The following is a 61,027-nucleotide window of genomic DNA, read 5'->3' as shown; positions in this document are numbered from 1 at the left end:
CCCGTTCACGTCGGGGATAGTGCTAGTTCGTCAGAGACAGCACTTGCTCTGGCCCAAGGGTTGCTACTCCCTGTTGACTTACAGAAAGAGTCTTTGTCTCCCCCTGATCGGCTTGTGTCCACTGGTCTCGTCAGTGGAATCAAGGTAATAAAAACTTCTCTTTTTTAAAGCTTCATCTTTGTAAGTTTTAAGAAAAAAGTTACTCACGTTTTGGTATTTGCTATAGTTTATCCAAAAAATGGTTGTACTGGGCCAAAAATTCCAGGAAGCTGAAGCCGAGAGGATCAGGCTTTTAAATGACAACACCAGGCTGATTCGAACAGTCACGAGATTAGAGAGAGAGAGATAAAGCTAAAGCTGATTTGTCTGAGACAAAGGGCAAGCTTGTGACCACGGAGGAGAGTCTGCATCAAGTTTTGGCCGAGATGGACAGCACCAAAAAGGCATCCTTTGAAGATGGTTATCAGAAGGGTTTTGACGCCACAACATCAAGTTATGTCGAGCAGATGCCTGATATTCAAGACCAAATCTGGGTTGCTTGCTGGGAGGCGTGCCTTACAAAGGCAGGAGTTGCTGAGGATTCTCCCCTATGGGTTGAGAATGATCTACCAAGTCGCCAAGTTGCAGCTCCAGCAGACGATGTTGATCAACAGATTGACGATTTTGCAGATGTTGATGAAGAAATACAAGTTGAAGCACAAAATGACGTTGTGCAATCATCTGTTCTGGAAGTGACCACTGAGATTGTTATCCCAGAGGTACAAACTGCTACTGCTGTTGATGAGGCTGATGTCCCTCCTGAGGTTCAGAACCTGGATTAAGATAGTAAACAGGTAGTTTTAAAAATCATCCGGCTGGTCTTGCATGGCCATAGCCTTCTTTACCCTGCGTGGTACCAGTACTATCAATACTTTATTTTAAAACAGGTATTCGGCCCTTCGTGGCATAACTTTTATGTTTTGCTCGGCTTCCATGTTTGCTGCATCTGTTCGTATGCAATTTTCAATCTAAGTATTTCGTACTGTTTAAGCATCATTTGTTTGCATAAGTATTTCGTACTTTTAGCAAATCTTTCACACATGATTTCCTGTTCTGAATTTTAAGTTTCACGTACTTAAAAGCGTTCCACCTTGAATGGTTTTTAAGGCATATAAGTGTGCTCATACTTAATCACACAAGTGTTTCATACTTGTGTTTAAGTGTCACGTACTTAACTGTTTGAAAGTCACACAAGTGTTTCATACTTGTGTTTAAGTGTCATGTACTTAATGTTTTTAAGTTTCTCGTACTTGAACAAATGTGGCTAACATATACTCGTTATGTTTTCAAGCCATGCCAATAAACGTTTACAAGAGTCTCGTACTTGCATTCGTTGAGTTTCACGTACTCACACCACAACTTCTAAGTATTACGTACTTAGAACTACTTGTGTATTGGATGTATTCACGCAAAAACGCCTAAGTATCACGTACTTAAAGTTTTGAAACTCTTACAAGTGTTTCATACTTGATTTTCAGTTTCACGTACTGAAAATCTTACAAGTGTTTCATACTTGATTTTCAGTTTCACGTACTGAACTGTATACCCTGCTCCCCAATACGAATGAGGGAAACGAATCTCGTAGTTCGTATTTAAAACAAATACCAATATTCTAGATTAGAACATAACAATTATACTAAAAAAGTGATTTTATTTATAATCGGTAAAACTCAAGAGGGCGTTTATTCGTACCCCTTGCAACTAAAATATAGAACAAGGGAATTATATTCGTAATTCCCACACAATCACGTAGTGCAAATCTAAAACAGAACTGAATGCTTCTTTTAAACAAAGAACTTTCGTAGATTATGAACATTCCAAGGCCTCGGAATTGGATTACCATCCAAATCTACCAATTTATAGGCCCCTATGCCTACAATCTCAGTCACTCGATACGGACCTTCCCAATTTGCCCCCAACTTGCCTTCGTTAGCCACCTTGGTGTTGCCGAGCACTTTTCGTAGCACGAGGTCCCCAACACCAAATTCTCGAGGGTGAACATGCTTGTTGTAGCTTTTCATCAGCTGTTCTTGGTAAGAAGCAAGATGTACCAAGGCTTTTTCTCTCCTTTCCTCGGCAAGGTCAAGCTCGATTTGAAGGGCCCTGTCATTGCCTCCACTTTCAACCAAAACGGTCCTGTTGGTCGGCAGACCCACTTCTAGAGGTATGACAGCCTCTGTTCCATAGGCCAATGAATAGGGGGTCTCTCCCGTAGACCTCCTAGGCTTTGTTCGGTGAGCCCACAGAACCAATGGTAACTCGTCAGGCCACTTACCCTTTGCTTTGTCCAGTCTTTTCTTGATTCCATCAAGGATAGTTTTATTAGACGCCTCTGCTTGCCCATTACTCTGAGGGTAGGCTGGGGTGGAATAATAATTTCTTATTCCATATTGGGCACAAAAAGCCTTGAATTTCTTCTGGAATTGGGATCCATTATCTGTGATCAATGAATAAGGGACCCCAAAGCGAGTGATGATGCTTTTCCACACGAACCTTTCTATCATAGGCTCAGTGATTTTGGCCAGTGGTTCTACCTCAATCCACTTTGTAAAATAATCAGTTGCTACGAGTAGGAATTTTCGATTCCCAGTTGCTTTATGCAATGGACCCACGATATCCATCCCCCATTGAGCAAAAGGCCAGGGACTTGTCAAAGGCACCAGATCTTCGGCGGGTGTTCGAATCATTGGTGAGAATTTTTGACACTTCTCACAAATCTTTACATACACCTTTGCATCTTCTTGCATGTGTGGCCACCAGTAGCCTTGAGTAATTGCTCGGTGGGCTATAGATCTGCCCCCAGCATGGCTCCCACATGTTCACTCGTGGATTTCATGAAGGAACTTTTGTACCATCTCAGGATGTACGCATAGCAAATAGGGACCTGTAAAGGATTTCCTATACAACTTATCCTCTGGGGACAGCCAAAACCTAGCAGATTTGACTCTTATCTTGTGGGCCTCCTTTTTATCAGAAGGGAGTATCTCGTCTCGTAAGAACTCCATTATTGGGTCCATCCAATTTGGTCCTTGGTTCACGTCCAAGACCAAGTCTACACTCCTCCCAATGCTCGGCTCATTTAGGTATTCTACTGTCACCCTTCTTTTGAACTCTATTGGTACTGCTGCAGCCAACCAAGCTAAAGAATCTGCATGAGCATTCTGTCCAAAACTTATTTGCTCAATATATACCCTCTCGAAGGTATCAAGCAAGTCTTTTGCCTGCACGTAGGCTACCATCTTTTCATTCCGAGTCTCGTACTCGCCGGACAGTTGATTCACAACAAGCTGGGAATCACAATACACCCTGACCCGTTCTGCTTTAAGGGTCTTCGCACTTCTCAATCCTGCCAAGAGTGCTTCATATTCAGCCACATTATTCGATGCACTGAATCCAAGCCGAACAGAGAGTTCAATCAGAACTCCTTGAGGAGGAAAGAGGACAACTCCAATTCCAGAACCAGTATTACACGCTGATCCATCAACGAATAACTTCCATTCTTTGGGATCCTGTTCGGCTACGGGTTGATCCTTCAAGGATGATGTCTTAGCTGCCTGTTCCTTTCTCGTAGGAGGCAAGGGAGCAACAGTGGGGGAAAACTCTGCCACAAAATCAGCCAACACCTGGCCTTTAATTGCTGTGCGTGGCTGATACTCGAGATCATACTGACTTAACTCCACGGACCACGTCGAGATCCTTCCCAAGAAATCTGCCTTTTGAAGCAGTGATTTTAATGGATACTCAGTATAAACCACAACCTTATGGCTTTGGAAGTAGTGTGGCAATTTCCTGGTTGCTGTCCTAAGTGCCAGGACAAGTTTTTCTAAAGGCAGATATCTCGTCTCTGCATCCAACAATGTCTTGCTAACATAATAAATGGGGATTTGCTCGATCCCCAAATCCCTCAACAGAACTGCGCTTACTGCATGCTCGGAAACAGCTAAGTACAGAATTAAAGACTCACCAGGCTGTGGAGTTGTCAACAATGGGGGTTCGGCCAGGTACTTCTTCAGGTCCTGGAAAGCTTGCTCACATTCTGCTCCCCATTCAAATCCCTCCCTCTTTTTTAATAGCTGAAAGAAGGGTCTGCACTTGTCACTTGTCCTGCTGACGAATCTGTTAAGTGCTGCTGCCATTCCAGTCAGCCTCTGGACTTCTTTGGTAGTTTTGGGACTCTGTAGTCTCTATAAGGCATCAATCTGATCGGGATTTGCCTCTATCCCTCTCATAGTTACCAAATGGCCCAGGAATTTTCCTGAACCAACTCCAAACGCACACTTCGAGGCGTTGAGTTTTAATCTATACTTCCTAAGGATTTCGAACACTTCTTTTAGGTCAGAAATATGCCCTCCCTTTTCTCGACTCTTTACCACCATATCATCTATGTAAACTTCCAAAGTCTTCCCGATGAGTTTCTTGAACATAATGGTTGCAAGTCTTTGGTATGTAGCCCCAGCATTCCTCAGCCCAAACGGCATGACACTATAACAGTATAACCCTCGTGGTGTGATGAACGAAGTCTTCTCTTGATCAGGTTCAAACATAGCAATCTGATGATATCCTCGATATGCATCGAGAAAACTCATTCGCTCGTAACCAGAGGTTGCATCAACCAATTGGTCAATCCTAGGCAAAGGAAAACTGTCTTTAGGACACGCTTTGTTCAGGTCTGTGAAGTCCACACAGACACGCCACTTCCCATTCTTCTTCTTTACCACAACAGTGTTGGATAACCACTCTGGGTAATAGACTTCACGTATTGCCTTGGCCTCCAGTAAACGATCGACCTCCTCAATCACTGCATCTACATGCTGCACGGCTGCCCTTCGTTTTTTCTGAATGATCGGCTTGTGTTGAGGGTCAATCTTTAAATGATGACAGATCACATCTGCATCTACCCCGGGCATTTCCTCTGGCACCCATGCAAAAACATCAATATACTCTTTTAGAAATCTTATCGACTCAGCCTTTTCGTTTGCTGGTAGTAATTCCCCAACTAAAAAATATCTTTCAGGATCAGTCTCATTGATCTGAATCTTCTCCAATCCTTCAACCACTTTTTCATCCGGGCTTCTTCCAACATCCTCGATAGTTGGTTGATCTGGTGCTTCCAACGTATGAACATGGTGGACTTTTGGGGCTGTTTTGATGATGGAGATCAAACACTGTTGAGCCACTTTCTGATTGCCTTTAAGGACTTCAATCCCATTTGAACCTGGGAATTTCACCATCTGGTGATAAGTCGAGGAAACTGCTCTCATCTTGTGCAGCCATGTCCTCCCTATAATCGCGTTATAGGAAGATGGGACATCGACCACCAGAAAGTCTGTTCTCAACACCACTGATCCAGCCCGAACAGGTAACGTTACCTTTCCTAGGGGCCAGACTGCTCCTGCACCGAACCCAATTAGAGGTGTTGTTGACTGTTCTAAGTCTGATTGGGCCAGGCCCAGCTTCTTAAATGCATCATAGTACAATACCTCTGTACAACTCCCCGAGTCCACTAGAATTCTTTCGATGTCATATTCCCCAACTCGTAGGGTTACGACCAATGCATTGTTGTGGGGTATTTGGACCTCCCTCAAGTCATCATCACTGAATGCCAAACTCTCATTGCATACATCAGTCTCTCGTCCTCTCTTGTTTCCCAATCGCATCACGTGCTGATCGTGTTTGACCTGTCTTTGCAACAGCCTCACCTCACTCCTCGTATAAGGTGCAGCCAACCCATGTATCATATGGATCACGCCTTTAGGGTTTTGCTCGTAACCCAGCTCCATAGCCTTCCCTTTCTCTTTAGGGTCCTCTTGGATAAACTCCTTGAGATAGCCCCGAGAGACCAAATCATCAAGGTGCCTCTTGTATATCTCACAGTCCTCGGTCATATGGCCCCAATCTTTGTGATAGCTGCAGTGCTGATTCGTAGCACGTTTTGCATCTTTGTCTCCGCCCAGACTTGGGGGCCATTTAAAATATGGCTGATTCTTTATTCGATAAAGAATCCTGTAAATTGGCTCCTTCCAAACCGTAGTGATAGAAAAGAAGGACTTGGGGTCAGGAGCTTGCTTGTCCTTGTATGGCTCTTTCTTAGCCTGCCCGTACTCCCTTCTGTCTTTGTAAGTCTTAGGCTCTGGCTTATCCACTTTTTTGGCAGGTGCCTTCGGTTGTTCGGCAACCGTCCTGCCTTCTCCATTCTGGCGTGTTGCTCTATCCGTTCCATCAATTTAGCCAAGGTGGCTACCGGATGTTTATTTAATGAACGGCGCAGCTCTCCCCGAACAGGCAAACCAGTTTTGAACGTTGCAATTGCATACTCTTCACTGCAACTTTCAATCTCGTTGAAAGTTCCCCAGTACTTCTTTGCAAATTCCCGGATCTGCTCGTTCTCCTCCTGCTTCATGGTGGAGAGACTCTCAAAAGTCTTTGGGGCTTTTCTGCTTGTTAAGAACCGAGCAGTGAATTCCTCTGCCAACTGCCTCCATCCTCGTATGGATCGTGGGGCTAACTTATGAAACCAGGATAAAGCCACCTTGCCAAGACTGGAGGGAAACATCTTGCACAAGATAGAATCATCCCTTTCATGCATAAACATGGCCTGTTGATAATGTTGTATGTGAGCCACGGGATCCGTATTTGTCTCGTAAAGTACGAATGCACCGTGCTTCACTCTGCTCGGCAACCTTGCTTCTTGTAGTCTCTTTGTAAAGGGGGAGGCTGCAATATTACTCAGGGCCCTGCGTGCTGCTTCTCGTGCAGTTACTGTCCCATCCTCTTGCTCCTTTGACTTGTGGGCCGAAGCCTTGACCCAATCAGCATCAGGTCTCTCGTACCTGTCTCGATGATGCTTTCTAGTTCCCTCCTCTTCGGGGGTGGAACTTCTGTCTCTGCTCCTCCCTTTTCGTGAAGAAGCCTTTCTCTCGGGTGTTCGGCTTTTACTTCTTCTTCCCCTTTTTGGAGAAGCTTCATAACGCCCTATAACAGGACTTCTACTCCTTCTTCTTCGTGAATGGGTCTGCTTATGGACTACCAGCGTCCTTCCATCTCTTGGGGAATGCCTACGAGAGAGTCCAGAATCTTCTGGGTGCTCTCGTATCCGCTGCAACTCCTGTATCTCATACTCTCGTTTCTTAATCAAACGAGCATACTCCTCGATTTCTCCTCTCTTTCTATCTAGGAGATCATTGTCATCGTGTATACTTCTTGAACGGATGTCTGACTCATCCCTTCGATGTGACTTACTCCTTCTCGTTGAGCCAGTTGCAGTTTTGTCTCCTTTTTCTTTGGAGCTACCTCTGTCATGTCTACCAGTAGGCTTTCTCGGTGCGCCTGGTGGGGATTTGTCTCTTCCCCCACCTAACTGGTCCTTCGGACTAAATGGTGTAGCTGGATCTTCTTCCATCATTCTTATTTTTCAAAAAGGGAACTCGTTCGTTTCCCACAGACGGCGCCAATTGTAGGGGGATGAAAACAATTGATGCTTCGGATCAACTGGATTGCAACGGCTTATTCGTGCCTCTTCACCGGAACCCTAGCTCGACGTCTGAACCCTAATTTGCAAAATAGACAGGGGGTGAGTGCACCTTTGCCTCTCGTGGCAAAGGCCCTCCGATGCCTTTGTTAGTATCACGTACTAGAAAACTCAACCCTAATTATCAGTAGGAAAGCAATAATAATGCAATGTATTGCGTACCTTTCACCTCTAGGTTTACCTCATATTTATAAATTTATGGATGCTTGCTGTCCAAGCATCCTTGTTGCCATAGGACTCCTAACTCGTATAGGAAACCCAGGATATCAAGGAGTCTCGTTTCCTTTATCAGTTTATGGAAAAGAGTCCTTTTAGGATTCTTTTCCATTAAGAGCCAAACATCCCATACTTGTTGGGTATCTTTCTCAGATCCTATATTCTTGGGATCTTTATCCCTTTATGGGACATGACTACTCTGGAATCTTCCAGAGTATTCCCTCTGCTCCTTCTCTCGATTGGAGCTCCTTCTTTGTTCGGCTGTCTCACGGCCGAACAGACTACCTGGACCAAGGACTTCACATGTAACTTGGTTCAAATGTAATCAGAATGTCTCTTATCTACCGAACAGATAGTTTACACCAGTGACTTGTCATGTCATTGGCCTTTATTCAGCCGAACAGATTGCATGGACCAAGGACTTCACATGTCATTGTTCCATATCGCTGTTCTTCATACTGGCCGGCGATAAGTCCAGTCGTATTTACCACGTGTTCCCAAACATCATGTGTTCGGTAACTAAATGTATCTGCTCGGGAATACCTCCCTACAGGTAGGTTTGGATTTTAAGAGAGATTTTATTTAGAATAATAGGTGGAGAGATATAGATAGACAAAAAGTATATAAATGAAAGATTAATTTTGTAATTTCTCACCACAAGAGGACAAAAGGGGGTGCGAAAATCAATTATCATAACATTATAGTTTCAAGAGTAAAAAATTCTCTCATGAGAGGCTAATGATGTAGAATTCATACAAGAAGACACAAAATAGAGTTCGGTTATAAAAAAGGTGAGTGTGAAAATTAGACTTACCATAAAAGTTTGATATATTTAGTTCAAAAATGTAGCGAATTACATTTTAAATTTTATTTATTGAGTTTTCCAAAACTCTATTAACTTTTTGATTTCTTTCCACAAAAAAAAAAAAAAAAGTAGTGAAATTACACGAAGATTCCCTCATCTATACGTTTTGAACACGGAAACTCTTTAACGTTTAAAACCCTTCATTTAGACCTCCTCATATATATGAAATAAAAAATTAGCTAACTTTGTTAACAGAATGAGAAAAAATGAGGATTCTACCCCTTAAAAGTCGCTTATACTAACTCCCTCATCTATAAAAAATTGTAACACTGACCCATTCATCTCAATGGTATTTTAATAGAAAAGTGCTAATTGGTTAACGGTTATAAATGACAAGGTGTTTTTAGGCATTTTTAAAAGTTAGCGGGTATTCGTGTCCAAAACGTATATACGAAGAGCGTATATGTGAGGGGTCTTCATGTAATTTCACAAAAAAAAACACCCTACACGGACCTCCACTAAGGGTCATCATCAGGCCGGGCCGGCCCAGCCTGCCAAGTCGCTGCCCAAGCCCACCCACGGGCCGGGCCGACTAGGCTTTTTCTTTTTGGCGGGCCGGGCTACCTACCATAAATTGAAGCCCAAGCCCGGCCCACAGGTTAGCCCAAATTGGCGGGCCAGCGGGCAAAAAATCGGGCGGACTTGAATTTCTTTGGGCAAAACTAAACCAAGGGAAAAAAGAAAGGATTTTGGGGGATTTTGGGCTAATAGGCGGCCCCGTTAGTTGGCTTTTGGGCGGGTACCACGGGTGGGCCGAGTAAAAATTCATAGGTTTGAACCCGTCCATTACAAACTACGGACCGGGCTAGCCTACCCGTTTTACGGGCTCGGGCCGGGCGGACTTTGAACGGGTCGCAGGCCTTCGGGCTAAATGACGACCCTTAACCTCCACCTTGAAAAAACCCTCCTCTTCCTCTGGCGGGTTTTCATCCAAAATCGAAAAATGTCAAAAAAGATGGCGACCAGTAGTAGAAGCAGGCGGCAGTTTCCCACGTCACCCTCACCGGAGAAATGCTCTCCGGCGGCAGAAATCATCGCGAGCAATGTGGACCTGCTTACTGAGATACTTCTACGATTGCCGGCTAAACCCCTCATCATATTCAAATGAGTATCCAAGCACTGGCTCTCTCTCATCTCCCACTCCAACTTTGCTATCAACCACAACCGCTGTAATCCCACTCCACCGGCCTCCGGCGTATACTTAAATCCAAATTGGTGCCTTATCCATCCCGTAAATGGCCAAGTTTTGCTCGTCTCCTTTGCCAGCCGACGCCGCACTAGTCTTCCGACGCTCTCCTTTCTCGACGGTGGTTTATCAACATCTAGAACAACTGTATGTTTAACTAACACTTCCAATGGCTTAATGTTGTGTTTCCATACAGATGGGTATTTTCTTGTTTGCAATTTAACCACCCAAAAGTTCAAACAACTGCCCAAAATTAGTGGCATTTTGTATGAATGGCGTTTAGAGTATGATCCATCCTTGGTTTTTGATCCTACGAAATCACCTTACTACAAGGTTGTGTGTGTTAGTGGTTCTAATCACCCTTACGCCTCCCGACTGGCTATATATGCTTCCGAATGTGCATCTTGGAAGTACGTGGATGTCGTACCTAGAATTGGGACTCCAGACGTAGTGCCAATTCCCCGAGGCACGAGCAAGTCTACTGTAACATCCTTTTTAATTGAGGTGCTTAAATGTTATATTTAATAACTTAAAGGACTAGAGTGCAATTTTTTTTTAAAAATTGTGCATGAATGCTGTGTGTGTGCTGATGTGTTGTGTGTGTGAGTGTTTGTTTAAAGAACTGTGCTACACACACAGCAATCTGTGCACAGATTGTGCACAGATTTAGTTGTGGGGCCCACCACGGGTCCCACACGAATCATCCGAGCCGTTCATTAAATGTAAAACATTTTTTCAAGAGTTCCCGTAAAAAAATAAGCTCAATCCAATACCTATAGGTGCTTCATCCAACCATCTAACTTTTCATTCAGATTTCCGGATTATGAAAAGTTATATGATTAGATCGAGCACCTATAGGAATCGGATTGAGATTATTTTTTACGGGGACCCTTGAAAAAATGTTTTACATTTAATGAACAGCTCGGATGATTTGTGTGGAACCCATGGTGGGCCCCACAACAAAATCTGTGCACAATCTATGCACAGATTGTATGTGTGTGTAGACTTTTTGTTCTTTAAAACAAAGAAAACAAAAAGAAAAAAAGAAAGAAACCCATCATGAGGTTTTCAACGTTAGAGAGAGAGAGAGAGAGAGAGAGAGAGAGACGGTGGAAAGAAGAGGTGGAAGAGTGATTGAAACCACAATTCAGTAGGTAATTTTCACTCCCTTTTGCTTAATTTCGTGTATGCTCTGCATAATGATAATCTGTTGCTGGACAGATTCGTACAGCTCTGAGTTTGTCTATTTTCTCACCCTTTTATGTCGAAATTTACTTGGGTTTCTTCATGAAATCTGAACTAGATTTGATGCTTGTTCTTTTGGCTTTGGAATCACTTGAAAAGGTTAAGAACTCAATTTACTGTGAATTTTCGAATGTTGGTCTGATCCTGAGAATCTGTTTTGTGACAGATTTGAGAATTTGTTGTGTTTGCCTATTTTTATCATCAACGCGCTGACCATGTTATTTTTTGGTAATTTTACTGGAGATGTCTCTATGTGTGTAGCATGTGCTGTAAAAATTTCAGAATTTTCTGAGCAACGTGGGAAAAGATAAAAATCATGAACTGAACTGGTGTCAGATTCGCGTCTGGGCAGACAGCCCAGACATATGTTGGAAAAACGGGCATAACTTCTTGCTCGGGTATCGGTTTTACGCACCGTTTCTTGATTCCGAAACTAGACTTGTAGATCTTTCTGAATCTGTAAAGATTGTGCCTTAGTTTGGTCTGAGAAAAATCAGTTTTGGTTCCGAAGTTAATAGTTTGGTGATTCTGAAATTTTGGGCAGGTTTTGTAGCTGTGTTCTTCATCAATTTTGTCATAGTTGAATATGCTTACTGACTATGGATGCTGTTGAGTCTCAAACATTGATCAATAGGTGATGTTTTGGTGTTGGAATTATTGGAAAAGATTGAGTATGTGATTTTTAATGAGCATTCGATCGCAGACTGTTCTGCCGGGTCTGTAGTTTCTGTTTTAGATGTGTAATTTCAATTGAGCATATCTTAGTCATTCGGAGTCCAATTTGGGCAAATTTTATATCTAGATTGATGTACTAGAAGTCTTCTTGCTAGTGGTGGTGGTCTTGTAGTATTCTTTGAAACCTATAGAATGCTATAGTCAGAATTCGATCAATGGTTCTGCTAGAAAGTGTGTTTGTGAGATTTTTGGCTTTGAGGTACAAATTGATGAATTTACTTCTTTGCTTTTGGAATTAAACTTTGAGCTCATATGTGCGGAATATTTGTTAGGTTCGGAGACGACGACGAGTACCGCAGCTCCACGTAGGGAGTGACTGCGTTGGTTTTCTTTTTGTTGGAGACCGAGGTGAGTGTTCGATTCATAGATGTTCTTCAATTGGATTGAATTTGAAATATTGGACTGTGATTTCGTGTCGGTGGGCAACAACGGCCAACGGCCGGACTTTGTGTCGTGCCTTTGACTTTGTGTCGATTCAATGGCTTTATGCCAAAATTATGACTTTGTGTCGAGCTAGTGACTTTGTGTCGGATTAAAGACTTCGTGTCGATTATTTGTTTTGCTTAATTAATGATGAACTTGGATTTATTGTTTTTATTGAACAACATCCATGTCTCATATACACTCCTGGAACTCGTTTTGGGTTCCAGTTTTGCAGGTATAGGTCGGTGTCCACTACAGGTCGCGTTTTGCATTTTGTGACTCGCTCGAGAAGTGCGTAGTTGAGGCCTGTGGGAGTCTTTGTCTCCTGGCCCGTAGATGATTTTTGCTTAGTTTAGTTTTGGATATTAGTTGGTTATGTAAAGTTTATTTCTTGACAGACTTCCGCTGTAGTTTGTAAATGAACAATATTTTGAGATGTAAATAAAATGTGGCTGTTGAACTGTAGTTGTTCGTTATTCTTGGATTTGCTAGTATCTGGTTGTCACGTGTCGTATCGGGATAGGCTGATGAGGTCCCATTCCGGAACGGGGCGTGACATCTACTCTCGACTGGACATGGATACAGAGAAGCTGACAGAAACTCGAGTCCCTTCAAACCCTAATCTTTCGAAATATATGATTTATTTTCGGAGAATGTGGTGGTCGTTTGCTTCTTATTCAACTTCCTTCCAACGATGCTGCGGAATTTAGCATTCTTGAGATGGACAGAAATAGCTTCTGCTGGATTGTCAAGGACCGGGTAGATCCCTTAATATTGCCAACTAAAAGTAGCTGCGTAATTTCAGTGATAAGAGTTGTGAAAGGAAAGAACAAAAATGATATCGCAGTGGTGTTCTACAACCGGGGCAAAGTCATTTCCTGTAATCTTGAGTGCAAGACAATGAAGGTGATTTGCGAGTTGTCTCCACGTGAGATTTCAAGTTACGCACGAAGTGAACTTTACGGACTTCGTATTCAATTCATTGAAAGTCTATCGCCTGTTTGAGTGATGTCTTACGATGTTGAACCTGTGGATCAAATGGTGATTTTTTATTTTTTTTTGGGCCTAGCTCTAGCTGTAGAAGGTGCTTGTTCAGCTGTAATATCTGTTGTCATCACTTGGTAATCACAACGATCCTTCCCTCTGCTTATGTATTCGATTTTTAATAGTCTTTGATGGTTCCATTTTTAATAGTCTTTAATGGTCTTAGACGTTATTGTATTGGTCGATGGCTGCTGTACTGGAGCGTACACACGAATGTGGATTTAAACAGGAGTCTGGATGTTTTGTTTCAACCACTATAATACAGTAACTAAAGTATATATATTTTTCCTTTCTTTCATGTCCATTGACGAAGATATGTCCTACATTAATGTATGAGATTCACATGGTTCAAATACAGGCATAATTACAGTTTAATTCAAATATTTTGAGTAATTTTATATTAACCCCTCAAAATTAAAAATACATTACATTTTGACCCCCAACCGTGTCCCCGGCGTGTCCCCTATCAAAAAATACTATAACTCATTGGACACGCCACATGGCATGTCCAATACGTATTTGGCGTGTTCCCGTCGTGTCTCCGTGTCCAATTCGTGGACGCGACGCCCTTTTTGGAGTGTCGGTGCTTCATAGCTCTTCTTATGTGCGTTTATGGGGTTTCGAGGTGTAGGTCTTTGGATTGCCTACCAGCCTCTTCGGCTATTTTCTCCCCCAGGAAAAATACACCATTGCCCTATATTGTAAGCTCTTCATTATCAATGGAAATCCTATACTTTTGGCAAAAAAACAAAAAAAACTAACTATGCTCCATTTTTCCACTTCGTTTTTAAATTACAAAAGTCATTTATTTCATCCATCAACTTCTTAATAGGGACAAATTTCATCTCTTTCTTTTATTTTGGATATTTTAAAAAATATTTGAGTAAAAAAAATTTGGGAGTTTTCCTATTTCTCTCGTCGGGACAAATCAATAATCCACAAAAAAATGTAGCGCATAAGTAACAAACGAAAAAAGAAAATTGAATAAGGACGAAAGATAAAAAGGCCCCCAAAGAAACCTTAGCGGAACTTATATCCATATTGTTACACAGTGAGCATATATCCATATTGTTGGCAACAAGACTGATTTGGAAGCAATACAATTTTGCATGGCCATCCAAGTAAACATTTCAACTTTTGGTGGGCAGAGGTTCTTCCAAGCTTTGAATAACTCCATCTCTTCCAAGAAATTCTTGTTTTCCCAGGTAGATTAGGCAGACTTCACTGAGAAAGTGAGATCTTCACTCCACTTCCATTTAAGGCTATCATCAGATGAGGCATCAAAATGTACCACACTTAGTAATTGATCGGCAATTGCATCAAGCTTGTCTTCTCTCCTCTTTTCACAATCTTTTATTAATTAATTTCCGCACCTGCTTCCTATTCCTTTTTAATGTACAAGGAAGCAAAAAAACGTGAAAAAAAGTGCGGTGAGCACCTTAATTTCCCAACTTCTGCTTGGGGAAGCTTTTATCTGATCTAGAATGTTCTCACATCACGGTGTAATTTGTTTTGATCAAGGTTATCCCCTTGCCACAAATTTTTATCATTGCGTTTAAGTTACTGTCATTTTCTGAAATAAGGTTAAGAAAATGTACTGACCAAGGTAGGTTTGGCAAACGGGAGTCGATTTTGTGAACAGATGGAAATATAGAAGCAGTTCATAAGAACCTAAACAAGATGATGCTCGGAACACAAGTGAGATCATCACTGGCTTGTGTAAGAGAGAAGGAACGAAACAACTGGACTAAAATTTGATTTTTCATGATTATAATCTAAAATTTGAGTCGTTTTCTTATGCTTAAACGTAAATTGTGTACCGGAACTTACTTGATAAAAACGTGTTGTTTTCTTGATAGAACATTTTGACTTGTTCATCTTCAGTAGAGCATGTTTGAATAAGGGAAATTCCTGTTTTCTCAAGTGAACTTTCTCATGAAGCAACAGCGAGTATTTTGTACTACAACTTCATCCTGTTATAAAGGAGTTACGCTTAGTGCACTTTTATGATAAGGTACGCCGTACGCGAGGTTGAAACCTGTACGACATTGGTCAAACGAGGAATAAACTCTCAACAAATAGATTGAACATCACCATGAAGGTAACCGAAACTGGCCTCCTGTTTCAAAGGCTATACATGTGTAAGCTGGAGATAGACGAACAAGGATTTCATTTATGATGCAGTCAACAATGAACCCTATCCTGCAACTCCAATTTTGTATTACGCGGAGAACCTATTCCTGCAGCTGAGCTGATACGTCAGACTTTTTGAACGATATCTAAGGCTATGAAAGTGCCAATCACATGGTAACAACGGATGAACTAGAGCATCAAAAGACCAGCAACGAAGAAAATACTTGAGCAGGGTGAAAATTAGGGTTTTACGGAGGAGGGCATACCATCTAAAAGGGCTAATATAGCATATGAGGGTTCCCCCACCGCAGGGTTGGGCAAGGGTTGGATGTATTGAACCTCACATACCATCTACTGAAGGAAAAACTAGATAAAGAGCATATATAGATCACAGACATTCTGTAGAAAGACAGAATGTTACAAAAGATATTATTGCTCAAACATATGCCACTATCTTAGAAGTAGAACGAAATCTTTAGTATTTCAACCCTGAGAAGTTGAATTGGTCGAAATTTATGACGGATCATGAAAAAAAGAACATGTGATTCATCATGCAGGATATCTCTAAACAGAGAATAGGCATTCAATGAGCTAATTAGACCAACAATATACTAATTAGAAAATCAAAGTCACCTGATCGCAAAAAACCGAGCAATGTCAATGTCTAGCACTTAAAGAGTTACAAATATGTAGGACAACTTTGCTGGCTAGAACACAGTATCAGTTAGTTCAATCGATCGAACAAGAGACTACAGTATCAACTTTTCAATTCATTGCTGTTTGTTTCTAGTTTCTACTCCTTCCTCGAGCATATAGACCTTCAGCCAGGCCAAACTATAGTGAGTTCTAGAGTATCATACAGCTTGAGTCTACTTTCGATTAGAGTTTCGATTGCATAGGTAGAGTGGAAAGAATATTGACTACTCAATTAACCATTTTACCCACCTATTTCATCACAAGCATATCAAAGCCCAGTAATCAACGAGTTTAACGCACCCTCCCTGGCGATCAAACCAATGAATCATAGTTGAGATAGCGTGTCACAGTAGTCAAAGAAAGGCCCACATATGAAGGAACAAAAGTATAACACAAGCATGCTCCGGAACATCAGGCAGCAGAAAAATAAGTGGGATTAAAGACCAAAAAAGCTGACGAATACCCAAGCAAAGGGAAACATTAGAATGTTCTATGGGAGTCTACTACAGTCACAAGAAGAAAAGATACACAAGGGAGATTCTCTGAATGAAATGGCATAATAAGAAGAATTGGAAATTGTCATGGATAAGGAAGCATTTGTATGGGTAACTATGGTAGCATAGATATAGACTTATGCAGTGGCAGCAAGTTAGACAAAATTGGGACTCGAGACTGAACAAAAAAATATATCTCGGCAAAGAGAGCACCTTTTTCAGATTGGAGATTCTTGTACGGTGTGTTGGCACCACAAATTGAGAACATTTTGGTTCTAATTTTTTCTTGTAATTCCTGCGACCTCCTTCACTTCTTCTTGTTGTCATCCTCAATCTGTATCGTATTCTTTAACAAAAATACAAGATACTGATGAAGAGCACAACTATGCATCACAGACTTCCAAGCACAAGAATATAGCCAAGAATGAAGATGATGGTATCACCATGATAAAATAAAGCTATTGAAGCAACATGTGAAACAAAAACTTACAGCTCTTCAACACAAAGAAGCTGATTCATTTTAAAAGTTCTACAAAAAGCAAATAGGCAACACAACATTCAGGATTCTAATCAAACTATTCATACCGGAGATAGAGTTTCAACAAAGGTATAAGCATAACCATTCCTACCACGTTCAATGAAGTCATCTTCTGACAGATTACAAAGCACATCGCATGTCTTCCAATGCAGATTATAAGCAATAATTCTCCCCGGAATAGCTAACACCAGTGTGAAATTATCTTTTTTCTCTACATCCCCAACACACAATAGTGACAGCACATCAAATTCAAAGGTTGTTTCTATCTCAGGGAATGCTGATATGATGGGTCTAAGATTGACTTGGAAACTCCCCCACCAGGTACCACATAATTCAAGGATTCTGAATCCCAAGACCTTGCGCGAACGAGACTGAATAAGAAACAAGCGGCCACCACATTCTCCAAGATACCTAATCTTGTCCTGACTAAGGATTTTGGGCAGCGGACCGTTTGGAGTCGCTATCATCTCCTCCGTGTCCACATCAAATCTCAAGCAATTGTCATGACCTACCCAATGGATTGCTCCATTCCAATACGCACTTGGGCCATGACACGTATGCTGCGCAAAAACCTTTTTCCAACACCCAGTCCGCGAAAAGAACACATCAATTTCATAAGGTGGGGGAGACAGGTAACTAACCAAGAAAACTTTGTAGTGAGGCGGTTTGGAAGGATCGAAGGCCAAGAACGCTCTATGATTAATCCATCTAGCTGAATTCCCAGTAGGTTTAGGAAGCACTCTGTATTTCTGTGTAGAGACATTACAAACAATGTATTGCGCTACGAATTCCTTACCGTCGAAATCTAGATTCTCGCACAACAGTAAGCCGTTGCAGGAGTCTACAATGCTAGTTAAATTCTCGTGGCAGCCAAGGACATCAAAGAAGGGTAGAGACGGGAGATTCTGCTCGCCGTGGAAGGAGACGGATTTGAGTCGGCTTCTGTTGTAGAAGTACAAGCCTGAGATGGGATTGGGCCTAGGGTTTCGGCGAGAGTGGTTTCTTGAGAATTGGGAGTCGGAGATGAGGGAGAGCCAATTCTTGGACACGCACTTGAATCGGATTAGGGATTTCGCCGGCGAACGCAGGAGGATCTCTGTCATGAGATCGACACTGCAGCCGATTGCGATCGCCGCCGGTGGTGGTTCATGGGCATTGTCTGCCGCCGGCGATTGTACCGTCGGAGTAGCGCCGGTAAGCGACTTCTTCCTTTTAGAGGATGCTCTGGTCCTAGTCATTTGGCTTCCGTTGCAGATGAAGCAGTGACCACCAGGGGTATTTGGGGAGTCTAATTTTTTTTTTATGATCAAAAAAGGTAGGAGGGGGTGATCGGCGTAGCAATCCCTTGGGCGTGAACATAAGGGCTCCCGATCCACTGTGGAATATCGGGTTCGAGCCATAACTATTGTCAGTTAGAATAGACCGTCACCACAACACCATTTAGGTGCACAGCTGGTACAAGGTCCTCCACACGTTCCCCAGCTCATATATATTTTTTGCAATGAGAGGGGCTCAAACCCGAGTGCACGTGGAGGGAGAGGCACTTAAGCCCCATCACCCGTGCCAACTGGGCTACCACCCTGATGGTTTGGGGAGTCTAATTTGATGGAGACAGAAAACAAAGAAGATAATTTGGTAAATATCACTGACCCCCTCAGGTCCGTTTGGATGGAGGATTTATTTTCAGTAGATTTATAATGAGGATGGATATGTAACGAGGGGTGATATGTTAAGAAATGTAACCCCACTTCTTAAGAATAGTGGATTTATTAATGAGGTATTTTGATGATTTTTTGAGAAAGGAAATTTGGAAGGTGGATATGATAGAATAAGGTGTCAAATGACTTAATTGCTACCTTGGTTATTTAATGGACGAAAAAAGGTTAGTTTTATTATAAGTAGAATAAATACATATTTATTTATTAAAAGTGGGATAAAATAAATCCATTGAATCTTTAAAATATTTTGTCACTCCCTGTTTGTTAAATTTTTTAAAAAAAATTAAAATTAGAAATCTTTAAAATGTTTAAAACCTTTTTTTAATAGAATATTGATTTTTGGAAAAAAAAAATTAAAAACCGAAATATATGAAAAAAAATTGGTTCATTTTAAAAATTAGTTGAGTAGTTGAAAGCACATGTTCAACAAATAAGTTGGGTGTGTGGTAATTCAAAACACATGTTCAACAATTTTTTTGGTAAATTTTTCTATAAAAGACACATTTGTACACTTTTTTTCATCCCATCCCATATCTCAAGTCCATTAAAAGTAATTTTTAATATTTTGGTCTTTTGGCTCACAATGGCACGCGCCGCACGCCGAGCTTGGAGCGATGAGGAGGATGAGTCATTACTAGAAAAATTGCTTGCAAAACATCATAGTAACATCGTAGAAGCTTAAACATGCATGAGGATTTCAAACCATAGAAGCTTCACGTAGCCCATAAATGTCTGCTGGTCATTATAGTCATGGCAGCACAACTTTCTTTGACTTACTCAGGAATAAAACTGTAAAATAGATCACCTCAACCGTGGGTGGTTTGTTCAATTCAGGGAAGAAATAACAAGGTATTGAATCTATGGCTACAGTTTTCTTTGAAGTGTCTTGAGACAAGCCATGGAGTTACAGTTCTGTAGTTGTTACCATGTTAGGCATGTGCGAATCCGGAAACTTTGGTACCTGCCATTTCTTAATATTTCCACTGCGAAATACTCGCGGTGAATATTCGACTGCAAGAGGTCTTGAACTAGTTGCGGCTCCGGGTTCACTTTGACTAGAAGGAATTATTAGCTTCATAATCTGGGGTTACAAGTCTTATCTTCATTAGATTCAAAATGTTGTCAGCTTTTTAAGTCATTTTCTGTCTTTCGTTCAGGGCTTAGAGTGTTGACTCTGGCATTGTTTCAGATTACAGTTCAGAAGTTTAGCAAACTCCTGTAGTCCTATTAATTCCATGTTCTACGTGTACTGCGGTGCTTCCTTGTTCTTTCTATGTCCTTTTCACATCGTGAACCTGCTGTTTCACTCGACTCTCTTTGCCTAGTAAAATCAATAAGCACGAGTTTTTCTCTTAGTCTGAGAGATTTGATTAAGTGATTCAGAAGGTGATCACAAATCCACGAGCCCTAGCTCCCTCTTTGTGCGATCATGGTACTAGCAACCAAGACCGTATCGAATAGATTTTCTCCATTTGGGCATTAGCCATGCATCATCAATTTCACTATGAGAGCTGGTGGAAACAAGTCACTGATCTCTGGTTTACCATTAGGTCTCCTGGTTAGTATCATGTTTGATTTCTTTTGGTATAAATTTGATGATGCTGACAACAGACTGCATAGAGAAAATTATTCGAAGCATTGAATGGAAAATATAGTTGTCGTAATGAGAAACAAGAAAATTCAAAGCTACGTCCACTAGAACTCTTTACTCGTAATGAAATATACGAGCATCTCGCTAGAATTCCCGTGTTAGTTCCTGGAGATGCTGTAAGATAAATACGACCTTGTTCTGAATTGTCCTCCTTCATCTTCCGAAGCAAGCGTTTCACCGCAATCTTCATCTTCCAAAGCAATGACATCTTAGTGAGGCCTATCCGGGACGGTCTATGTCCGTTTCCTTCCGGAGTTTTGGATAAAACAGCACCTTTGCCTTCATCTATGATATCAACGGTCCACAGTAACTTGGGATTTTTTACCTAGCACTTCTTGAGGAAATCTTGAGGCTCTTTCGACAACCTGGTTGGAATCTCTGTGACTTCCGGTGTGAATCCAATCCTAAATAAAAGATCCACTTTCCCCGTGAGCATCTCCAACACAGAGCACCCAAGTGACCAAACATCAGTACGAGCCTTGTACTCTTCGTGGATGACAGACTCGGGGGCCAAATACATCGGCGTACCCTGAAAGCCAACTTTGCTTTCTCTCTCTTTTACAGTCTATGTCCGGCCGCTTCGTTGCAAGCCCGAAGTCCGCAATCTTTGCGGTAATTCCTCTTTCGTTCTCCACAAGCATTACATTCTGTGGGGGCGGAATTTCTCTGTGTTCCTTCCTGTATAGCTGTCTCCGTGTGTGGAGCCGTGAGAGATGTCGCCTGTCTTGGTGTACCTGCAGAACCAGAGGGGGATGTTCCTCCGGGAAGAAGCTCCGACGAACTAGTCAGTAGGTGGAGAAGAGCAGAAGAAGTTTAGTGAGAAAATATGCTAGTAGAGAGAAGAAAGTACTTGTGTTCCAGAGTTTTTCAGACCCTTTCTTTGTGGTCATGTTCTTCTATTTATAGGCGAATGAGTGGAGTGCTGAGCAAGTTGGCTTCACTTTCCACGTGTCGCATAATGCTCGGATGGCGTCTTGCAACAGGGCCATTTAATGAGCACCACTTCCCAGATCTTACAGAGTCACATGGGTTGATGTCAAAAAGGTCACATCGCTCAGAGATGTCACGTCGAATATCAAAAAAGGTAGCCTACTTATCAATAGATATTTATGGAAGGTTCCATAATCGCCTGTACTCGGCGGGACCCACTTCTGCCACACGAATTATCCGAGCGTTTGGTTTTCTTACTGAAGAGCAACTTATCCGAACGAGTGGATGTTCCTACCGAGCGTTTGGTGAGACCCCAGAGCGAACTCAAATGTACGTACGTTCGGATACAGCATATGACGGTCGGTGAAGTACTCGTGGTTCCATCTATCCTTCGGATAATTATTGGTATATTGGGCCGAAGCCCAAACTTATTTACAGATGAACTGAGACAGCTTAGATGACGGGTCAAACAGTGTGTGAACCTTTATTCCCCCTTCTGGACCTTGTGAACCCTGTGATCCTTCGGATATTTCGGCCCCCTACAATAGTCCCTCAACTCCTTCTTTGCTTGCTCGGAAGTGAAGGAGGAGTTGAATAAAAATCTGGCCGAACGTCGACATAAATTCGAAGAACGAATGACTGGACGAACTGTTGAAGTTGAACGGACAAAAATGTTTGGAACGCTTCGATATGTGTGTGCAGCTTTCATTAAATGCTTCTGTAACCGTCGATTTGAATCGATGCCAGGTGTCACGATTTCATTGGGTAGTGGTACGGCACGTTTCATACCTGCCATGTGTCCTTCATCGAGCGTCACATCAGTCTCCCGCCCAAATCCAACGGTCAGGGTTTGAGATCGCTTCGAATTCTGATCTCAGTATAAAAGGATGGTGGTAGGAGAGAGAAAATCACTTTCACCCCCATTCTCGATCGCCTTCCCTGTTCAAGCGCCACTTCAGACCAAAAATTGCCAGAAATTTGCAGATTTGAAGGTTTTGATCACAGATTTCTCTTGATTTTCAGGTATTTTTTCAAGTTCTTTCATATGTTGATGCATTTTGATTATTTTCGAGCGCTTTTGCCCCCTCTAAGTTGGTTTTTTCCTTTTCGTTTGGGCTGAAACCGTCGCCTGATTCCCCAGATGTTCATGTGTTCTTCCGAACATATGTTCATCTTCAAATCGTGTTCTTCCGAAGACGATGGTACCTTTAAGTAGGAGCTTCTCCCAAAGGAATATTCATTTAAGAAGCTTAGTGATTCATACTAAGCTTCTTAATCAATGTATTTCCATTAGAGAAGCTTAGGGCACCCGACCCTGTTCCTGAACGGTAGGAATCCCTTCTTCGGAGGTTCTTCCGAAGGGCGTTCGGTCGGGAAATAACCGAGCAAACCTTAGGTCTCTCAGAACAACATAGAACACCGAACATAGGCCCTTAGACTCCTGGCCATGCAAATCGCTAACGGTCTCATCCCCTGCACTGATTTGTTTCTAGGAATGGAATCTTCGAAGTCAACCTCTTCGGGCGAATCTTATCGGTCGGTGGATACCGGAGCTTCGGATTTTGGTAGATTTGATCCAGAGTTAGCCGAAGCTATAAGACATTTCGCCCGGAACTACCGAACGGGGTCAAGTGGCAGGGTCCCCGAAGGAATACAGGGAATCGACTACCCCGCCAAGGTGACGCCTCTCCGAACAATGGGGCCAAACCCCAACATTATAGATATAGATGAGTCATAGTCCGAAAGGGAGCTTCCTCATGACGAAGCAGAAGAGGGAGAGGACACCGAGGGGGCTAACGAGGCCGAGTCGGAAAAAGAAACCCCAGTCGCTTCGTCAAGCCGTATGAACGAGGGAGCGGGCATCGTAGGGGGATCTTCGTCGCAACCTCCGAAGGCGAAGAGAAAAATTGTTCCCCTGGACCCCGACGTAATTCTCGACCGAACGGGGAGGGATCCCTGCCCTTACTTGGAGTGCTTCCAAGACAAGAAGAGCTTGAGCCTCTTCCGAGCCGTATACGACGTCCCCGACGATGTCGTTATCACGCCGGTTCAAGGCAACCGAATAAGATACAGTGACGAACTCGTCACCGTTCCCTTGATGGCAATCACAGAAGGGGGCCTTCGGTTCCCGGTGCATAGAGTTTTGAGAGAGATCCTTCACCGTTTCAATCTCACTCCGTGCCAGTTGAGCGTCAACTCCTACCGCATTATTCACTCGGTAATCATCCTTGCTGAGGTAAAGATGTTCCGACTCGAAGCCTACCATTTTTTCGAAAATTACATGATGTCGAGAAACGTCCGGTATTCTCGGTACTACCTCTGCTACTGGAGGAAGATGCAAAAGATCATTCCCAAGGGCATGTATGACTCGGAAAAATGGGCCTCTGACTACGTCGAGGTTCGGGGAAATTTCCAATTCCCCAAACATGAGTATGGCGAATTTGAAATCGCTACACGAAGGGGAACTCCGAGTAAGAACAGTTATCCGTTATTATAAATGTAATTCCTTCTGCTACTCTTATTACGCTTATCAAAAATTTAATTAACGATTTTGTACTATTCTTCGGCAGATACCACCAAGCTCAACAAGGTACTGTTAAGGGCGGCGAGAGGTTGTGGTCTTGCCGATTCCCTTCTCACCGTTCCAGCAGAGGAGAGAGACGCCCCTACTATCCTCAAGTACAAAGCTACCTACGGAGGTCGGATCCGAAGAAAGGTGACCGACGAGCCTGAGCAGTCTTTTGACGTTGGATCCGAAGACATCCCAAAAGAGCTTCGGCCGAGCGTCGACAAACCTCTCCGAAGGACGATCCGATTACCTACCGAGGAAGAACCCTTCGGCGAACAAGAAGACATGCCTCTAAGGAACATCAAGGAAGTTCTCCAGAAAAAGCTGGAGGAAAAAGAAAAGGAGAAGGCCCAGCTTCGGAAGGTTGGGGCCCCGGGCGCTTCGGGCTCGGCTCCAAGCAAGAAAACCCCACCCGCCCCTCCCTCCAAAAAATGACCACTGAGCGACCCTCGTTCTCCGAAGGAACCTCTTACCAGCGAAAAGACAAAGGCAGCTCCGAAGGGGAAGAGCCAGGAGGTTGAGCTTCCGAAGGGAGCACAAACAGAGGGAGAGAGGGAGCTGGCTTCGGATCTTGACACCCCATGGGTGCCGAACTTCGTTACCCCCAGCAAAAAACAAGTACTAAAATCTGACAGCCTCAGGGAGGATCCCTCCCTAGCCTTTACCCTCCACTCGGGGCTGGCTTTACCGAAGGACATATAGAGTCCCCCGTCTCTGAAAGCAGCCCTGAGTGAATACTACTACCATGTCGGAAGGGTAAGTAAATTTTTCGTACTTGCAATGATTTTCTGTACATCTGCCCCATTTCGTCGGAATAACTTTCATTCTGTTTTGTTTGCAGCCCACCCAGTCCATAATGAGTGCCCAACTTCATCTCACCGAGCATGACAAGAAGTCGAAACTGCTGAAACAGTCGGTCGAGTACAACAAGGGCGTGACCGAGGATTACAAGAAGAGCTTGGAGCAATCCGAGCTCGTGAGACAAGGCCTGGAAGTTCAGGTTACAAATCTGAATGACCTAATCAAGGGGCTGCAAGAGTCGGCCGAGCAAACGAGGGCCGAAGGAAAAGATGAGGGGCTGGCGGAGGGGAGAGCCCTTGGGCTAGAAGAAATGAAAAAACAGATGGAAAAGGAGATGCAGGGGCAGTACGAAAAGGGGTACGCCCAGGCTGAGGAAGATGCGGCTGATCAAATCTTGGAAATCCAAGCTGAGATCAAAGAAGGCCAACACAAAGAAAGCTTCATGCTCGGCTACAACAGGGGTTTTGACGATGCAGGCATTGAGCCTGATGATGAGAGGAGGAATCTTGTGGAAGTACCTCCCCTCGCCCCTGCCAAAGCTGAAGCAGAAGACGCAATAGCTGGTGCTGCCGATTCTACCGACGTACCAACCCCTGCAGATGTTCCAGCAAATTGAACTGGCTTTCTCTATTTTTGTAGTGTTTTTTTTTAAATATGGTTGGCTCCGAACAACTAGAACCTTGCCAAACCATTCGATGTAACTAAAACAGGTTGGAAGCCCTCGGTGAATGATTAACAATCTTCGTTTTTCGTTTGACCAAACTTGCAAATCGTCTTTTTGTTCGAAATGGATTTATTGTGTTCATTGTGTTTCCAAGTAAAATTTTTCCTAGTAAAATTTTGCCAAGTCTTTCTATTCCGATAGAGTTTATTGTGTAGCCTAATATAAGCCCCCTGGCTTAGTGGATGGTCATAGTGTAGGAATGAGAATCCAGTAAGGCAAACAAGTGGGTACACAATAGGATTATCAGTCACCAGCGTCGAAAGTAAGTGGTTCTTCCGAGGGAAAAGTCTTGAATGGTGAGAAGTGTATTTAAGCAGGTTTCGATCCGAGATTTTCACCCGAACAAACGAATCATCATGGGCTTCGAGATTTTCACCCGAACAAACAAATCATCATGGGCTTCGAGATTTTCACCCGAACAAAGGAAGGGCTAGATAAGATACCCCAGTTTACAAGAATAAATAGAAAAACAACTAACTTGCATTAAATACATGACGTTCACAAGCGTATTTTCCGAACAAAAGTTTACATACAAGAGAAGAAAAGTAAAAAAGGTTGGAGGATGCCAAAATTAGCCATGGAATTTCCTAAGTTTTTGAGCATTCCATGGATTGGCAATTGGTGATACGCACCTAAGATTGCTTGAACGTGGTGCTTAAGTCCGTTAGTTAGAAGTGTTTTTAGCTTTTAATTGTCGTTTTTATTCAATATTGCTCGTAAGGTAGTTTGTTAAGTGTTTCAGGCAAAACGCCCTTAAAAGGCGTATTTTGAGTGCAAAGCCAACCCCCAAGTTAATGCAAGAATCATCGCCCGGTGGAACTGGTGCCAAAGTGACCAAAGAACGAAGGCGAGAAGCATCGGGCAAGCCAACGGTCGTCGGGTGTCAAGACTGGGAGGCTGGCGTGAAGAACCAGAGATAAGCTCCCCGTATCGATACGGATTTTGGACCGTATCGATACGCGTTGGTTATCTTTCCAAGCAGAGAGTTCCGTATCGATACGGCCATAATCTGTATCGATACGGGATTGTTACGGGAAATTGGTCTTCTCAGCTTAGCAATGTGGTATCGATACTTTGCATAATCTGTATCGATACGAGGAGCTTTCGGCCAAATATTTTGCTACTTTTTGGGCTTTTCATTTATGAAATACTTGCCTTTAATAGTATGTTTTTAGATATTTGAGGAGAGAGAAACCCATTGTGTATAAATAGGGGTCTCTTCTCTCTCTTTTAGAACCTAGTTCTTTATTAGCTTTAATTTTTCCTCCATTAATGTTCTTTTAAGCTTTTCTAGTGTAATCTCTTAGAACTCAAGTAAGTAATTCTCGTTTGTTAATTTCTCGTTTATTAAAGTTGTTCCTACGGACTAGATCCTCTATAATATCAAGTTTGTTTTCGTTTTTATCGGTTAAAAGTCATGTTTCATTTTTATGCTTTCTTTTATGCTTTAGCTATGTGTGAGTAGTTGATAGGCCAAGTCTCGGGGTAATCTTTCCCGAGTACTTAGGTGGTTATTTGGTTCTCAAACCTTCGGGCTTAAAATCATGGTTTTCGGAATTTCATTAACCTAGCCATTTTGGTCTAAGCGAGGGGTGTTAACTCCTTAGTATGTCGTTTAGTCAAGCGATCTTGGCAAGTGGCATATTGAGGCCTCGTGGCCTCCTACGTGTTAGATACATTAGCAAAAATAGGTTGATTTAATTCCGTTTAATCACATCTTTCTATAAACGTAGTCATTAAAGTTATATCTTCCGGGCGTGAGCACGCGGTCTTGACTCTCGCCTGAGTTATAATTGAGAACCGGTAACGGCTTAAGTCAAGGGTTAGACGATCCCTAGACTTGCCTCCTTTAAGTTAATTAAGCGCTTTCCTAGTCTTTTGCCTTAATTTTCTACCGCTTCAAAGCATCACCAAGTTGGCCGTCTTAAACGCCACAATCCACCTTACAAAACCTACAATCCGATTAAGCTATATTCGAATTCTCTGTGGGTACGATCCCGGTCTTACCGGTTTATTATGCTACCGACGACCTAGCCCTACGCTTGGGGTTTTTCTCAACCTTATTTGAAGGCGAGGTTTGAAGGCTAAGCAATTAGCGTCCCATCCATTTCAGCAAGCTTGTAGACACCATGCTCGATCTTCTCTACCACTCGGTAAGGTCCTTCATAGGGATCCTTCAGCTTGGTTAGCTTTGACGCTTCGGTAACCATCCGAAGGACTAAGTCCCCGACGTTAAATGGACGAGCGCGAACATTGCGATTGTAGCCCCTTGCAACTTCTTGTTGATATGCAGCGTGCCGAAGGTTAGCATTGTCACGTAGTTCTTCAGCGAGGTCTAACTCGGTACACACAAACGCATTGTTGTCCACTGGGTTAAAATTTTCCGTTCGAGCTATGGGAATTAAAGTAGATAAAGGGAGGACAGCTTCCATACTGTAGGCCATAGCAAATGGAGTACGGCCGGTAGACCGCCGAGGTGTTGTACGATAGGCCCATAAGACGTGTGGAAGCTCTTCTACCCACTTACCGAGTTTCCGATCTAGACGGCGCTTCTGCCCCCGAGTGATGGTCTTGTTAGATGCTTCGGCTTGTCCATTACCTTGAGGATAGGCCATCGAGGAATTATGGATCGTGATGTGGCGCTTTGCATAAAAAGCTTTGAGGGCGGACGCGACAAACTGGGAGCCATTGTCAGAAAGGATGGCGTACGGTACGCCGAACCTTGAGATGATGTGCTTCCAAATAAAGCGTTCCACGTCGCCTGCGGTGGTCTTGATCATGGGGGAAGCTTCAACCCACTTGGTGAACAAATCTGTGGCCGTGAGCATATACTCAAATCCTCCAGGCGCCTTCGGCATCTTGCCTACTATGTCAAAAGCCCAAACCGCGAACGGCCACGGACTAGTGATCATTTTAAGGGGGAAGGCAGGCTGGTGGACGAGAGATGCTTGCTTTTGGCACCGAACACAGAGATTCACGTATTCTTCGGACTGCTTGACCATCTTCGGCCACCAATAGCCTTGCGTCAGAGCACGCTGTGCAAGGGAACGTCCTCCTGAGTGCGCCCCACAGCTTCCCGAATGGAGTTCCTCCAGAACGGCTGGCACAAGGTTGTCGTGGACGACATGCAGATCGGGGCCAGTGAAAGTTCGTCGGTAAAGATTATCGTTCGGATTCAGGAAAAAATTGGCCGCTCGGCAACGGAGTTGTACGCTTTGCGCTTGTTCGGTGGCAACACCTGGTTCTTCAAATAATCAATCACTGGATCCAGTTGACTCTGTCCGAGGGAAATGGCCATGACCTGTTCACACGGCTGTTCGAAGCTCGGTTTGGCGACCTCGTCAAAGGTAATAGTGCGACTGCCCGAGGTCTTGTAAACCGAAGCAAGACCTGCCAAGGCGTCGGCATGTGCATTATGTTCCCGAGCGATCCATTCCACTTCTACTCGGCGAAATCTTCCGAACAGAGCCAATACGTGGCTTACGTAAGCATTCATACGCTGATCTTTGGCTTGATAATCATCTTTTAAATGGCCCATAATGAGTTGAGAGTCACAAAAGATATGAACCGAATCTGCATCCAGCCGAAGAGCAAGTTGGAGGCCTGCAATCAAAGCTTCATACTCCGCCTCGTTGTTCGTCGCCGTGTACCCAATCGAGACCACGCTTTCATGCACAGTCCCGCTCGGTGACACAAGGACGATGCCCGCACCAGCTCCGTGAACATTAGAAGCTCCATCGACGGTCAGTCGCCAAGCGTCGCCGGAGCAGAGCTTCCATTGCCGCTTGTGTTTCTTTCGTCCAAGGGAGTACCGAGCACGGAATGGCTCCGCAGGACGGCTGGACGGTCCCTCCAAAACCTCTTCTTCCTGAATCCGAGCTTCTTCGGCGGCGTTGGCCAAAGCGTTGGCTTCATCTTGCAATCCATGAGTGAGTTCGGCAAAGAAGTCGGCCAAGGCCTGACCTTTGATAGCTGTCCGAGGCTCAAACTGGATGTCGAAGTTGGCCAAGTCTTGAGAGAATTTCAGGATCCGGCTCGACGTGTCCGTCTTCCGAAAGACAGCTTTGAGAGGAAACTCAGTGAGGACCATAATCCTATGGGATTGAAAGTAAGGCAAGAGGCTCGTTTTAGCTGAAACGAGAGCCAATGCCAATTTCTCCATAGGCAGGTACCTCGTCTGAGAGTCCGTCATAGTTTTGCTGGAATAGAAGATTGGTTGATGCTCCATTCCCTCTTTCCGAACAAGAACCGCACTCGTTGCATGGTTAGAAACAGCAAGGTAAAGATACAGATCTTCGTCGGGTAGGGGCTTGACGAGCAAAGGAGCGTGGGACAGGTATTGCTTTAAAGATTGCAAAGCATGCTCGCACTCTTCGGTCCATTCGAATCTGCGTCGGCTAGTGGTGATTGCTCGGAAAAACGGACGGCAGAGATCACTCGAACGTCGGATGAAACGGTTTAGGTCAGCAACCATTCCCGTAAGCCACTGTACCTCTTTAATAATAGTCGGAGCTCGGAGATTTTGTATGGCCAAGATTTGTGTAGGATCAGCTTCTATCCCTCGGCGACTTACCATGTAACCCAGGAACTTCCCCGAGCTTACGCCAAACGCACATTTCTCGGCATTGAGACGCAGCTTCCGTTGTTTCAAAACAGCAAAGTCCTCTCCCAAGTCCCGAAGGTGGTCCCGAGCAAACGTGCTTCTGCAAACCAGATCATCGATATAGGCTTCTACTGTTTTGCCGACCATTCCGGGAAACATCTTTGTGATGGAGCGTTGGAAGGTTGCTCCAGCATTCTTCAGGCCGAACGGAACGACCTTGTAGCAGTAAGTGCCCCGAGGAGAAATAAAGGTCGTCTTCTTCTGATCTTCCGGATCCAACGCTATTTGGTGATAGCCTCGATACGCATCCATAAAGCTCAACCGCTCGCACCCTACTGTTGCGTCCACCATTTGCTCAATCCGAGGAAGGGGAAACCTATCCATAGGACAAGCGTCGTTGAGGTTTGTGTAGTCAACACAAACCCTTAGTTTCCCATTTTCTTCGGTACGACCACTGGATTGGCAAGCCAAGAGGGATATAAGACTTCCTGAATGACGCCTGCCTCCAACAGTTGATCCACTTCTGTCATGACAGCTTCGATATGTGCGGCAGACGAGCGTCGGACTTTTTGAACCACCGGCCGCCTATTCGGATCGACATTCAATGAGTGCATGGCGAACGATGGATCCACACCCTGCTTGCGACCTTAATGTGTGTTGCAATAAGAATACCCCAAGCGTAGGGTTAGGTCGGTTGAAAGCATAATACCCGGAAGTCCGGGGTCGAATCCACAGGGAGCGCATCCATAACTTGTTTTCAGAGATTAGCTCGCGTAGAGATTTAGCGTTAGGACCGCCAACCAAACTTCGGCGTTGAGACGGCCAACTGAACGATTTAGTTAACTTGCTACTTAACCTAACTACGGATTTTTAACTGGAGATTAACCTAAAGGCTAGGTTTAGGAATAATTAACACCCATAACGCAAGGATAAACTTGATTCTTCTCTTTTTAACCAAAGTGTTAAACATGTCTAGGGTTCTTTTGGTGCATTTAGACAAACACAAGGAGGGACATAGCTCCAAGTATCAAATGTGGCAAGAAGTTTAACCCTTGCCTACATTTGATCAAAGAGATTAACACCTCAAAGTTTTGATACTTAAAATTGACTCTAGCATATGCTTAAGCTATAAAAACGAAAATTACATGAGAAGAACAAGCAACACCCTTGGTTACGGGATGCTAACCATCCCACAACCTAACCTTACTACACTACTCACACATATCGTAAGAAGACATGAAATGAGCACGGGTAATGGTAAGGAGAAAACTAAACATTGATTAAATTCGAAATAAAGACAAGATCCTCGAAGAGAATGAGATTCCTTACACCTTTAATGAAGACTAAAAGCTTTGGAAGTAGACGGATCGTACTCAAAAATCCTCCTCAAAGCATAAATGAAGAGAGAGATGGGAGCTCCATTAATGGAGGTAGAGAGAGAGAGAGAGTGCCAAAGTAAAGATACCCTACTGAAATCAGGCTTGAAAGTATTTATAGCCCCTTAAAAAAGAGTTACAAAAGTCCTAAATACCCCTAAGTTGTTGCTTGGTCGGGTACAAAAATCGGCAGAAAATCCCAGGTGCTACGGGTAGTACCATTTTTGGGCTACGGGTAGTAGTCTCGTTTTGCAATTTGACACAGCTTCTGATCACTGGCTACGGGTAGTACCATTTTTGGGCTACGGGTAGCGGCTGGACAGATTTCTGTCTCCTTTGGTTCTTTAGCCTTTCCATGCCCTTTGGGCTTCCGTTGTCCCGCACACCCTCCAAAGCTACTGTTCATCATTCTTGGGACTCGGCGATGGAGTGCCAAGTGGCCTCGGGTGTACGGATACCCTTGGAATTGATCCATGGCATCAAAACACGCCTTATTTCCACCTTAAACCTGCAAGGGCCAAAAACACCAACTCCGCGCAATATCATCTTAATAAAGTAAGTTAAACACGTGTGTGTGACAAAAAATGAGAGAGATAAGCCCTATTATTTACATTATAGAGGGCTTATCACACCCCCCCAACTTGGATTTTGCTAGTCCCTAGCAAACTTACCCAAAAAAGTAAGTAACTAATGCTATGCAATGTTCCCCTGAAACAAGATACAACAATTATGCTCAACGATACTTGGCATGAGTCCAAACAAACACCCCTTCGAACTCAATTACAAGCTAAACACGCACATGCATACAATGAACTAAGGTGAACAAATTATGCCAACGGCCAAGCAACACACGTCCGCCTTGAATTTCCATTCCAAGACTCAAAAGGGGAAACTTAGATATGAAATTTCACCAAGTAAAAAAAACTAGAACAACATCCCATGATAAGCGCTAGCAAGAATTTGCAATAGCAAGAGACAAAAAGAAAAAGCTATGCAAGCTAATCAAAAGAGCGCCGACAAAGAGAGCTAAGGAATTATTCACAAACTAACTGAATTAATAGAAATTTCATACTAAATTAGCATTAGATATCGATCACGCATCAAAAAGAGTTAGACGAGCGTACATTAGGATCAATTAAGGACTTTAATAGCTTATAATGACCTTGGTGCCAAGAAAAGGGAAACAAAAAGGGTAGCGGCCATAAATTTCTGCTTGGTTTCAACTACCCTTGGCCACTACCATCCCCTAAACTACCCAAACCACGGCCACATGTATTAGCCAATCACCAAACAAGGTTACGAAAATGAAATGAAGAAAAACTACTAGTTATGTCCTACTAGAATTACTACCACCGACTCCACCACACCTAGTCATAATTCTCATCCGGCTCCTCACGTTATTGAGCCTCGAGCTCTCCCTTCTCATCGGACTCCTTCACATCCGGAATATATGCTAGTCTGGATGTCTAACCAATCCTCTCATGATAGTATTCAACCCTCTTTCAAATTCGATTTTTGCTCTTTCATAGCACTTCTTTGATTTTTCTTTGAGGAATAGGGTCATTTGAGGTGAGATTTGCAGTGAGAGAGATTGAGGGGCTAATTCCAAGAGCTTTGGAGAGGGAGATGAAAATTTGGGGCTTTAACTTTTGAAGTGTGTGAGGGGAGATAGGGAATCACATATCAATTCTTCGTTCTTTTGCATCCCAACCACTTCTATCTGGTTCACACCATCCCAAAGCACCTTAGATCATTGACACACAATTTCACACAACCCTCCAAACATCCGGTTCCCTAAGCTTGAGCAATAAACGGAGACTCGGACTTTGGTTCAAAATTAAGGACAAGGGGACTCTTTTGAGGTTTTATCATGCAAAAATTGCCTTGTATCATTTCCTACATACGCCAATCAACTCCAATATGATGCATAAAAGATATCTAAACTACTCAAGTATGAACAAACGGAAATTATTTACGCAAGTGCGGAAAGAGACAAACAAGCATGGGATGCTTCAAAACGAACTTCAACTCTAAGCGATGCATACTACTTGACACACCTTGGAGCTCAATTTGTTCAACAAAGTTCATATATATGCATGCACATGGATTCAACACATAATCAAATTCGACAGGGTGCTCGACTCTTGCCATTATTAGGAAAATTGAGCATAATCTAAGTATCTAGCACTTGAAATCACTAATTACAAGGGAAAATTGCACAAAAAATTTTAAAATTTTCTATGCAAAATCGAAAACGCAAACCATAAATAATCTATCCCCCCCAACTTGAAATATGCAGCGCCCTCGATGCAAAGAGACGGAAAATAAGGGAAGGGAGAACAAAAATGTACCGACGGGGTGGAATGTCAACCACCCGATACCTCGACCAAGTTGGAGGATTTTTCGTCAATGCCACCGTTCGTCATCGGAACCGCTTCCAAGGCCCACTCTTTCGGCCCCGCCATCGGAACCATAGCTAGTCGCACAGAGCCATCGCCGGAGCTTTCTTGGGCTAACAACCGCGACACATAGTTGCACCCATGCTTAGGGCTCCTGAATGCCTCACTCACCCCGGTTTTTAGACCCAAACTACCAAGGCTGGTGCGGTAGCGTGTTACCCTGCAAAAGACTTAAGAACCAACTACCTAATAGGAGACAAACGACATTAGTACCGCCGGCTCGTGATAGCCCGGCCCAGAAATTATTATGAACAAGTATTTAAATCCACCGAATCGTCACGTGATTAAACGGGTACTACTTTTCTCCCCATGTTTCACTTAAGGTGTCGTAAAGCAAGTTAGACAACATCTTAAGCGAAGCACGGGTGGTTATACCGGACCACAAAAAATTTGCCCTTACTAACCGGAGCTGGGTACACGAACCTTGTTTGAATAGCAGCGTGCGAAGCTATAACCCAAGTCAATGATGGGTACCCCCGAAGAGGCCGGGCCTTCCAAACAATTAAGTCCAGAAGTACGCAAAAGCTCCCCGTGAAAACATTTTTATTTTTAGAACCTTTCAAACCAACGGATCATCCGGATAAACCGGATCAACTAACTCCTCCACCGTGTCCTCCACCGCAAAATTTTCCAAAAACGGTTTTAAACGTTGACCATTCACTTTAAAAATATGACCATTGGCGGGATTCACAACTTCAATGGCACCGTGTGGAAAAACTTTGTGCACAACATAGGGCCCCTCCCAACGAGATCGCAATTTTCCGGGAAAAACATGGAGTTTAGAATTGTACAATAACACTTTTTGCCCAACATCAAAATTCTTTCTTTGGATATTCTTATCATGAAATTCTTTGACTTTTGATTTATAAATGTTGGTATTATCATAAGCATCCCGCCGGATTTCCTCGAGTTCGTTGAGTTGGAGTTTACGATGAACGCCGGCGTCGGGCAACCGAAAGTTTAAAGATTTTATCGCCCAATATGCCTTATGTTCCAACTCAACCGGGAGGTGACACGCCTTACCGTAGACAAGCCGATAGGGCGAAGCGCCTAGCACGGTCTTGTACGCGGTTCGGTATGCCCACAAGGCATCGGTCAGACGAAGTGACCAATCCTTCCGGTTCGGATTAACGGTTTTTTCCAAAATGTGTTTTACCTCACGATTGGCGAGCTCGGCTTGGCCATTGGTTTGTGGATGATAGGCGGTGGATACCTTGTGGGTAATGCCATACTTCTTCATGAGGACCGTAAAAGGCCGATTGCAGAAGTGTGACCCTTGATCGCTTATAATGGCCCGGGGCGTTCCGAACCTTGACAAAATATGCTCCTTGAGAAAATCAAGCACCACTGCATGATCGTTGGTGCGTGTAGCCACGGCTTCAACCCATTTGGACACGTAGTCCACCGCCAAGAGAATATAAAGGAACCCGTAAGAATTTGGAAATGGGCCCATAAAGTCAATTCCCCAACAATCAAACACTTCCACGACTAGGATATTGGTGAGGGGCATCATGTTCCTCCGAGTCACCGCACCTAGTTTTTGGCATTGCTCACAAGCCCGGCAAAATGCATAAGCATCCTTGTGAAGATTTGGCCAATAGAATCCACATTGGAGAATTTTGGCGGTGGTCTTTTTATGAGAGAAATGGCCACCACATGCCTCGGTATGGCAAAATGAGAGAATCCCCCGTTGATCGTCATCGGGCACACACCGCCGGATAATTTGGTCCGAACAATATTTGAAAAGATAAGGATCATCAAAGAAGAATCTTTTCACCTCACTAAGAAAAAGCCTCCGGTCTTGTGGGGTCCAATGGTCCGGAAGTCGCCCGGTGACAAGATAGTTGACGATGTCAGCGTACCACGGGCAACTTGAAAAGGCAAAAAGTTGTTCATCCGGAAATGAGTCGACAATTGGAATCCTCGAGGAAGAATCCTCAAACTCAAGACGGGATAAGTGATCCGCCACCACATTCTCCACTCCCTTCTTATCCTTGATCGTGATGTTGAATTCTTGGAGCAATAAGATCCATCGGATTAATCGAGCTTTCGCATCTTGCTTCGTGAAGAGGTATTTCAAAGCGGCATGATCGGTGTAAACAGTAATGGGAGATCCCACCAAATATGACCGGAATTTGTCTAAGGCAAAGACGACGGCAAGCAACTCTTTCTCGGTGGTGGAATAGTTCATTTGAGCTTCGTTTAGAGTCTTGCTCGCATAATAGATAACATAAGGATTTTTGTCCTTTCTTTGCCCGAGAACCGCCCCAACCGCATAATCACTAGCGTCGCACATGAGTTCAAATGGCAAATTCCAATCCGGTGTTTGTACAATGGGAGGAGAAGTGAGACTTGATTTCAACTTATTGAATGCTTCCTCACATGCCGGAGTCCATTCAAACGGGGTATCCTTTGAGAGAAGATGGCACAATGGCCGAGATATTGCACTAAAATCTTTGATAAAACGCCGATAGAAACCGGCATGCCCGAGGAAAGAGCGGATGTCCTTGACACATTTAGGGGTCGGGAGGGTGGCAATAAGATCAATCTTAGCCTTGTCGACTTCGATACCATTCGACGATACAATATGACCCAACACGATACCATGAGTCACCATGAAATGGCATTTTTCCCAATTGAGCACCAAATTTTTCGCCTCACACCTTGCCAACACCTTCTCCAAATTTTCCAAGCAAGATTCAAATGAGTCACCGAACACCGAGAAATCATCCATAAATACCTCGACGATCTTCTCAATCATATCGCTAAATATGCCCATCATACACCGTGAGAAGGTTCCGGGCGCATTACACAAGCCGAATGGCATGCGTCGATAAGCGAAGGTCCCAAAAGGACAAGTGAACGTCGTTTTCTCTTGATCGGGTAAGGCGACTTCTATTTGGTTGTACCCCGAATATCCGTCTAGAAAGCAATAATAAGCATGTCCCGCCACTCGCTCCAAAATTTGATCAATGAAAGGTAGAGGGAAATGGTCCTTCCGAGTGCTAGCGTTAAGCTTCCGATAATCGATACACACACGCCATCCGGTGGTGACTCGAGTAGGGACTAACTCATTGTTGGCGTTGGATACCACCGTGACACCGGATTTCTTGGGAACTACTTGAATGGGGCTAACCCACTTACTATCGGCGATAGGATAAATAATTCCCACATCCAAGAGTTTCAAAACCTCCGCCTTCACCACATCTTTCATTATAGGATTCAACCGGCGTTGAGGTTGGCGAGAAGGTTTGACATCATCTTCGAGGGCAATGTGGTGGGAACAAATTGAAGCATCTATTCCTTTGATATCCGCGATAGACCAACCAATAGCTTTGGTATGCCGCTTTAGAATTTCAAGGAGTTGGGATTCTTGCGAGCCGACGAGAGAAGAGGAGATCACCACCGGGTAAGTTTCATTTTCACCTAAAAAAGCATATTTCAATGTTTCCGGGAGGACCTTCAACTCAAGCTTTGGTGGTTGAATGCTCGAGGGAACGGTCTTGCACTCAAGAGGAGGCAACTCTTCAAATTTCGGAGACCATACGTCCGTCCCACAAACATCTTCAATGTCAAGCAAAGAACACAAATACTCCACCTCCAATGAGTCAAGAAAATTTTTTTCTTCGGCGGTAAGGCACACCTCCAACGGATCCTTACACAAGAAAGTGTCCATATGCTCTTGGACCAAAGAATCAATAAGATTGACTTCATGAACACACTCGTCATCCCCCATTTGGCTTCCGATATTAAACACATTCACCTCCATCCTCATGTTGCCGAAAGTGAGGTTTAGCAAACCGCTTCGGCAATGGATAACGGCATTGGAAGTGGCCAGGAATGGACGCCCAAGAATGACCGGAGTCGACGTTGACACTTGCGATGAGGGCACAGGGCATGTATCCAACACGATAAAATCCACAGGATAGATAAAGTTATCTACTTGCACGAGTACATCCTCCACCATCCCGCGTGGAACACGAATGCTTCTATCAGCCAATTGAAGGGTCACCGATGTTGGCCTCATCTCCCCCAATCCAAGTTGTTCATAAATAGAATACGGAAGCAAGTTCACACTAGCCCCCAAATCGAGGAGGGCTTTTTCAATCTTCTTGTCGCCAATGGTGATGGAGATGGTTGGACAACCCGGATCTTTATACTTGGGAACCACGTTGGTTTGAATAATAGAGCTCACTTGTTCCGTCAAGAAAACCTTCTTTTGAACATTCAACTTACGCTTTTGAGTGCATAAGTCTTTGAGAAACTTGGCATACGTGGGAATTTGCTTGACGGCATCCACCAACGGAATATTGATTCTCACTTGCTTGAAAAGCTCATAAATCTCGGCATTGGTATTGGCACGGGCCGGTGCCTTCAATCTTTGGGGAAAAGGAGCTGGAAATTGAGAGGCGGGGCCTTTGGGTTCTTCCTCTTGAGATTTTGCCGGTTGCTCACCAACGGGAGAAGGCTCCGAGGTTGGTGAGTCAATAAAAACATCCGGTGCTTGCGATACAATAGGTGTAACCCGTGGCTTGCTAGGCTTGGGGACAACGGCCGTATCAACTTCCTTGCCACTCCGCAGTGTTATAATGGACTTGGCTTGCTAGGGACTAGGCACCGAAGAGCTCCCCAGAAAATGAGTTCCGTTGGGATTTGCTTGGGGTTGAGTCGGAAGCTTCCCCTTTTCTTGTTGAAGAACCCCCACCGTATTAGTCAACTTTGCCATTTGATTTTTGATTTCCCCAAGCGTTTGAGTGGTTTGCTCGTTGAGGGACGTTTGACTTTGCATAAAAGATGACATAATATCCTCCAAAGATCGCTTTTGAGGTTGGAATTGATTTTGCCCATGAGGAGGTCCCGGAGGTGCAAATCCCGGTGGTTGTTGATGTTGAGAAAACCTCGGCGCTCCTTGAGATTGAGAAGGCCGGAAAGCTTGGTTTTGTTGAGACGGTGGAACTTGTGGCGGTCCGGGAGGTTGAGAATCGCTCCACCGGAAATTAGGATGCATCTTCCAACCCGGATTGAAAGTCTGAGAATAAGGGTCAAACCGTTGATTAACGGCGTTGACCTCCGATGGGCCAGTTCCTTGGAGAATATCCTTAACGGCAGGGAGCATTTGACAATCCCCCGTAGCATGACCTGCAACTTCACATAAAACACAAATGTCTTCCGCCTTGGCCACAGAGGCCACCCCAGCAACTTTGTTGAGTTGTAAAGTTTCAATTTGGCGGGAAAGCTGGGCGACCTTGTGGGCTAACTCATTTTGCTCATTCAATTGAAATTTACCGGAATTGCTCGGAACCGGATTAAACACATTCTTTTCAGAGGGGTCCGAGCAATCCCAGTTTTGAGTTTTTTCAGCTAATTCCTCAAAATAGTCCCACGCCGCATCAGGGGTTTTAGCCATGACTCCACCCACACACATGCTATCCATAAGAAGTCGGGTGCTTGGAAAGCATCCCTTTAACAAAAACTCGACTCTTTGAAAAACCGGTAAGCCATGATGTGGGATGGAGTTAAGCAAATCCTTGTACCTCTCCCAATATTGATAAAAAGATTCCCCCTCTCTTTGTTTGAAAGTTTGAATTTGATTCATGAGTTCCTTTGTGAGATGCGGGGGAAAAATTTCATGTAGAAAGCCTTTGATAAATCCGCCCAATTTGCCAAGGATTGGGGCCTCATGTTATTCAACCAAATCTTGGCTTTGTCTTTCACAGAAAATGGGAAGAGTTTTAGTTTTGCGGACTCAAGCTGAGCGGGCGTGGACACTATTGTGGAAACCAATTCCTCGAATGCCCGCATATGAGTGTACGGGCATTCTTTGTCTTTGCCATAAAAAGATGGCATCATGTTAATGTGATGCATTTTAACGGTGAAGTTATTCGCGTCGGTTGTGGCCGGAAGGACTATAGTGGGCCGCGGAGTAGAACGGGCCGGATTCATATAGTCACTCATGGTCCTTTCGGGCACAACCGGTGGCATTTCGCCTTCACCGTTTCCGGCCATTCTTTCTCGAGGAGGGGTTCTTACAGAAAAAGGAATTCTTTGGGGTGGCGGTGTCCTAGCTCGAACCCGACGAGGAGTTTTGGGTCGAGGAGGAGAAAAAGATCTATGAAGCCTTTTAGAAGTTGGGCTCCGAAAGGCTCCACGATGACCACCACGCATACACTTGAAAACCCTTTCTCGAAAAACAATGGACAACAAGATTAAAGTAAACAGATAAGAGGGGCTATGCCGCCGCCTCAATAAGAAAAGCAATAAAAGAAAAGGTGATTCGTACTTACTCTAGCTTCGTTACACCTCACGTTTGAGAGGCTCAAGTTAGAGGTATCCACTAGATTAATTACAAATCACACAAAGTAAAAATTAACGAGATACTTACAATGGGTTGGCGAACCTCCAAAGATAAGCTATAAAAGAAAGCGCTCCCCGGCAACGGCGCCAAAAATGCTTGCGACCTTAATGTGTGTTGCAATAAGAATACCCCAAGCGTAGGGTTAGGTCGGTTGAAAGCATAATACCCGGAAGTCCGGGGTCGAATCCACAGGGAGCGCATCCATAACTTGTTTTCAGAGATTAGCTCGCGTAGAGATTTAGCGTTAGGACCGCCAACCAAACTTCGGCGTTGAGACGGCCAACTGAACGATTTAGTTAACTTGCTACTTAACCTAACTACGGATTTTTAACTGGAGATTAACCTAAAGGCTAGGTTTAGGAATAATTAACACCCATAACGCAAGGATAAACTTGATTCTTCTCTTTTTAACCAAAGTGTTAAACATGTCTAGGGTTCTTTTGGTGCATTTAGACAAACACAAGGAGGGACATAGCTCCAAGTATCAAATGTGGCAAGAAGTTTAACCCTTGCCTACATTTGATCAAAGAGATTAACACCTCAAAGTTTTGATACTTAAAATTGACTCTAGCATATGCTTAAGCTATAAAAACGAAAATTACATGAGAAGAACAAGCAACACCCTTGGTTACGGGATGCTAACCATCCCACAACCTAACCTTACTACACTACTCACACATATCGTAAGAAGACATGAAATGAGCACGGGTAATGGTAAGGAGAAAACTAAACATTGATTAAATTCGAAATAAAGACAAGATCCTCGAAGAGAATGAGATTCCTTACACCTTTAATGAAGACTAAAAGCTTTGGAAGTAGACGGATCGTACTCAAAAATCCTCCTCAAAGCATAAATGAAGAGAGAGATGGGAGCTCCATTAATGGAGGTAGAGAGAGAGAGAGAGAGTGCCAAAGTAAAGATACCCTACTGAAATCAGGCTTGAAAGTATTTATAGCCCCTTAAAAAAGAGTTACAAAAGTCCTAAATACCCCTAAGTTGTTGCTTGGTCGGGTACAAAAATCGGCAGAAAATCCCAGGTGCTACGGGTAGTACCATTTTTGGGCTACGGGTAGTAGTCTCGTTTTGCAATTTGACACAGCTTCTGATCACTGGCTACGGGTAGTACCATTTTTGGGCTACGGGTAGCGGCTGGACAGATTTCTGTCTCCTTTGGTTCTTTAGCCTTTCCATGCCCTTTGGGCTTCCGTTGTCCCGCACACCCTCCAAAGCTACTGTTCATCATTCTTGGGACTCGGCGATGGAGTGCCAAGTGGCCTCGGGTGTACGGATACCCTTGGAATTGATCCATGGCATCAAAACACGCCTTATTTCCACCTTAAACCTGCAAGGGCCAAAAACACCAACTCCGCACAATATCATCTTAATAAAGTAAGTTAAGCACGTGTGTGTGACAAAAAATGAGAGAGATAAGCCCTATTATTTACATTATAGAGGGCTTATCACACCCGGCATGTCTTGTGGAGTCCAAGCGAAAACTTCGATGTTCCGCATGAGGAAGTCATACATCTCCTCGCGTTCGGCTACGCTCAAAGAACTCCCAATTAAAAAATATCTTCCTTCGCCCCCAGGGATTGAGAAGCGTATTAACTCCTCGGTAGATCTTCGTTCGGCTGGCACTCCCACATCTTCGATTATAGGAACGGGAATGGCTTCCACGCATTGCACCTCCATACAGCTCTGTTTGTTTGTGACAGTGCTGATGTAGCATTTCTTTGATTGGATTTGATCCCCTCGGAGGCTCTCCTGACGTCCATTCCATCCAATAAACTTTACCACCTGGTGAAATGTTGAAGCAACTGCTTTCATTTCGTGCAACTAGGTTCGGCCGAGTATGACGTTGTACGGACTAGGAGAAGCGACCACCACAAATTCAATTTCGAGAACTCGTGATCCCGCCCGCACAGGGAGAGTGATCAAGCCGAGCGGCCAAACCGGGGCTCCAGTGAAACTAACAAGGGGAGTGGACGCTGTCCGAAGTTGAACGGGAGATAATCCGAGGCTCTGAAATGTTGAATAAAACATCACGTCCGCCGAGCTTCCTTGGTCTATCAATACCCGTTGTACGATTGATTTTTCAATAGCAACAGTAACGACGAGGGCGTCCGTATGAGGGCATTGAACACCTTTCAAGTCGTCGAATGAAAAGGTAATAGTACTGTCGAGGCTCGGATCCTCCCATTTTCGCTTTCCCGGAGCGCCAACGTTGCAGACGGATATAGAGGCGACGGCTCTATCAATTTCCGAACGAAACTCGGTAGCCCTTCCTTCGGAAACCAACCCTTGTATAACGCTTACAAGGTTGCCGATAACAGGGGGAGGTGGTGGAAGTGGATTTCGCCGAACGTCAATCCACTAATTTAGATGCCCCGCTGCAGCTAGCTCTTCAAGATACCATTTGAAATGTGGGCATTGCGTGGTGTAATGGTCGCGCTCCTTATGATATGTGCACATCCCTGGTTCGTGCCCGACGGTGCCTAAGAGTACAGTCGGCCAAACAAAAAATGGCAATTTGCCGATGATGTTGAGGAGTTTGTAGATAGGTTCGGTAAATGTAGTATGCTCGGCCACGTACTCGTCTGGCCGTGGCTCCCTTTTCGTTTGCTGCCACGACTGTGGCTGAGGGTGCTGTGGGGGTCATCCCTTGTTGATCGGCTTGTTGACCGTTTGGCCTGAACTGCCCTGGCCTCCTTGCCCCTGGTGAACGTTTGATACTTGTTTCTTCGGTCCAGTTATCTTGGCAGGTTCGGGCGCCTTTGGAGGGTTTCGCTCGGCCATGGCTTCTTCATGAACGCAATCTTTCTCGATTATGGTCATGAGCTCTCCCATCGTCTTAGGTGGATTACGTGAGAGGTCACGGAACATTGCCGAGGTTGGATCCAAGCCGTTCATAAAAGATTCTGCAGCAACTCCTTGATCACAATCAGGAATAAGATTGTAGACTTCCCAGTAGTGCTCGGTGTAAAGCCGTAAGGTCTCCCCAGCCCCTCTCCGCATGTTCACCAGCATAGATAGCGTCTTTCGTTGTATGTTGCTGGTTACAAAGCGTTTACTAAACTCCAGCTCTAGCTCGTTGAAGCAAGAAATTGATTTGGGCTTCAACTGGTTGTACCACAACATAATTGGCTCGCTGAGAGTGAGTGAGAAGATCTTACACATAAGGGCGTCAGAAAAGTTATGGAGGCTCATAGTTTGTTTAAAGCGACAAACGAACGTGATTGCGTCTTCTTTTGCCTCATAACGCTTCAGCTTCGGCATGACAAACCTGTCCGGTGGCCGCTCCTGTTGAATAGCGTCCACGAAGGGGGAAGCCTTAGCCTTCCCGAGCTTCGAATTATCCTCTTGAACTGGGGTTTGCGGGACAATAGGGAGAGGAAGTTCTGCCACCAGCTCAGGAGTCTTTTTACGTTCTCGTCGGTGGTGCTGGTGACGCTCCTTTTTTCCCTTCGGTCGCCGAGTGCCTGGAACCGAAGGCGCACGCGCCTCTCTTCTTGAGCCCGCCAAGTGAGCATGCTGAGGCTGAAAACCTTGGTCGACGGGTTGATACACGGTTGGCAAACCCGTGAACTGATCGTACAAGACAATCGTATTATTGTGTTCCGAACGGTTTCCTTTGCTGTTCGTTCTGTGGCGATTGCCAGAGTTAACCAAACGCCGCCCGTCGTGGCATTCGGATTCGTGTCGTAATCGTACCGAATATTCCCGGTTGCTGCTGGTACGTGTGCGCCGAGGTGGATCATTTAAATCCACGGGCCTCTTCCCACTTCTTGGACTCATTTGTCGTTCGGAACGGAATTGTGCTTGGGGTAACGCGCCCCCTGTATTGGTGCCGACAGTGGAGCCTGTAGCCGAGGATCGTGAATTCTCGGTACGAATAATGCTCGTCAGCCGAGGTCTTTGAACTCCTTGGTCAAGACGTTCAAAGACAGTTCGCCGCTCGGACACGGCGGGTTTGGCCATTTGGGCTGGACGAGACGGTCTGCTTCGCTTTCGGGATTTCTTTGGTCGACTGGGCTCGGCATGATGCTCGTTTGCCGGGGTTGCGATCACTCCTCCATCTCGCTCCTCCAGCCGTTGTTGAAGCATGGCAATAACTGCTGCTTGACGTTTCTGTTCGGCCAAGGCGATATCCAACTCGATGGGTGGAAAAGAAAGTTGGCGGGCCACGTGGGGAACCGTCCTAGCCGTTTGATGGGGCTCGAGGTTGATAGACCCGTAGCCCTCCAACCCAAGGGTAAAGTTCTCTAGACCCGGAGGTGAGAAGTGTTGAGCCATTTGTTCCGTTTAAACGCCAGGACCAAACAGAATTTGAGATGATCGTATCAAGCGCTCAACTGGTGAAGAACACGAAGAACACAAAGAACACCCCAAAAGTTTTTGTCCCCAGCAGAGTCACCAATTGTGGGGGCGGAATTTCTCTGTGTTCCTTCCTGTATAGCTGTCTCCGTGTGTGGAGCTGTGAGAGATGTCGCCTGTCTTGGTGTACCTGCAGAATCGGAGGGGGATGTTCCTCCGGGAAGAAGCTCTGACGAACTAGTCAGTAGGTGGAGAAGAGCAGAAGAAGTTTAGTGAGAAAATATGCTAGTAGAGAGAAGAAAGTGCTTGTGTTCCAGAGTTTTTCAGACCCTTTCTCTGTGGTCATGTTCTTCTATTTATAGGCGAAGGAGTGGAGTGCTGAGCAAGTTGGTTTCACTTTCCACATGTCGCATAATGCTCGGATGGCGTCTTGCAACAGGGCCATTTAATGAGCACCACTTCCCAGATCTTACAGAGTCACATGGGTTGATGTCAGAAAGGTCACATTGCTCAGAGATGTCACGTCGAATATCAGAAAAGGCAGCCTACTTATCAATAGATATTTATGGAAGGTTCCATAATCGCCTGTACTCGGCAGGACCCACTTCTGCCACACGAATTATCCGAGCGTTTGGTTTTCTTACCGAAGAGCAACTTATCCGAACGAGTGGATGTTCCTACCGAGCGTTTGGTGAGACCCCCGAGCGAACTCAAATGTACGTACGTTCGGATATAGCATATGACGGTCGGTGAAGTACTCGTGGTTTCATCTATCCTTCAGATAATTATTGGCATATCGGGCCGAAGCCCAAACTTATTTACAGATGAACTGAGACAGCTTAGATGACGGGTCAAACAGTGTGTGAACCTTTATTCCCCTTTCTGGACCTTGTGAACCCTGTGATCCTTCGGATATTTCGGCCCCCTACACATTCTCAGGCTTGATATCGCAATGAACATAGGCCTTCTTGTGTATGTAAAGCAGACCCAAAAGCATTGATTTTGTTTGTTCTCTGACCTCCGACTCTGGCAACCCAATGCCATCAGATTTCTCGATCTAAACGTGTACATAACCTCCCGAAGCATATTCTAACAACAAGTTATACACCTTGTAAGTTGTTGCCTATTTCATCCTTTGTAATCTCTTCCCCAAAGCATTGCATTACATAGGACACCCTTTAAGATCATTCGAAATCTGCCTCTCCTTTTGAAGCGAATCCGAAACAGAGATCTCAGCTGACTTCACGGCCATGTGTACAACTGAGATCTCTGTTGCTTCACGTCGTGTTGCTTCACAGTGGCAATATAAACAGACCCAAAACCTCTTTCGCCGATCATAGCCCCTTTCATCCATGCAACTTCATCATCAACACTACCACTGCTCCGCTTTTTAGCCTCCATCTCTCAACACCATTGTTTTCTTCATCTTCAACACCAGAGAGAGGATTGTTTGGGCTATCAATTTATAATTGTAAGTTACAATGGATTAGACTGATAGTAATCCAATTCCAAGTAAAATAGGTCTCCTAATTCATGTATACATGACAGTAATAACCATGTCCCATACTATTACACTCTGTTTTTGGCTTGGTGAAAGTTAGAATAGTCAGATTAGCACTCGGGCCAAAGGCCTCTTGGCGCAATGGCGCCCCACTGTATTACACAAGTAATCCTTCCAACTCTAGGAATATCTAAGGTAGTGTCTACGAGCGGCGGATTTAGTAAGGGACGAGTGGGGGCACGTGCCCCCACTGCTGCAAAATTCCGAAACTTTTTTTTTTTTTTTACTTTAAAAAAATATTAGCTCCTTAGACCTTAGTGCTACCTTTTTCACTTTTTGTCCTCTGTACAATTCCTTCCACCGACCCACTTCTCTCTCTCTCTTTCCAAAAAGGCAAAAACCGATTGAAATCGCCAGCGAGAGCCGGGAACCAGAGAGCCGATCATCGACGTCGAAGCTCGTCGGACCAGCTCCAACCCCGATCGCCAGAGATCGTCGGACAGTTGGGTACACCATATTTTTCTTTTCTCGTTTTGTTTCCCCTCCTTTTAGAAGAAAAACTAGGGTTGTTTCTCCTTCCTTTTATGTGAATTTGTGTTCCGGTGTTCGTATGAATTGTATTTTGATGATGATTCATCTGTTTAACTGAATTGTGGTCGGTGGTCTTGTGGGGAAGAAAACAAGGCTACAAGGGGACCTAGACCTGGGGAGGTGAACCGTGAATCTAACAAATGATAATATACATATACCTATAGAATAATATAAAACAAGGGGAATAAAATAAGTTTACACTACTTAGCAAAAAAAATAATCAATAATGCCCACTAGCATCAAGATGACTCCTCTGTTTTTTTTCCGGAAGTGTTTAGTTGTGTTACATACTATTTTTTGTTTACAGATATGAAGAGATACTATAAAACAAAGCCAAAAATTGATGAAATCCATGATTCTCAAAAACAAGATGAGAGTTCTCCTCTTTCCAAACGAAGTTGTGTGGATTTTAATTTGACAGAACTTCCCGCGGATCCAAGGCTATGTCCTTCGATTATGAATTGCAATCCAAATGATCGAGACCAAAAACAAGATGAGAGTTCTCCTCTTTCTAAACGAAGTCGTGTGGAACTCAATTTGACAGAACTTCCCGCGGATCCAGGGCTACGTCCTTCGATTATGGATTGCAATCCAAATGATCGAGACCAAATCCGTAGGGCATATCTACAAAAAGGTCCTTGCCAGCCTCATAACCATAACTTTTCGAACAAAGCATTTGGGAAAACGATGCGGCGTTTTATTCCGGCTTGGTTTAAAGAATTTCCTGATTGGTTAGAATATAGCATTACAAAAGATGCCGCTTTTTGTCTTTATTGCTATCTTTTCAAGCCGGGTATTGGCGATCAAGCGGGAGGTGAATCTTTTGTTGGTAATGGCTTTTCAAATTGGAAAAAGAAACGTAGACTACGTACTCATGTGGGGGGCCACAACAGTGCGCATACTCAAGCTTGGAGAAAATGTGAAGATTTGTTAAACCAAAAGCAACATATTGAGACTATAGTTTTGAAGCAATCAGAACAAGCTCGGATTGATTATCGTACAAGGTTGAATGCATCAATTGATTGTGCTCGATTTCTTCTAAATCAAGGACTTGCATTTCGTGGACATGACGAGTCTGAATTTTCACGTAATCAAGGTAATTTTCTTGAACTTTTAAAGTGGCATGCTCAACGTAATCAAGATGTTAAAGCTGTTGTATTGGCCAATGCTCCACAAAATAATAAGTTGACTTCTCCTGAGATCCAAAAAGACATTGTGTGTGTGGCTGCACGTGAAGCTGTTAATGTGATTGTCAGAGATGTTGGTGATGCACTTTTTGCTATTTTGGTTGATGAAGCCCGTGACAATTCAATCAAGGAGCAAATGGCACTTGCAATTCGGTATGTTGATAAGAAGGGTCATGTGATTGAGCGCTTTTTAGGTGTTGAACATGTTCCTAATACTAGTGCTATGTCGCTCAAGAAAGCTGTGGATAATTTATTTTGTAGACTTGGATTGAGTATTGGAAGATTGAGGGGGCAAGGTTATGATGGTGCTAGTAATATGCAAGGTGAGATAAATGGTCTCAAAGCACTCATACTAAAAGAGAATTCTTCTGCACATTATGTTCATTGTTTTGCACACCAATTACAATTAGCTCTTGTAGCTGTGGCGAAGAAAGATGACCGTATTGGATATCTCTTTCAGTTAGTCTCTAAAGTTGGGACCGTTGTAGGAGCATCATGCAAGCGGCGAGACATTCTTAGGGAAAATGAAGTGGAAAGAGTTCTTAAAGCACTTAATCTTGGAGAGATTGAAAGTGGGCGAGGGTTGAACCAAGAAACTAGTCTCAAGCGGCCTGGGGATACACGTTGGAGCTCTCATTATAGTTCTTTGGTTAGGTTAATGGGTATGTTTGCATCGGTGATTGGTGTGCTTGAAATAGTCGAGGAGGATGGTACATACTTGGAACAAAGATTAGAAGCAACTTCTTTGTTGGAGTCAATGCAATCCTTTGAATTTATCTTGTATCTTCATTTGATGAGAACAATATTGGGAATTACAAATGACTTATCGCAAGCACTCCAAAGGAAAGATCAAGATATTGTTAATGCTATGGCTCTACTTCAATTGTCGAAAGGGTGGCTCCAAACAATGAGGGAGAGTGGGTGGATCACTCTATTGAATGTTACATCATCTTTTTGTGAAAAACATGAAATAGTTGTTCCCAATATGGATGATTTGTTTGTATCTCGAGGGGGAAAGAGGCACAAAGCTCATAAGGTGACAAACTTACATCATTTCCGTTTTGAGATATTCAACTCCGTTATTGATTTGCAAGCTATTGAACTTGATGCTCGTTTCCCTGAATCGACTACGGAGTTGCTTCTATGTGTGGCATGTCTAAATCCATCTAACTTGTTCTCTTCTTTTGAAAAGGAAAAATTGATCCATATGGCTGAATTGTATCCGCAAGATTTTTCCTCTATGGACCTCATGATACTTGATGATCAACTTGATAATTACATTGATGATATGCGCACTACCATTGAGTTTTCAAGCTTGCATGGAATTAGTGATCTTGCACAGAAAATGGCGGAGATTGGAAGACACCGAGCTTATCCATTGGTCTATTTGCTTTTAGTTTTGGCTTTAACTTTACCAGTTGCGACTGCTACAGTTGAGAGGGCATTTTCGGCTATGAATTATGTGAAGAATCAATGGCGCAACCGAATGGGTGATGAATGGACAAGTGATAGCATGGTTGCATATATAGAGAGAGACATATGTGAAAGCATTGACAATGAAACTATCATGCAAAGCTTTCAAAACATGAAAACTCGTCGTGGTCTATTGTAAAACCTTAGTTTAGTAACTTTTGTTTATGACTACGGTAGTTTTTGTTAGTATTTGTGGACAGGTTATTAACTCTTATGTGGGTTGATGAATATTTTGGTTTTTGGTAGTATTGTTGTATCATTTTGTTATAGTTTTTTTTTTTTTTTTAAAGGTGGTGTTTCTGTTATGCCCCCAGAGGTCTTCATTCCTTGCTACGCCACTGGTGTCTACCAACTATCAAATCCTTTTAACTTTGGATATTTGAAAAAGCAATCAAGTGTCGGCCTCATTCCAGTTAAAATTTGACCTAGAGTGAGGAGGCCAGTCCAGTCCATGTAAATGGACTCAACCGTCCCGTTGGCCCACTTTTGGGCCCACTCTGGGCATATTTCGTTGATAGAAATCGTTCACTTTTTAGATCTCGTCGAGACCATCAACTACGTCAAAGATCCATTGAAATGAGCACTTATATGCTGAGATAAATAGGTTAAATGAGTTGTGATCCGTAAATCTTTTCAGGGGGCGGATCTCACAAAAATGTAGGGTGGATAAGGGTGTTGGGACAGGGCACCACGTGAGGGTGCCCCAAGACCACTAATCGGACAAGAATAAAGAGAATGTGTTAAGAAATGGCTCACTACCAGCCTAACATAAAAGAGAATTTCACATCAAATAATGATTATAGCATCAGAGACCAAAAACCTATAAAATACTTCACCTGAGGGACAGTTAGAATGTGTTCACTGACCGACATATGCTGAAGAAAGGATTAATTAAGAGCACAAGTCAGGTGTCAGAGAATTCTAAACAGAAGTGCAATGTCACATAATGTAGACTGTGATTACCAAGTGACAAAAGAAGTCATAGGAGAATCCATCATACCTACCGATGACCAAAGATAGTACAGCAACATGGCAAACATTCCTGGTTATAATAACCTAATGTAATCAGAGACAACAAAACATTCACCATTTGATCCATGTATGACAAGGTTATGATATTTCTTCAACAGGTAAGGCATCACTCAAACAGGGGATAGACTTTCGATGAATTGATGAGACCATTTGTGAAGTTCTCTTAGTTGCCCGAAATTTGAAATCTCACCAGGAGACAACTCGCAAAGCACCTTCATTGTCCTGCACTCAAGATTACAGGAAAAGACTTTACCCCCATTGCAGAAGACCACTGCGAGATCGTTCTCCTTTGCTCCTTTAACAACACTAATCACAGAAATTATGCATCTACTTCCATTCGGCAATATTAAGGATGTTAGATCTACCCGTACCTCTCTATCCAGCGGAAGTCATCTCTGTCCATCTCAAACACCTTAAATTCCTTAGCACCATTAAAAGGAAGCTGAATAAGAAGCAAACGGCCACCACATTCTCCAAAATAAATCACACAAGTCGAGAGATTAGGGTCCAGGGGCACTCGAGTTACTGTCAGCTTCATTGTATCCACGTCCAATTGATAGTAGACGTGCTCGCACCTCGAGCAACTCCTCCAAATAATTCCTCCATTCCAAATGACACCACGTCTGAAGTTCTCAATTCGAGGTTCGAGACTCACGTTCTTCCAAGACGCACATTCGGAGATGTATATATCCAATCGGGAATCATTGAGGTCAACAGAACTATTAACACACACAACCTTGTAATAAGGTGATTTTGTAGGATCAAAAATCAAGTAAGGTTGTTCCCTGAAAGGATTATATTCAGATGAAGTGACACCAGGTTTGGGAAGTGGTATGAACTTTTGAGTGGTCAGATTACAAACGATATAACTCCTAGAGCCATTTTGGCACAGAATTAAGCCATTGGAAGAGTGTCTTACTTCTAGATAATCTCCTGGCGGACCAAAATCGAGAACGGAGAAAGCCGGAAGACTACTTCGACGGCGGCCGCCAAGGGAGAGAGGCGAAACTCGAACACTTGGTTGTGAGGAATCCCTTTTGGAGGGCAAGTATATGCCGGAGACGGGAGGAGTGGGGTTACGGCGGGTTTGGATGATAGCAAAGTTGGAGTCGGAGATGAGAGAGAGCCAGTGTTTGGACACGCTGGAATTTGATGAGCGGCTTAGCGGGCACTCGTATAAGTATCTCGGTTAGCAGATCTACGTTGCTCCCAACGATTCCGCCGCCGGCGAGTGTTTCTCCGGCGAATTCGAAGGTGATGTTTGAAATTGCTTCCTTGGTCTCGACATTATCGTCGAGAAAAAAAACCGCAGAAGTGGAATAGGAGACCACTAGGGTTTCAATTTGGGAGAATTTGTTGCGCAGAAAATTTATTCAAGCGACTATCTCTAATTACCGTCAGAGACTTGTACGCATCTTCATTCTTCAATCCTTATATTTATTTTTTTATCCAAATTTAAAATTGGAATAAAAAATACTTAAAATAGAATATACTCATTTATCTCAACACCTTTTTTCACTGCTTAATGTTTACTAATGTGCTATTTTTATTTAAATTTTGGAGGAAGGCCTAAAAAATATTATATTTGGACAAAAATAATTAGGTATAGCATTGAAGAAGATATACCCAACTAAAACTTTTGACCCAACTTTTCACACAAATTTGGATTGAAAAGGAAATAAGAGTTGGAGATGCTTTAAGAACTCCACATAATTGATCCGTAGAAGTAGCACCATGTGAATGTGCTCCTGACCTGCTAAGTAACTACTCATGGACTACCCATCTTTAGTGTGATCACAAAAATTTGGAGCATAATGTGGTTGTTCTCATGAACTGCTAAATAACTTCTCATAGACTACCTATCTTTGGTGTGATCACAAAAGATTCGGAAAACTACATGATTGCGCTCTCAAACTGCTAAATAATTACTCATGGACTACCCATTTGTGGCTCGATGCTGTCTAACAACGTGACACTCGGCAATCATCACGCATAAATTCTAACCAAGTAGTAAACCGTAGACAGGTACACTACCAAACTTTAGATAGGTACACCGTCCTTACCCTAACACTGTACTACAAATGCAATCAATTGGGACTTACTTAGTCATCAGAGTGCCTTCTGGTCGTCTCTGGCCGGCTATACACTGACTTCGATTGGGAAGAAGGAGCTCTGTACGTCGAGATTCAAATCAAGAGATCCAAGAGACTGACAGAGGAGATCAACTTGAACATCACCCACAAGAGGAAGAGTCGACAAGCTCGATGCACTTATCAAGGTCTACAACATTGTAAATCAAAAGCATGCAGCAAATGAGTTCACACATCCTTTCTCGCAACCAGACCAAATAATAATACCTGATCTCCAACCCAATTGTTCAATTTGATCGAAGAATCAAAATAATGTATTTTTTCCGATAAGCGTGTTTGAAGAATTCCACTATTCACTATAACTCTAACCCAATTCTTCATTTTTATCTCTCTCTCTCTCTCTCTCTCTCTCTCTCTCTCTCTCTCTCTCTCTCTCTCTCTATATATATATATATATATATATATATAATAATGTACTTCGTTTTTTGCTGCAAAATTATAAATTTTGAATATATTGGGATATTGGTCTCATTTTGTAGGTAATCTCAATATCTCTTCATTGGTACCTGACGTAGAATATGTGGAGGCTCAGTTTCATGATCAATTGAACCGGTCGAAGCCTCAGAAGCCCAAATGTTGTTTAATTGCAAATCACCCGAATTGACAACTTTCGGACGAGCTCGGATCAGGCCCAAATTTGGTGGGCTGACTTATTTTTGCGTTGCGATCAAGACTCACCATCTTAGTTCGTGACCGATGGTGTTTTTCGGCCAAATTCCTTCGGAAAGGCCTTCAATTTACGTTTTTTGCCATTTGAGTAAATATTTAATTCGTTAATAACTCTTAGTCCTTATTTCCGTTTAAGTTGGTTCTTTTAGGGAAAGTCTTGTTTTTCTTTTCCGTTTTCAATTGTAGGAAAAGCCCCAATTTTTGGGACTTTTATTTTATGAGTTTATTTTTTAGGGTTTCAAGGGTTTCGGGCCCATATAAGGATTGTAACCTAATGATTATGCAACTTTTTACATCAATAATGTTCAGACTTTGTCTATTTTTCTCGTGGACTCGAGTTTATCAATCGTTTGATTAGTACATAACTAATCTTCTTGTTAATTCCACTGCGTCAGTACCAAACGGAATGCGGAAAGTATGGAAAAACATCTTGTAATGTATTTAACCAGAAAATAGATTATTCTTAAGTATCTACTCGTTACGGAATGCGGAAAGTATGAAAAAACATCTTGTAATGTATTTAACCAAGAATTTCAAAGATAACACACGTTTTAGATAAAATGAATAGTACAAATGACATTTGAAGAATGTTCTTCATTTTTGAAGTGGTTCACCATATATGAAGAACCAAAAATGATTCTTCATTTTGAAGTGGTTCTCCGTCCCAATCGTTTCAGCTTTGGGGGAGGGGGGCCGCCGCCTCCTCCTCCATCCCCCCTCCCTCTCTCCATCGCCTCTTCTTCTCCTCTTCGTTAGGTGTATCCATTTTCAGTCTGGTTTGGCTTGTGGTTTTGAGATCCAGGTGTTTCAAGCTTCCGGTGCTCGGGCTTCCGGCCGGCGTTCTGTGGGCTTGTTTTCGACCGGACTCAACCCCTTCCGCTCAGATCTGGTGAATGGTGGCCGGCGGCGAGGTAATAATGGGGTTTTGGGGTTAGGGTTTTCCCTTTCTGGTTGGGTTTCGTTTTCGGTCTTGTTTTCACCGGCTGTTTTTTCAGTCTGGCTTTGTTTCCGGTCTGGGTTTCCCCCAGATCCGGAGGGTGCGGTGGTGGGTAAATAACTTTGCTTTTGGTTAGTTTTTCTTTATCCTGGTTTGATTTCGTAGCTGCCTCTGATCGGTTGTCTGCCCGCCGTGGCTGCGGAGTTGCGTTGATTTTCAACGGTTGCCCTTCCGTGGCCAGAACTCCGCGTGCCAGCGGGAGTTTGCTCTTGGAGTGGCATCCACGCCTGCGAAGGGAAATCACTTTGTGTTTTTGCTTTGCGGTTTCGCAGGCGTTGTGGCTTTTGGATTACTGCATTGGAGAAGACAGATTTCTTTGTGCTGTATTGATCTCTACGATTAGGGTTCTGATTCTTAAAGGTAATTGCTGTCTGGATTCATACTCCACGTGTCCCGACCCTGCCTTTGAGTAAGTGGCGGTGTGAAGAGGTCCCTGGTCTTAGGTTGCAATTTGTCCTTCCAGTTTGTCTTGTTGTTCCTTTTCGTGGTTTTGATTGAAATCTGTAGATGCCGTATGGCGTTTTTGATTATGAATGAAATTTGAGCGGATAAAAATAAAAATAAAAATAAAAATTTGAAGGAGTGAAACGAAGTATGGTTGGAGTGCCTTCATTCTTCAAAAATGAAGAAAAGAAGGCATGGTTGGAGATGCTCCGAGTAATTGTGCTACAGTGGTATCACAATTCAAGCAACAAAAGTAATCACCGGGATGCTCGATTTCAACGGCCATGGGAAGTGAGCAATGGTTCTTGTTGAGTTTTCTACCAGGCTAATATAGAAGAGAATTTTCACATCAAATGATTATAGAAGCTTCAGAGACCAAAAATCAACAAATACTTCACCTAAGAGACAAATAGTGCGTTTACTGAGCGATATGCTGAAGAAAGAACTAATTCAGATCACACGTCAGGTGTTAGAGAATTCTAAACAGAAGTGCAAATCACAACAACAGACCTCATTACACGTACTTGCGATAGGATTTCAATAAATGGATAAGAGCATAAGGGTCATTTAAACACAGTGCTTCAGCTGGCTCCATATTGCGAAGAACGTACAGTGCTGAGCACTTCAGATTATAGGAAATGACTTTCCTGGCCTGGAACTGTTACAAGTTATAACTTCTATGACTAGCTTAAAAGAGAATGTAAACATCAAAGACCAAAGAGATAGGGAATACATCAGTAGAAGTTAGATAACACGTGAAATTACCATGTGACAAAATTGGTCATATGAGAATCCATCATACCTAGTGATGACAAAAGATAGTACAGCAACATAGCCAACATTCCTGATCATTACAATAACCTAATATGATCAGAGACAAACAAATTAAAACATTCACCATTTGATCCATGTATGACTATGACTAGATTATGGCATTTCTTTAACATGTAATGCATGCTCAAAACAGGAGAAAGCTAGACTTTCAATGAATTGATAAGTCGATTTGTGGAGCTCTCTTTCTCGCGTGAGAAGTGAAATCTCACGAGGAGACAACTCGCTTACTTTCATTGCCCTGCACTCAAGATTACAAGAAATGACTTTGCCCCGGTTGTACGTAGAAGATCACTGCGAGATCATTTTCCTTTGCTACTTGCACAACACTAATAACAGAAATTACACATCTACTTCTATTCGGCAATATTAAGGATGTTAGATCTACCGGGTACCTAAGTATCCAGCGGAAGTCATCTCTGTCCATCTCAAACACTTTCAATTCCACAGCATCATTTTTAGCAAGTTGAATAAGAAGCAAACGGCCACCACACACTCTCCAAAATAAATCACACATGTCGAGAGATTAGGGTCTGGGGGCACTCGAGTCAGTGTCAGCTTCCTTGTATCCACGTCTGGTCGAGAGTAGACGTGCTCGTGCCTCGAGCAACTCCTCCAGATAATTCCTCCATTCCAAATGACACCACGTTTGAAGCTATCAATTCGAGGTTCGAGACTCACGTTCTTCCAAGACGCACATTCGAGAATCGGAAGTGTATACAGCCAATTGTGAAGCGTTTGACGTGATCGAAACTATTAACTAACACAACCTTGTAATAAGGTGATCGATCGATTTTGTAGGATCAAAAATCAAGTAAGGTTCTTCCATGGAAGAATTATATGCAGATGAAGGGACGCCAGATTTGGGAAGTGGTGTGAACTTTTATGTGGTCAGGTTACAAACAATATAACTCTTATCTCCGCAAAATCAAGCCATTGGTTGATAGCAAACCCGGAGTCGGGGATGAGAGAGAGCCAATGTTTGGATACACACTTGAATTTGATGAGCGGCTTGGCGGGCTTTTGTAAAAGTATCTCGGTTAGTAGATCTACGTTGCTCCCGACGAGTTCTGCCGCCGGCGAGCTTTTCTCCGGCGAATTTGGAGTTGATGTGAGGATTTGCTTCGTCTGTTTCGATATTATCGCCGGTGCATGATGAAGAACGCACAAGTGGAATAGGAGAACTTTCAAAATCGCAGAGTTGTGCGCAACGCAAGGGTTTCAATTTGGGATAATTCTCTTGACGGTGAGAATATTTTTTACTAATTTTTACTCCCTCAACTATGCTCCATTTTTCCACTTCGTTCTTAAATTACAAAAGTCATTTATTTCATTCATCTAACTTCTTGATAAGGACAAATATCATCTATTTACTTTATCTTGAATATTTTTAAAAATATTTGAGTAAAAAAAAATTGAATTTTTACGAATTAATAATCCACAAAAGTGTAATGCATCACTAACTGTAATGCCTCTCCTTACCAAGACTGATTTGGAAGCAATACAATTTCCATCCAAGTAAACATTTCAACTTTTGATGGGTAGATAGAGGTTCTTCCAAGCTTTGAATAACTCCATCTCTTCCAAGAAATTCTTGTTTTCCCATGTAGAATAGGCAGACTTCACTGAGAAAGTGAGAATGATTTTCGATGCTCAAGGAAGGAGTAGAATAAAATCAGAATACAATTGAAAACGCTGATGTCGTATTCTTTCTGTCGAAAATGTTTTGTCTGAACATTCAAGGGGCTTAGTGATATGTTTGCTGCCAGGTGACTTTGATTTTCCTCAGTAGTTTATGCTGTCTCAAATTCTTAGCAATTCGTCCAATGCCTATCCCCTGTTTCAGAAAGCTTCTGCATGAGGGAGCAGAGATTCTTTTTATTTACTCATATATATAAAAAGTCATGAAACTTTAACTAGTCCACCTTCTTTAAGGTTAGAATAAAATATTCCGGTGTTTCAAATGGCTGTAGCCTGTAGCAGTTTCTTTTTTTTTATCACTAACTACAGTACATTTCAATATTCTCTTTGCATCTGAGAGTAAATCAACATCAAAATTTTGCGCGATTCTCAAACCTTACTGTTGTTTCTATAAACTTGCAAGCACATACCTGATAACGCTCATTTTACTTCCAGAACACGCTTAGACAGCTCATTGGTTGCGTTGCGATGATTATACTCCATATTACTTCAGTGAGCTGTACCTTTTACTAAGGGGTAGTCCTATGGTATACACCCCTTATTAGGGATGTACCGTACGCATCATGATTTTAAACCATTGGATTTCAAAGTAAATAATCCGGACCATCCATATATTAAATCAATTTATAAAATAAAAAAAGGGCTTAGCAGGTAACAGGTTGTTCTCTCATCTTTGACTTTCTCTCTATCTCCCTCATGTGTAAAATACTACAAATTATATAACATAACCACAATTGTTATGACAACACAAAAAATTGACACTTTCTTATCACAATGTGTCGTACCAAAAGAAATCGATCAAAAGATACTAGATACAAGACCAAAATATATCGTAGCATAATCAATAATTATTATACTCAAGCAAGATACATGTCTAAAATATCACAAATTAAATATTGTATAACTTAACATCCTAACAGTCCTGATCGATCATTTTAAAAATACAGTCACTAACGACATTTAGACTATACAGTCAATTTATAGTATTTGGTATGAAACCTAGTCTTCTGTTGTAGTTGAATGTAATGTAGCCATACGACTTTGACACAATAATGATGATCAAATCCGTTGAATTTTTTATGTTTGTTGATTAAGTCACCTACGTAAATTTTTGTCTCAATCAGGTTTAGAAAGGTCCATCATCGGCACGCAAATTGAATAATATAATGATATTTTTCATCCAATTAAGTGTCTAGCTATAAGCCATCAACTTCATTCTTGGTACAAATGACCTAATTAATATTATGTAAAAGATAGACGATTTTAATAAAATAAAATAAAATATAAAAAAAACACCTTACGTCGGGCTCAAATGGTGCATTATTATATTTTAATGTTATATTGAAATTGAACGACAAGATTTGTTGAAGTATGAAATTTTAAGGACTAACTATGTAATTTATCCTAAAAAATAACAACATTCTTTTAAAAAAAAATAGGAACGAAGGGTGCAAGACATGAACCCCAGATCTTTTAGATAAATGTCCAAATTTCAACACTTTATCACTATGGTACACAATTGAGAATTTGTAATTCTAAAGACTATTAATTATATAATATTTTCTTGTATGTAGCAACTTTATTTTCAAGCTAAAATTTTGAGAAGACAGAGACTTCAAATGCCTCCGTCGTAGTGCTGGGCCTACACTTGTAGATCATATTATAGCCTATGTTATTATTGTAAATCAATATGTCGACTATAATAAATTTTTTTGAAAGAAAGTACAATAACAATAAATTTACAAAATTATTTAGATTTTACTTCCACGACCTAGTTCCAAGGACCACCATTAAATTTTGATCAGTATGCATAGGGTGAAGGTTTGACACCTATCCATGTGTCAAATATATAGTGCCAATTGTTAAGTGCACCGCCCTGAATATTAATAAGATTGGGTATTAATATAATTAATTTCACCAATTACAAAAAGGCCAGGGGAGTAATTTTCACACTCTATTTTTTGATATTCACACTTATTTTTTGGAACTCCATTTTAGTGTCGAAAATGTATGCATTTAAGACAGTAGGATAATTATTTTTTTAGTGACCTCTCATTTTTCCACGAAGGAATTTTGATTTTTTGAATTAAATTTTGTAGAGAAAGAATTTGATTTAGACAATATTTTGAGAGGAAATTATAGTTGTATTCAAAAATTTGGGTATAATACTTATTTTTTGGTGAATTTCTTAGATGAAAATTTTGTGCAAGAATTTCATTTTTTGTATAAATTATTGAGGTATTGTGTAGGGACAAATAAGAATTTGAAAAAATAGTATGGAGGGAATCGAAAATTAAGATAAAATGGTGGAAATTTTAAAATTTTAAAAAATAATGTGGCGGGAATTGAAAATAATTAGTGGTATTGTATTTTGCCAATTATAACTATCATTTACTGAACATTCCGATTGAATTTTTTTTATACGACACGTTGTGGGTATGAAAACGCTAATTTATGGTGTTGTTATAACAAATTTGATTATGTTACTGAATTTGTGGTATGATATTTTGTTGATTATAATTATCGTTAATTGAACATTCTGATTGAATTTTTTTATACGACACGTTGTGGGTATGAAAACGTCAATTTATGATGTTGTCATAACAAATTTGGTTATATTATTGAATTTGCGGTATGGTATTTTGTTAATAATAACTATCGTTAACTAAGCATTTCAATTGAATTTTTTTTATACGACACGTTGTGGGTATGAAAACGCCAATTTATGGTGTTGTCATAACAAATTTGGTTATATTACTGAATTTGTAGTATGATATTTTGTTGATTATAATTATCGTTAATTGAACATTTTGATTGAATTTTTTTATACGACACGTTATGGGTATGAAAACGTCAATTTATGGTATTGTCATAACAAATTTGGTTATATTACTAAATTTGTGGTATTTTAGACATGTGTTATTACGGAATATTTTAATTAATTTCCTTTGGTACGACACATTGTGGTAAGAAAACGTCAATTTATGGTATTGTCATAATAATTATGGTTTGTTATATAATTTGTGGTATTTAATATGTTTTCTTTTGATACGACACTTTGTGTTAAGAAAATGACAATTTTAGATGTTGTCATAATAATTGTGGTTATATTATAAAATTTGTGGCATTTTACAAATATTTTTGGCTTAAGTATAACAATTGTTGATTCTGGTATGACATATTTTGATTTTGTTACGGAATATCATACGAGTCAAAAAAAATTTGGTACGATTCATTCTGATAAGATAATGCCAATTTATGGTGTTGTTAGAACATTTGTGGGTAACATTATTTAATTTTTGATATTGTACGCATATATTTGGTTATAGTACAAGTATTATGGATTTCGGTACGAATAATTATGGTTACATAATAATAATATTTTTTAATTATGGGTAACCTGCTAATGACTTGTTCAATAGGTAAATTTTAATGTACAAGTCGTAACTAGAATCGTAAATATGCATTAAAAAATCAAAAATCGTCATAATGAAAATCACAAATTGTCATAATTTAGACGTACCGTATACCCTGTGTACCATAGCTTCCACCTTTACTAAGAACTGATGTTCAACGAGCTATTCTTTGTCAATTTTGGGTTGCTATACTATGTTCGATTTCTCAGTAACGTTTCCATTTTGTACTACTTGTTAAGAAAAGCTCCCAGGAAATAAAGAAGTTGTCGTTAGTTTACACAAAGTAGATTATGATTGAAAGAGTAAGAGAACACAAGACGCAAGCTATGTGAAGCACACAAGATATAATAGGAAAGTACTGATTCTTACTCGCTTTTCTTTACAACGGGGAG

At 42.6% G+C, this 61,027-nt stretch overlaps 3 protein-coding genes, 1 long non-coding RNA gene, 1 other non-coding gene and 1 pseudogene across 5 annotated transcripts; 3 read left to right on the top strand and 3 right to left on the bottom strand.

The window, feature by feature from the left end:
- The first annotated feature begins 12,072 nt into the window (after positions 1 to 12,072).
- On the top strand, positions 12,073 to 12,702 carry LOC131321952 (uncharacterized). Its single transcript, XR_009198666.1, has 2 exons — positions 12,073 to 12,162; positions 12,465 to 12,702. It is a non-coding gene; the product is annotated as an uncharacterized LOC131321952 (long non-coding RNA).
- Positions 12,703 to 17,019: 4,317 nt separating this feature from the next.
- Positions 17,020 to 18,542, bottom strand: LOC131323644 (F-box protein At5g07610-like). Its single transcript, XM_058355492.1, has one exon. The coding sequence runs from the start codon at positions 18,540 to 18,542 to the stop codon at positions 17,184 to 17,186; it is 1,359 nt and encodes a 452-aa protein (XP_058211475.1). The 3' UTR covers positions 17,020 to 17,183.
- A 10,168-nt stretch (positions 18,543 to 28,710) lies between these two features.
- Positions 28,711 to 31,923, bottom strand: LOC131323643 (uncharacterized). The gene is made up of 3 exons (XM_058355491.1): positions 31,807 to 31,923; positions 29,674 to 30,723; positions 28,711 to 29,583 (listed from the first exon to the last, which is right to left on the bottom strand). The coding sequence occupies exons 1-3, from the start codon at positions 31,921 to 31,923 to the stop codon at positions 28,711 to 28,713; spliced, it is 2,040 nt and encodes a 679-aa protein (XP_058211474.1).
- LOC131323642 (uncharacterized) lies at positions 31,920 to 39,380 on the bottom strand (annotated as a pseudogene).
- An 88-nt stretch (positions 39,381 to 39,468) lies between these two features.
- Positions 39,469 to 39,575, top strand: LOC131325008 (small nucleolar RNA R71). Its single transcript, XR_009199576.1, has one exon. It is a non-coding gene; the product is annotated as a small nucleolar RNA R71 (small nucleolar RNA).
- Positions 39,576 to 47,091: 7,516 nt separating this feature from the next.
- LOC131321949 (uncharacterized) lies at positions 47,092 to 50,351 on the top strand. The gene has a single exon (XM_058353004.1). It carries the CDS (start codon positions 47,192 to 47,194, stop codon positions 49,532 to 49,534), a length of 2,343 nt encoding a protein of 780 aa, XP_058208987.1. The 5' UTR covers positions 47,092 to 47,191; the 3' UTR covers positions 49,535 to 50,351.
- Positions 50,352 to 61,027: the final 10,676 nt, after the last annotated feature.

Source organism: Rhododendron vialii, chromosome 4a (genome assembly GCF_030253575.1).
Source record: "Rhododendron vialii isolate Sample 1 chromosome 4a, ASM3025357v1".
In the NCBI taxonomy this organism is placed as follows: domain Eukaryota; kingdom Viridiplantae; phylum Streptophyta; class Magnoliopsida; order Ericales; family Ericaceae; genus Rhododendron; species Rhododendron vialii.
Note: the sequence above shows the minus strand (reverse complement) of the source record. Positions and strands in the feature narration are given on the sequence as shown.

Coding starts and splice junctions, on each gene's coding strand:
- LOC131323643 (XM_058355491.1), bottom strand. CDS start 31,923: ATGATGAACAGTAGCTTTGGAGGGTGTGCGGGACAACGGAAGCCCAAA. Junction 30,724..31,806: donor CTACCCGTAGCCCAAAAATG/GTACTACCCGTA, acceptor CGATCCGAATAG/GCGGCCGGTGGTTCAAAAAG. Junction 29,584..29,673: donor AGAAATTGGCATTGGCTCTC/GTTTCAGCTAAA, acceptor GTCTTTCGGAAG/ACGGACACGTCGAGCCGGAT.
- LOC131323644 (XM_058355492.1), bottom strand. CDS start 18,542: ATGGCTCGAACCCGATATTCCACAGTGGATCGGGAGCCCTTATGTTCA.
- LOC131321949 (XM_058353004.1), top strand. CDS start 47,192: ATGAATTGCAATCCAAATGATCGAGACCAAAAACAAGATGAGAGTTCT.